General features: G+C 43.9%; 3 protein-coding genes across 6 annotated transcripts in view; 2 read left to right on the top strand and 1 right to left on the bottom strand.

The window, feature by feature from the left end:
- Positions 1-939: 939 nt before the first annotated feature.
- lekr1 (Leucine-, glutamate- and lysine-rich protein 1) lies at positions 940-17,007 on the top strand (the record flags this gene model as incomplete). The annotated part of the gene is made up of 7 exons (XM_083694637.1): positions 940-977; positions 1,440-1,515; positions 6,509-6,673; positions 6,954-7,163; positions 11,233-11,558; positions 16,432-16,584; positions 16,956-17,007. The coding sequence occupies exons 2-7, from the start codon at positions 1,480-1,482 to the stop codon at positions 17,005-17,007; spliced, it is 942 nt and encodes a 313-aa protein (XP_083550763.1). The 5' UTR covers positions 940-977; positions 1,440-1,479.
- A 655-nt stretch (positions 17,008-17,662) lies between these two features.
- Positions 17,663-26,819, top strand: ccnl1a (cyclin L1a; the record flags this gene model as incomplete). 4 transcript variants are annotated; one of them, XM_083695666.1, is made up of 11 exons in its annotated part: positions 17,663-17,959; positions 18,391-18,465; positions 18,997-19,106; positions 21,349-21,469; positions 21,780-21,844; positions 24,098-24,197; positions 24,412-24,516; positions 24,812-24,953; positions 25,077-25,188; positions 25,271-25,369; positions 25,562-26,819. In XM_083695666.1, the coding sequence occupies exons 1-11, from the start codon at positions 17,720-17,722 to the stop codon at positions 26,031-26,033; spliced, it is 1,641 nt and encodes a 546-aa protein (XP_083551792.1). In that variant the 5' UTR covers positions 17,663-17,719. The 4 variants fall into 4 exon arrangements, with proteins under 4 accessions (XP_083551792.1, XP_083551793.1, XP_083551795.1 ...); XM_083695667.1 differs by lacking the exon at positions 25,562-26,819 and having other exon boundaries at positions 25,271-25,373; XM_083695669.1 differs by lacking the exons at positions 17,663-17,959; positions 18,391-18,465; positions 18,997-19,106 and adding an exon at positions 19,635-19,669.
- Positions 26,820-42,383: 15,564 nt separating this feature from the next.
- veph1 (ventricular zone expressed PH domain-containing 1) overlaps positions 42,384-72,089 on the bottom strand; it is a gene marked incomplete at its 5' end in the record, with an annotated part of 89,157 nt that continues 59,451 nt past the window's right edge. Inside the window, 4 exons of the mRNA XM_083695663.1 lie at positions 42,384-42,627; positions 44,497-44,550; positions 49,190-49,326; positions 69,707-69,824. Coding sequence (XP_083551789.1) covers positions 42,445-42,627; positions 44,497-44,550; positions 49,190-49,326; positions 69,707-69,824 — 492 coding nt within the window. The 3' untranslated portion in view covers positions 42,384-42,444. The remainder of the gene's footprint in view (positions 42,628-44,496; positions 44,551-49,189; positions 49,327-69,706; positions 69,825-72,089) is intronic.

A 72,089-nucleotide genomic window follows, 5' to 3' on the forward strand; every position in this document is an offset into this window, starting at 1 on the left:
TTTACTCTTGTTATGACTCTGGTACATGTTAATTTTTGTCTCATCTGTCCACAAGACCCTTTTCAGGAACTCTGCAGGCTCTTTTAGATACTTTTAGCAAACTATAACCTGGCCTACATGTTTTTGTGGTTTGCACCCTGCAGTGTAGCCTCTGTAGTTTTGCTGGTGAAGATTTCTGCGGATGGTAGTCTCTGCCACATCCACACCTACCTCCAGAAGGTGTCTGTCAACATAGAAGGCAAATCGAAAGCCTAGAATCAATACTAGACATTGAGAGCTCTGTTATGACTGCACAAACAACGTGACGGAACACACCTGACGAACCAGAAACAGCTGTCAAGCTAGACAGGAGGGTAGAGCCAAAAAAAGAAAAAAATGCTTCACTGTCCCAATACTTATGCAGGGGACTGTATAGGTGGGTATATGCAAAATCCCTACCAAATCCCTATGGCGTATACCTGCGTATGTCCTCGACAGCACTAGTACTTCACAGTCACAGCGGGCATGTGAGATGTGATTAACTCATGAGGATTGTTTGTCGGTCTAGAATCATATGGTTGGTTGAAATGCACACCTGCATCCACAATGACAGTCCGGTTGCCAGATCTGTCTCTGGTGTTTCCGTGTCCTGAGAATAGAAGTTGAGAAACCCTGGTGTACAGTAGTTGTCATGCACACCCCTGGACAAACAGCAGCACATCTGGAGGATTTAGCTTTGTTTACGCCTCTGCCTCACTCGCTGTCAAAAAAATAATGTAGGTCTCAGCATTGCAGAGCACAGACACACACACACACACACACACACACACACACACACACACACACACACACACACACACACACACACACACACTCAGTCTCTCTGTCTGAGCAATCACCCCCCACCATCTCAAAGGCATGTGGGATCTTGGAAGAAAGAGAGAGGTAAACCAGGCCAACGGATCAGATTGGATTAGAGGAGAGGATCCAGTCATTGTGTGAGTTTTTCCTAGAAAACCTGGATTACTGTAGCTCCCCCTATTAAAACATATTGTAATATTGTACACGGCTAGATTTAACACACTAACAAACACACACAGACACACACACAGGGTGAGAGAAACTAAAAGCACTAATTGTCTCTTTAGAGCGTCTCTAATGCTTTTGGTTTGGCTGTGAGGGTTGTTTTTGTGGTCTGTGCAGTTTATTTCACTTTGTGATGGCATGATGTTGTGTGTGTGACAAGTGCAAACATTAGCTACAGTATGAGATTGGGAACATGTTATGGACAGATGGATGACAATCTGTCTCAAACAGGTCCATAGTCATAGTTATGGAAAGTAAACGTCTGCTATTCAGTACTTATGACTTGGAAGACAGTGTATTTGTTTTTTGAGTATATAAGATAAAGTGTTGAGAAACATATTGATTTTGCCTTGCGCTATGGTGTGTTTTCACAGTGAGCGGTTGACAGAGATCCATCGCAGAGCTCTGACCAAAATGGAGGAGGATTACCAACAGGACTTGAGCTCAAAGGTAAGAACTAACTTCTCTGTCCCTAAAGTCTCGCTCCCTAGCCTCTTCTCATTCATAACCACTGATCTGAGAGCAGTTTGAGAGGGAGAGCAGTCTGGTGTCATTTTAGCCAGTCCTTTAACATTTTTGTAGTTGTGAAACTGTATGTCTTTTATGAGTAGGATTTATCTTACCTTGCCTGGTGGTGAAGGTTAGGGAGGTTTTAAATCTAGCACGGCAGTATTAAGACGAAGGCTTTCCCGAAAAATCACACAAACACACATATGCAAACATGCACGCACACACACACACACACACACACACACACACACACACACACACACACACACACACACACACATGAGGGACTGGTTTACACAGATTCTTACCCATAGAGAGGGAAGTGGTTTGCTCCCACACACACAACACTCCCTTGTCCCTCACACGGATCCTCAACCAAATCAAAGGAAATGGTCTCTCTCTCTCTCCCTCCCTCCCGCCCTGACACACACACACACACACACACACACACACACACACACACACACACACACACACACACACACACACACACACACACACACATTTTCATTTATTCACACAATCTACAAACGGGTATCCACACACCCTCTTAGAGACATAACAACTGCCCACACTCACCCCACCCCAGTGCTCTTACACGCAGCCTGTCCGATCTCTCCTGTTGTTTGAACAACATGGTGGCCTTGGTCAAACCTGACTAAAAATACATTGCATGCTACCAGGCCCTCTTTGTTTTCCACAACAGCCATAACCAGCGTCATATTAAACTAGTGGCAAACCCAACTAATTGCAAATCATTGGATCTGATTGCTTTCATCATTGGACCTTATATTTTCTCCCGTTCATGGCATTGTCACAAAGTGGGAAAGTAGACAGTGGTAATGGTAACGAACAACCCTCCAAAAATGTCGTCATTCTAAGAATAGCCTACAGAAAAAGTATGTTTCCTAAGCCCTGCATTAGGCATTTTCCTCATGTCCCGTCCATCCCATCTCTCCTATAGGCTCCTGTAGATTCTCCCTCTACAACATCAGAAGGATACATCCATTCCTCACCAGAGAAGCAGCACAACTTTTGGTCCAAACACTCTTGCCTTGACTATTGCAATGCACTCTTGGCTGGTCTCCCCGCCTCCACCATCAGGCCTCTGCAGCTCATCCAGAACGCTGCCGCCCGTCTGGTGTTCAATCTCCCCAAATTCTCCCATGTCACTCCCCTCCTCCGCACCCTTCACTGGCTCCCGGTAGCAACTCGCATCAGATTCAAAACCCTGGTGGTCAGCCCCAAAACCCCTGCACGATCACTCCACTCTTCTACTTCGGCTGGCCGCCTGGCACCGCCGCCTTGTGGATGCAGCAGCCGCACTGCTCGGTCACGGCTTTTCACTGTCCTGGCGCCCCGCTGGTGGAACGAGCTTCCCACTGCTGTCATGACTGCAGAGTCACTACCTATCTTCCGCTGTAGATTGAAGAACCATCTCCTACCCCCCTGTACAAGTTTCTTTCCTGTTGAAAAAAAAAAAAAAAGAAATTTTTCCTTCTTCTAGCATTGTGACTGCCCATGGCCCCTGGTCCGAGCATTGATTACTTTATCTTATGATGACTGATGGATATATGATTCACTTACTTAAACAAATATACTTTTGTAAGTCGCTTTGGATAAAGGCGTCTGCTAAATGCCATAAATGTAAATGTAAATGCAATAGGCTGTTGCTTATAGGCTTAAAGAATAGTAGTGCTTATTTTACAGTATAGCCTATAATTTGAAAACAGTCCATGAACAGTATTATTTGAAAGCAGTCAATGTCTACTTTTATAAACCGAAGTAGCCTGTGTGAGCTCTGTGAGCATTAAAAAGTTGAGCCTGACCGATACTGGATTTTTGGGTCCGATACCGATTGCGATTTATGGGCGCCATAAATAAACCGATATATTGTTTTTCAGTGGTGAAATTTAAAACATTGTTAAAAAAAAATGTGCACTGTGAAATGTAGTCTTAAAACATACTGTTAGAATACCTCCTGCAATTTATTGTTGCCAACCATTGTTATTTCCAGCCCTACCCTCCCCAAGACGAACTTTAGCAAAGTCAACGTCAGCAAACTGTGTTGTGCTCCATGCTGTTGACAGGCACAGTTGATTCAGAACGACTATTGCTGTATATCTATTACTCTGTAAAAACCCAACTACAACTACACAGATATTCTATAATTTTGGAATGTGAGGCTGATGCTGGTGCTGTATCAGCGCATTATCAGAGGAATATGTGCTGATACAGTATACATAATACACTGTAGTAAACCAATATCAGTATACTGTATCTGTCGGGCTCTATTAAAAAGATTACCCTTACCTGCATGCAAATAACAGGTCTCTATCCACCTCCATCCCACTGTTTTGCATCGCAAGTCAAAATTTGACCTATACCTTTTACGCGCGGGCTTGACGAAATGAAAGTTGCAGTGTAAGCTGAGCTCATATTTGTAGACTACACTACATTGTAGCCTATGCTTCTTTTATTTGTGTGGAATCATACATTTACTTTGCTTTATCTGATAGCATTATCAAAAGCAGCCCACAGATTTGGGTTAGTTGGGAGCTGGATGGGAGTCATGGTGAATGGGAGTATGAGAGACGCGTAGTTTGTGCGAGGTAGCTTACAGTTACTGTTTGAATCCCTCATTGTAGGCCGAGTGCTTATTGCCTGTTTAATGGAGCCGGGTGACGTATTCGTAGCCCAAGTTGCTTATCCTGTTTAATATATTGTCAACCTTTAAATTAGGTCTATTTGAGAGACAGCCCATTGAGCGCAAGGATTTGAGGGTAGGAGTTGAGGTAGGCTAAACGGGACTTCATGGATGTGCAGTTGTTAGCCTACGGTATGGACGCTCAACGCATGCTGTATGGAGAGGGACGCCCATGGAATGTTTCTGCATATCAAACTTCATTATGACAAAAGGTTACGGTATGTAACCCCGGTTCTCTGAAGGAGATGAGGGAGACATCTTGCTATGGGATATGCACCCCTGCGTACCCTATTCACTGAAACCCTATTCAATCATGCCCAGAACAAGCCGGGAGTGCTTTGCATAGCTGACCACGCCCCAGCCCAGCCTATATAGCACTGCCATTTCATTCTGCAAACCACCTCTTCACGAGCCCATAAAACAGGGGAAATCTGGTGAGATGTCTCCCTCATCTCCTTCAGAGAACTGGGGTTACATACCGTAACCTAAAGCTCTCTTTCAGTTGACTTGGTTCGACATCTCACTATGGGACATTTGTAGAATGCCCCGATTGCCAAAGCCTGTACATGGAAATGTGGCCGGTCCACGCTTCTCAGCGACAGCGCCCTGGACTGCATGCACTAAAGGAGGTGCAATGACATCCAGGCGGTAGAATCTCACAAAAGTGTGAGGGGGAGCCCAACTGGCTTCACTACAAATCTCTGAACAGAGATGCCCTTGATCAGAGCCCAAGACATAGCAATTCCTCTAGTGGAATGCGCCTGGACTCCCAAAGGGGGCTGCAGGCTTTTAGAACTGTTCGCCTCCACTATACAGTGAGAAGGCGCTGTTTGGATGGTGCCCTATCCCATACGAGGTTGGCAAACACACAAACAGTAGATCACACCCCCTGAATGCCTTAGATCTGTTCTTGTAAATGCATAGTGCACACACCGAGCATTCAGACACCTATTCTATGAAGCGTCGGGGATGGAAGGAAAACAGTTCAGTAGCACGACAGGGGAATAGTGAAGAGAGAAACTTACCACAGGTAAATGTAAAATCCCCTATAGTTAGGCCCACAGTGACTGTGCATGACAATACATGCAAACGAGCCAGTAGCAACACGTGTAACGTGTCAATGCACTGGCTGACACACAAACTCAAGTTGAACCTGAAAGGACCTATGAGAGAAAGTAGCCTGGGAGTGGTTCATAGTAATTACCATGTGTGGGTTTATTACTAGCCAAGCACTCGAATGCTAGGGAGCCAGGCTAATAACAGTGTGTGTACTGTTGGCTAGCTAGTCAAGTTTTCAGTGCTGCAACCAGTATTCACCCAAGTATTCACTCATACGGAAACTAACTAGACTCTTTCTTTCACTTGTGTAGTAAAAGAGGGGAGCACCTCAACGGTCATGTACACTACGAGAGCTCACCCACCAGCTAGCAACGAAACTTGTGTGGCACCCGAGGGGCACAAGAGAAAGTAGCTAGGCTAATTACTAATTCTTTCTCATGTTGGCGAACCAAACTTGAGAGAACTTCGCTCGGTAAGAGTGAAGCCTAAATCAGAAGGATTCCTGTGAGCAAGAATAAGCAACACTCTAGGGAAAGCTGTGAACTTTACAGTGGAATAGTTCAACTATATAGCTAAGTTCTATCGGAACACTGCAGACAGGCTTGTGAATAAGTGAAGAGTGTAAAGTATGAAATGGCCTGTATAGGCTGGGCTGGGGCGGGGTCAGCCATGCAAAGCACTCCCGGCCTGCTCCAGACGTGATTAAATGGAGTTTCAGCGAATAGGGTGTACAGGGGTGCATATCCCATAGTGAGATGATGAACCGAGTTTGACTGAAAGGGAACAGAATGTTTTATACAGATAATTAAAGGTAATGTAGTACTTTTACCATTTTTAAATGGCCTACACTGAAAATAAACAAAGCTGCACAAAGGATGAAATTCTAAAGTAGCCTAATTGCTGCTCTCAGGTTGTTGTTCTTTTGAGCCTAAAACCGAGACAATCGACCCAAAGGTGCGGTCTGAAAAGCGTTGTACCTCCTAATAGATATTAAACTGCCCACAGTTGGTGAGGAAGGTTTTCTGGGTCAGAACACTCACATCATGGCTACACTTTTTGGACTGTCTACATTTTCTGCTTTTTGAACTGTCATTTTTTTTCTGCATGCTAGTAAAATTACTTAAACATGGGCATCTCGCTGAAGCTTGTCTTTATTAATTCTCCCAGCTGAAGGCTGCTATAGCGGAGCAGATATCCCAGAATGCTATGCATCTGAGGGAGCTAGAAGAGGAGCTACGCAGGGAGGCGAGGCTGGAGCTGGTGATTGACAAGGAGAAGAACCAGTTGTTGTATCTACAGTATCAGCGGGAGAACCAACAGCAGCAGAGGAAGGTAACATTTACACTATATGATAATGTCCTCCTCTATCCTAACACTACGCTACAGTAGTTTTCCACCTAGGACTATAGCAATGTTACTGTAATGACAGGAATGCTATACTGCTTCTCTTCCTATCCTCATTCTTTTTATCTCTTCATCTCTCTCTCTCTCCTTGTCTCTCTCTCTCTCTCTCTCTCTCTCATTTTAACTGTGTGTGTGTGTGTGTGTGTGTGTGTGTGTGTGTGTGTGTGTGTGTGTGTGTGTGTGTGTGTGTGTGTGTGTCCATCTTCAGCTGGCTCAGAGAGAGGAGGAGGCGCAGAGTCTGAGTAGCAGAGTCTCCAGTCTGGAGGAGGAGGTCCTGCAGGAGAGGAAGAGCAGGGGGGAGGAGCTACGGCTACAAAACATACTACAGCATTCACAGCACCAGGGGGCGCTTGAGCTGAGCCAGGCCAAAGCAGAGCTGCAGCTACTGACAGATGAGAACACTGCGCTACAGGAGGAGGTGAGGAGAGGGGGTAGGGATCAGAGAGGGAAGGAGAGGGGGAGATGGGGTGGAGCAAGAGAAAGGGGGAGAGGGGAGAAATAGAGGAGGGTAGCAGAGAAAGAGAGAATTGTGTAAGAGATAATGTGTGTAAGAGAAAGAGGGGCAAAGCAATTGCTTAGACAGAGAGATAAAGTGTGTGTGTGTGTGTGTGTGTGTGTGTGTGTGTGTGTGTGTGTGTGTGTGTGTGTGTGTGTGTGTGTGTGTGTGTGTGTGTGTGTGTCGCCAGGGCAGCTGGCTCAAGGCAACATAACCCCCACCCCACCCTACATTACATTACATTTGTCTAAGTAAGTGAATCATCTATACATCAGTCATCATAAGAAGAAGGAAGAATTACTTTTTTAAAATGTTTTATATTTTTATTTACAGTAGAGAAACTGTACAGGGGGGTAGTGGGGGTGAAGAGGTCTTTAAGAGGGACAGTCAAGATGTAGCCTGAAGCGATGGGTCTTCAATCTACGGTAGAAGATTGGTAGTGACTCTGCAGTCCTGACAGCAGTGGGAAGCTCGTTCCACCAGCGTGGTGCTAGGACAGTGAAAAGCCACGACTGAATAGCGCGACTGCTGCATCCATATAGAGGCGGCGGTGCCAGGCGGCCAGCCGAGGTGGAAGTGAGGAGTGATCGGGCAGGGGTTTGGGGGCTGACCATTGCTTGCAAGTAGGGAGGGGCTGTTCCCTTTGCTGCCCGGTCTTGAATCTGGGTCTTGACCAGGGTCTTGAAGCCAGTGAAGGGTGCGAAGGAGGGGTGTGACATGGGAGAATTTGGGGAGACTGAACACCAGACGGGCGGCAGCATTCTGGATGAGCTGCAGAGGTCTGATGTCGGAGGGGAGCCCGGCCAAGAGTGTGTTGCAGTAGTCAAGGCAGGAGATCACAAGTGTCTGGACCAAGAATTGTGCTGCTTCTCTCATGAAGAATGGACGTATCCTTCTGATGTTGTAGAGGAAGAATCTACAGGAGTGTGCTGTCACTGTGATGTTTGCCGCACAGGATAAGTGGTTGTCAAGGATCACCCCAAGATTGTTGGCTGTCTGGGAGGAGGTCAAAGTAGAGTTCTCCACTGTGATGGAAAAGTCTTACCGTCATTTCCGCTCAACCCTTTCCTCTCTCCTCTTCCCACCACTTCTCTCTCTGTCTCTCCAATTCAGTCGGTTCAGATCATGACTTCCTTGCCTCCCCCCACCCAAGCCCCAGTTACCCTGCAGTGGTCTCAAGGTGCCCCCTTGATGCTAATTTCACAGCTGACATACTCTTTTATGCCACCTCTTTTTTACTTTCCTTCTTTTCGCATCTACAGTGCCCTGCGTAAGTAATGGGACAGTGAAGCACTTTTGTCTTCTTAATGTAATCCAAATACTGAAATGATCATTTGAGAAGGCTCTAATGCACTCTTAAACCCACTGAAAGACCAAATCAATACCCCCCCCCCCCCCCCCCACTCTCTAACGTGTTTGTGTGTGTGTGTGTGTGTGTGTGTGCGTGTGCGTGCATATGTATGTTATAGTTGTCAATAGATTAGGAGAGAGAAATAATAGGATATTTGATTACAACCATGTGATTTTCCAGGGTCCTCTATGTTTATAAGATATCATTTGAATGTCAATGACTTTGTCATTGAGAGAGCTGTAGATCCAGTGCAGTATAGCCACACTGACAGTAGTGCACATAAAACGTGTTAATAGGCCAGATCTGAGTGTTTGTGTGTGTGTGATCTCTCTCAGTGTGTACTCCATGTGTCTGTGGTCTCTCACAGTGTGATGGTAATTGCACTCAGCTGGAGGTACTCACCATTTCAGATTTCAGTTTGATGCAGAGGCTATTGAAACACACACACACTCTCTCACTCTCTCACTCACTCACTCACTCACTCACAGTGTGTGAGTCAGTAGAGGTTAATGAGGATGAGCGAAAAGCCTAGTGGTGAAGGGTTTAAATATGAGGGCAAGTAGGAGGAAGAGGACTCAATGTTGTCTGGTGTTAAGTCTGATTGAGGGCAAGGTTCTCGCTCTCTGTCTCTCACCCCCACCCCTTCTCTTCTGCTCCATTGCTCCACTGCAGAGAAAACAAGGAGAGACAGGCATGAAAGGTCACTCTATCTGGGGGGAATAACATGAAAACTTGACCTTTCACCTGTCACCTTTCACCACCAGCCACTGGGGGGGTCTAGGGGTAAAACAGCCATGAGGGGGGGTGCACACTTGTGTGTGTGTGAGTGTGTGTGTGTGTGGGGGGGGGGGGGGGTTGCGACAGTCAGTATATTAGAAATAGGTTACGAAATAAGTTCTCCATCATCACCATTCCAAAGTCAGAGTTTACTGTTGTGCACACACATGCACACACACACAGAAAGAGAGAGAGACAGAGAGAGAGAGACCTGTAGATACAGTACAGTATAGCCACACTGACAGTAGTGCACATAAAGTGTGTTAATAGGCCAGATCTGTGTGTCTGTTCTTCTCTGTGTGTACATATTGGTTTCACAATTCAAAAATTACAACACATTTTATGCATAGTCTCCCTATTTCAGGTTACCCAAAAGTGATGGAACAATTGGCTTGAGGTGTTTCTGGTTCGTCAGGCGTGTTCCGTCATATCGTTTGTGCAGGCATAAGAGAGCTGTCGATGTTTAGTATTGATTCTAGGAATTTACATTTGCTTTTTGAGTCTACTATTGGTCAATATGAGGACAAAATTAAAGTCAGGGAAGCCATTATGAGGCTTAAACATCATAAATATATATTTTTTCAGAAACTGGGCTGGTAATTAATTGGTAATTAAGACAAAATGCAAAACAACTGTCCTACAGATCAGGAACACTCTCCAGGAGGTACGCGTGAATGTGTCAGAGTCTACCATATGCAGAATATGTCACCAGCTGAACTACAGAGGCTTGACTGCAAGGTGCAAACCACTTGTTATCCTAAAAAATGATGGTCAGGTTACAGTTTCCTGAAAAGTACATAAAAAGCCGTCTGGGAAAATCTCTTGTGGCCAGATAAGATGAATATTATCATGTCCCGAAGTGATTGCTGAAGAGGAAAGTTTGGAGGAAAAAGGTTATGCCAAGATTTACAGCATACCACCTTATCTGTGAAACATGGTGGAGGGGTCCTATGGTTTGGGTATGTATAGCTGCCACTAGAACTGGCTCACTTGTCTTAATTGATGGTGTAACTGCTGACGGCAGCAGCAGAATGTATTCTGAAGTGTACAGAAACATCTTGTCTGCTCGAGTACAAGCAAATGCCTCCAAATTCATTTGATGGTGCGTCATCATGAAGACAATGACCCAAAACATACTGCCATAGCAAATAGGGAGTTTTTTTTTTTAATTTGAAGGTTCTTGACTGGCCACGTCAATCTTCAGATTTAAATCCAATTGAACATGCATTTTATGTCCTGATGATAACATTGATAATAACATGATAACATAGGTAAAATAATCTTAAAACAAACAACAACTGAAGATGGCTGCAGTACAGGCCTGGCAGAGCATCACCAGAGAAGATACCCAGCATCTGGTGGGGTCAATGGGTCACAGACTTCAGGCAGTTATTGTGTGCAAAGGATTGTCGACCAAATACTAAACATGCGTGCTTAATTTGGACATTATATGAATCTGTCCCATTACTTTTGGTACCCTGAAATAAGGGAACTATGTATAAAAAGTCTGAATGGTGAAACCAGCATGTACAAAGATACCATAAAATAAAAGCTGACAATCTCTATGTTAACCTCATAGTAATTGTTTGATTTCAAATCCAAACTTTTGGAGTGTAGAGCTAAAAAAAGGAAAAATGCTTTACTGTCCCATTACTTACGTAGGGCACTGTAGTATACCATAACACTCCTCTCTCAGTGAGTAAATTGCTCATTTATATTTGAATGAGCTTTATAAGCACGCCTGTTTTAAGAACTGGTTGAGAAAGTTTCTTCTTAATATAGGCCGATGTTGACACAGTATCTCTCTCTCTCTCTCTCTCGCTGTCTCTCTCTCTCTCTTGTTCTATCTCTGTGTGCTGTCAGGTGGTGTTGCTTCAGGACACAGTGAGGAGGGAGTGTGAGGAGAGAGGGGAGCTGACTGCTGCTCTTACCCAGGCTAGAGAGCAGCTACTGGGACTACGCCACTCAGCCCCTAACCTTGGTCATGTCCAGGACAAACACATACACCCACAGGCAGAGCACCCTAACCCCCAGACTAAACTCTCCCTCACCCGATCCCTCATCTCCCAGAACACAATAAGACCATCCCTGCCTCACTCAACCACAAGGGGGAGAGATGGGGGAGGTTGGAGGACGAGTATGGCATCCTGGCACGTCAGTGGAGAAGGAGGGGCTGAGAGAGGGGGAAGGTGTGGGAGAGAGAGTGCGGAAGAGAGAGGGAGAGGGGCAACACTGCCCAAACTAAGGGCCAGTGGGATGAGTGAGGTAACACACAGAGTCAATTTGGTGATGGGGAGGAAGGAGAGACCCTAAGATTGACACACACAGACACAGACATGCACACACACAAACACACACACACACACACCCCTCTCTTTCTCCCTTCCTCTGTTTCATTCTCCCTCCCTCGTCTTATCCATTTGGGATGAATTGGCACAGTGGGAGGCATGGAACTAATGTCTGTGCTTACTGACACACATGGAAAACTTTTTAACTCTCTCTCTCTCTCTCTCTTTCTCCTTCTCTCCCTCTCTTTCTCTCTCTCACACACTCTCTCTCCTAGCTTTACACACACACACACACACACACACACACACACACACACACACACACACACACACACATTACACACACACACACACACACACATACACACACACTCTCTCTCTCCTAGCTTTACACATTTGAATATTTTATTTGGGTTCACAGTAAAACATTACATCAAAGAACCCAAAACATAACAAAGGTCATACAAATACTCAAGGATACAGGTAACATTGACTTCGCCACACAGCTGAGAAACAGCTGACACAATATATTGCAAGCTGCTTGGCTTTTTTCTTTGGGAGGCCTGCAATTTGCAGGCCACATACTGTTAGGTAGTGCACATGTCCATGGCTGCCAAGACATACACACACATACACACACACACACACCTACAGCTTGTTGCCATGATATGAATATACTAAACCCTGCTTTTACAAACCAGACTGATCAAAACCCATGAATGTTGGCATATTGGCAACTCCCAGTGTCTCTACCAACAGTAATGATGTAAACTAAGATGATGATAATGATGCATCATGGTAGAGTGATTAATTGTTTTGTTTCATTAAACTCAGTTTTATATCTTTTCTTTGTCTGAGTTTGTTCTACTCCCCAGTCTGACCTACAGAGCACAGTGCCATGCACCTGATATATGCATCACAGTTATGTGCAATGGCCCAGGACTTTTGTTGATGTATAAACTAAACCCAGATACCCCCACAAATAATTAATACAAATATGAATATCATTACTTAATAACATTTTTTATAGAGTAATAATTGAGTAATTGGTGCATAAGAGTACATATGTAACCTAATTATCTAATTAGCCGCCTTATCAGAAGTCAACTATAGTAATGGAGCAATGCCACAACAATGACACACACCCATTGTCCTCCAGACATTTGCGTGTGAAAGCATCACACTCTATTGACTTGGTTTGGCGTGAGTGTGTGTTCGCATGCCGTGTTGTGTGTGTACCTCATGCTCACACCCTCCCTCCAGATGCACTCTTGACCTTTGACCCCTCCTTTCATCCTCTCCACGGTTTCCTGTCTCACTTCCTGCTGCTGTGACCTCCACTTCCTCCTTCCCTGGCTTTGAAGAGTGTAGGTCTTTCAACACGAGCCAGAGTCATAAACTCCCTGACCTCTATCTTTATCAGCCCTTCAGCTTTTTTTCTCTATCCACACTCTCTTTTCTCTCTTTTTATCTACTCTCTCTCTCTTTCTCTCTCTCTCTCTCTCTCTCTCTCTCTCTCTCAGACACATTTTTCTCTATTTTTACCTAATCTGCTCTCTTCCTTTTACTCTCTCTGTTCTGTATGTTTCCTTGAGTATATATTGTGTATCTCTATTCACTCACCCAAAGAGACACCTACACAAACATGCACATACACATACATCACATTATGTATAATTATCATAGCAGAACAGGCATGCACGTGTCACTGGGGAATCTGTATGGCATGGTTCTTCTTTCTCTCTCTCACTCACATACACACACAGACACACACACAAGGGAGTGGTGTGTTTGTGTGTACAACTAACCCGTTGTTCGTCATAGGGAATCCCTAACCACCGTCTTTATGGCCATTCCGGAATTCTCGCCTCCTGAGAGCCCTCCCACACCCATAATTAGCGTTGCCCGGGAAACCAGAGAAAGAATGTGTAGTATTCAGGTCACTGGTGATGGCATAGGTGTGTTGGTGAGAGGTGGTGGAGGGGAGTGACAATAAAATCTCAGTGTTACATATTGATAAATGTTGTGTCCATGCGTGCCGAGTTGCCATCTACATTGGAGGGGACATAAAACCTAATGCCCCCCTGTACTTGGTGCTTATGGTCGTATCCATTTGTGCAGATGAAGGAGAATGTGTGTGTGCGCGTACATGCGTGTGTGTTTGTGTGTACGCGTATCGTGTGTGTGTGTGCGTGTGTCTGTGTGTGTGTGTAAGTATGTTACAGTTCTTCTTATGTATGTCACTGGAGTTTTTAATAATGTGTGTTCGTATGTTGTCCCTGGAGGTTAACCCTCTCACTCCACACATTGAACAATATGAAAGCACCTACTTATATGACGTGCAGCCACTCGTCTTTACAGCAGCTGCTGTATTTAAGATTACAGGGCAATCACTGTTAAGAGACTCACTGTCCTTAGTAACCACACAACACCCAATGCCACACACACAAACACACACAGTGGTGTGTGACCTGCAGCACCTAATGCCTACAAACAATACACAGAGCAATACTATTTTACACACACACACACACACACACACACACACACACACACACACACACACACACACACACACACACACTAACACATACACACACACACAACATCCAACGGGCATCAAACAATACACACAGCTGGTTCTCCTTCTTGGAATCGCAAACAGTGGATCTTTACTGCCCCTCCATGGCTGTTGGTAGTTACTGCAATATTGTGTAAATCGTAAAAAGTATTCATTGTGCGAATACACAAGTAGGTTAAATGTCTTTATAGTCACAGCTAGCTAGTTAAACAAATCATGGTAAGACCCTGATTTATGTCTTGTTTTTTCTGATCTGGTCAAATGGTCAGGAAAAATGCAGGGGGTCATTTTCAAGTCCAACTACATACAGTGCATACAGCATACGGTTGTAGTTGAATTAGGACAAAGATTAAATTATTTTGAAATGTGATTTTCTGTTTATTGAGAAGAAGGGTCTCCCTGGATGTACTCACTGTTTTACAACCAAAAGCAACCAAAGTTGTGGAATGTTACAACATTTTCTAAGCAGTTTAAAAACATGATTGACATTGAATTTAATCAGTGTTGATTGGTTTTCTTGAATGATTATAATGCTCTCTGCAAAGCAATTCTAATATATGTTGTGAATAACTTTACTATATGACTGTGATATCTGTTGTGTCAAACGTCACAGTAAAATTACACAAATTGAGATACCTTGCTGGGAAAAGAGTAGGGATGTGATTTTGCCCCACAATTGCCTTCAATTGAAACATTCAGCTCATTCACAGAACACTTTGGATAGCAAGGACAGTCTCCACTCAGTCTTGTTGTCTTGTGTCAGGGTAAACAGCCTTGTCATCGATGAAGCAGTCAAACAGTCTTAGATAAAAAGCAGACCTTTGGTCAACCTTTGTTGACTGTAAGAGAAGTTGTAATACCATACCTTACCCCCAATTCTAAACTTAATAACTAAAAATATAAAGGGCGATGAAAAATAAATCTGTGGTTAGTGGTTATTGGCAAACTCTTTCAACTCAAGAGGAAATGAAGGGGGGAAAATACTATTGCTAACTACAAGAACAGAGACCCGTGGAATTATACCCAGACTGTTCTGCTATGGGAGGTCAACTTGAATATGTATATACCAGATCTCCTGTGAAAGGTGCAAACTCTGAACCAGAATCAGACTGAGGAGAGGGAACAGTGTGTGTGATTTATAATGTATCAAGAACGTCCATGTCAATGCCAACCCCTGACAGCTTAATGGTTGTGAGTGGGAGAACGGTCTCCACTCAGCTACAATGAGGACAATTTGTTCTGTCAGACACCCCATCATTTCTCACTGTGCGATTTTAGGGAATAAAAGAACCTTGATTGTAAGAGATGGATAGATACAAGGATAACTGACCAAGACTACCCACCACCCACACACAGCATGACAGCCAACACACACTGCAGATTCAACCACTCAGCTTGGCAGATAGGGCCTGCCTAGAAAGCACTCCTGGGCGCAAATGAACTAAAAAGGAGCATAGCCCACTACCCACAGCATGCAGTTTATAGCCTACCCACTGTGTGTGCATACCTACTTGTGCTTGTGACAGATACCGACAGACACACACGCGTGCGTGCACACACACACACACACACACACTCTCTCTCTCTTGATGATGGGAACAGATGATAATCATCCACTCATATTCATAAAGGAACCAAAAGCGTATGTGCAAGACAGTAATTTCAAAAGACAGATTCCAAAGTTTCAAGTCACTATAGCTGACTGATATACAGGGGAAAGTATAACATTACAATTAAATCCTTACTTGCAAGCTCTCCTCTTCGAAAATAAAGAATATCGTAGTAACACACTACTACATAACATAGCAATACACAGTAATACAGCAGCAGCAGTGACTATACACAATAATTCAATGGCAGCAGTCAGTGGCTGTCCCTGTTCACCCACGACTGTGGCCACGCACAGCTCCAACTCCATCATCAAGTTTGCTGATGACACCACTGTGGTTGGCCTGATCACTAAAATGACGAGTCAGCCTACAGGGAGGGGGTAAGAGTCCTGGCGGATTGGTGCCAGCATAACGAAGTGGAGAGAGTCGACAGCTTCAAGTTCAATGGTGTCCACGTCACTGAGGACTTAACATGGTCACACCACACCCACTTTGTGATCAAGATGGCGCGTCAGCGCTTGTTTTTCGTCAGGCAGCTGAGGAAATTTGGCATGGACCCCCTGACCCTTACACATTTTTACAGATGCACCACAAAGAGTATCCTGACCAGCTGTATGACTGCCTGGTACGGCAGCTGCACCACCATATACCGTAAGGCTCTACAGAGGGTGTTGAAAACGGCCCAGTCCATCATGGGCCACAGGCTCCCAGTCATGCAGGACATCTGCCCTGAGAGGTGCAAGAGGAAGGTCAGGAAGATCATCAGGGACCCCAGCCACGCCCTGTTCTCTCTGTTAGCTTATGGCGAAAAAGACACATCTGACAATTATTGTCACTACTTTCATTGCACCTTTGCACTACTGCCGTAAATTATTGATGCTACATACTGTTGACATTGTATTACTGTTGTTATTATTACAACCATTACTGCTGCGACTTACACTACACCCTACTAGGTCACTGTTTTATTATTACTATATTATATTGTATTGTTGATTTGTTGATTGTTGTTCATCGAGGATCAAGATCCCAAAGCATTTCACTACATCAATTACGGCTGTATGCGATGTACGTGACAAATACAATTTGATTTGATTTGATTTGTAGGCACTCTGTACACACTGCCTCTGACTATGAGGCCTACGAGTACGGGAAGTAGGGGGCAGCAAAGGGGTCGATATGGAATTCAACACAGGGCGGAAGGATATATTCAAAAGCTAGTAAGGTAAAAAGGTCTCTCTTCCCGTAATCAGCGTCATTGGAACTTCCCTAAAGTCATCACAAAGAGAGTAAGTTAAGTAGGATACGTATCTTTGATCATCACGAGTCGATAGATATTTTATCACCACTACAGAGAAATATGGAGAAAGATATGTCTTACCACCCTTTTCATTGCCCTAATTTTACAACTGTTATCCGGTTCATAACATTCAATGTAGCAACATTAACTGTTGGATTATATAATTAAACCATATTATACAATGGTTTAATAACAATATTGTTCATTATCTGGCCTACTGTATGCTACATGAAAATTGCTTTCCCATGATGATACCTATAAAATACATAAGAATTTTGAAAATAGTCAATGTCCTTGCTTATCCCCATTGAATTATAAACTTAAAATTATTATACAATTCAAGAATATTTTATTTAGATATGGTAGATATGGTAGTCATGTAGAAATTGCGTATTCTGTGGAACTATTTCTTTCTAGCTAGTCATCACACGAATCCTGCGAATAAATATCCGTTATTCGGCAGCGTGCTGGCGTCACCACCAAAGTCAGTCTTCCTTCTCCTTCGCCTTTCGTGGAGCAGTTTCGGCCATTTTTTTGTTGTCGACTGGTTTACTGTCTTATCCAGGCGAAGATGGCCGCAGGTCCTATCTCCGCTGTTTCTAACACATCCACGAATAATGATGGGATCCTTATCGGCGACCGATTTTTTTCGGAAGTTTACCTTACGATCGACAACTCTCTCATACCGGAGGAAAGGCTCTCGCCGACCCCGTCGATGCTCGATGGCCTCGACCTGCACACGGAAACCGACCTGCGGATCCTGGGTTGCGAGCTAATTCAGTCGGCGGGTATTCTTCTACGTTTGCCACAGGTAAACGTTCACCACTAACTGGACCTCTGATTAAAACATGACTACAGTATTAGAAAATGGTTTATTATAGTTAGATGAGTCAGTTGCAATTTGCTGCCTTATATAACCTGCCAAGCAAGGCACGTTAGCTAGCTAGCTATCTATGTAACGTTACCCAAAAAGGCCTAAGTGTGGAAGCTAAGCTATGGCTAACTTGGAGACGATTTTCATAAACGGACAATGTGTAGGCTATTGAGCTAGCACATATCTAAATGTGTTAAATGTAATGACTATTACATTTGTACTGCTCTTTAGAATAGCTTGCAAGCCAAGTCAATAACATTCACGAGAGGACAAGAACAAAATGGCGGATGTCTATTGTGAAATTAATTGCTCGACCAAGCTTGTGCGGCTGTCAAAAATGTAGATATTTTTCTTAATTTTCATTACAGGTGGCTATGGCTACAGGACAAGTTCTTTTCCATCGTTTTTTCTACTCGAAGTCGTTTGTCAAACACAGTTTTGAGGTGAGCCCTATGGTTTCTTCATCCGTGAATTAACGTTTGCATGCTAGTAGTGTGTTGTGTGCGTAACGAAAACGTTTCACATTGGCCGCCATATTGTGGTTCACTGTAGGCGAGCTGGCTGTTAACTTATGACGCCTGCAGGTTTGTGTCATGTACTACCAGTTATCAAACCACGTAGCTAGTGATGCAACCACAGTACTGTCTACCTAAGAGATATCAATATCCCCAAACCACAAGGACCTATCACCCCTTTGTTTGTTTTTGTTGTCATAAGATACTTTGTAAACAAGTGATACATCATGTAGTCTAAGCTTGAATTGTAAAACGTGTCTAAAATAAGTAATGCTGCTCATATGGGATGTCTTTCTTTGAGCACTACAGACAAGTCATAGAAATCAAGTGGGATTTGGTGGACAAAATGCGCTTGCTCCATTGTTGACCTTTTTTATTGGTAACACGCTCTTGCATTGTATTGCATACACGCCACCCAGAATCCAAATATGGTAAATATTTGTGTTTTTGTTTCCCCAGATTGTTGCTATGGCCTGCGTCAACTTGGCCTCCAAAATCGAAGAAGCACCGCGACGAATCAGAGACGTCATTAATGTTTTTCATCACTTAAGACAGATAAGAGGCAAACGGTAAGCATCAACATTAATCCTATACTTCAGTAATGTCAGTCATATGTCTTTGTTAATTCTTTGTCAACTAAGGCTTTGTTGACAAATTTGTGAGAAATATAAATTCATCAAATTCAAATTAACTTGCATTACATTAATCAGATATTTTTTTATGGAGTATGGTATGTAAGTTGCAGTATCTGTATGTTGGTCTGTATTGATGTAAAAGTGCCCTTCTGTTGATCCATGTACTCTAAACCATTTTAAAACCTTTCAGTCTCCTCATCACTGATCAATGGTAGTTACATCAATATATTCACAGCTATCTATCTACATAAGTAGATTTGATATGGGAAAGGTGACATGTACCCCTTGAAATTAGTTATTTTCTCATAACATGGCATCAGAATGAATGGAAAGCAAGACACACTTACCTACCAGTGTGCCTGTGTCTTGACCAAAACAATAGAAAAATCTGTTCACTTCCAACTCGAAGGCTGTGGTATTAACTTGGGTTCTCTTTTCCCTTGCAACCAACTAACAGCGTCCAGCTACATTTACCAAAGCCTGGGTGATGTGGAATGGTACGTAGAGATGAAGCAGTCGGCATGACAACCATGAGCGAGGTGTCGCTCCCCCCCCCCTCTCCAGTGGGAGAAGCCCGTGGTCTGAGTCACTGCGGGGCACTGGGATCGGGGATGACAGGTTGGCCGCAGGTCCTAGAAGGGGAGCCTTGGGGCTCCTGTGTCTCATTCTAAGCTTTGGGTGTCTACAGACCCTGGGGTAATGTAGTTTGACAACACTACACTGTATTTGATTACAGAGCAACGTCACTCACCAAACGTCATTCATGGCTTTCACAGAAATATCACCCTTTTGTTAAGAATGTTGTACTGCTGATCTAGATAAATAGTATCTTGGTTTGATTTTGAGGAGTTTGCATGTGTTGTTGGATGGAGTTAGGCTATTAGCCCGTTTAAAATGAGGTGCATCACCTGTTAATGTGTCATGAGCAGGTTTGTTCAGATATTTGTTTTCTAGCTGTTTTACGGGATATCACTTTTTAATTGAAATGTAGATTGTGAGTTTGAATTAGACTTATATACACCACCTAGAACACTCATGAATATGAACACTTTTAGTCACTCACTTGCCTAGAAACCCACCATTTTTTAAGGTCACAGCTATTTTTGCAAGACCATGATAAGCCCACCATTTTGTTCTGGAAAATGTAAGTGAGGAAATGTATATGACTGATGTGACGTATATAAATATTTGGTTTGGAGTTTTCTATAGGCTAGCCATTTCAAATCACTTCTCCCCAAAGTAAGTGTTAAGACTTGATCACCATTAGCAACGCTGCATGGGTTTTGCTTTGGGGTCCACAACACCCTTTGAGTTGTAAGTTGTGTGTTACATACACCCATATGGTGGGGTCTGAACAGTGATGGCGGTAATTAGCTAATTTTCAGTCACAATTCACAAGTGAATATATTTGACGTTATTGTCACAAATCTCATGATAAATCTGAGATATCAGTCTGACAACAGAAACATCTGTGACAATTTTTGGAATATGAGTGCTTCCATGCTGTCTACATTCATGTGCAGGCCTATGTTTTATAAAAACTAGTGCAGTTTTATAAAACTTAGCACAGATTTTGTATGTGTGGTTTTGTTCTTGCACTGATATTAAATTATTATATATATATATATCTGCCTATCGTTAGACAATTGAAGCCTAGTAGATTTAAATTAAAAATAATAATAATCTGTAGTGCAGTAACTAGTGTATAATTTGTTAGTCAGATTTGTTAGTTGGTTGAATGCCAATTAATCAGGTGTTTTTTTCTTAGTTTAATTCCTCATTAGATAGCTGACACTTATCCCATAAAAAAACATACAATTGAGCTATGTTTGTTGCAAAAGGTATGATTCGGTAGGACAAAAACGTTATAGAAAGATTTTTAAAATGTTATTTTGTGACAGTGACAGGTGTTTCTGTGTTGATATTTCTGTTAAAGCTGTGATGCATGGTGACTGTGGCAAAGTTCAGGCTGTGGAACCCCAAAGCTTTAAACTGAAACCACAGGAGTCAACAGACCCCTAAAAAACAGAGCCTAAACTCAATGGGACCTGTTGCTTTTAGTTGGTTGTAAGGGAAAAAGAGACAAACTGAGTAAAAGACAGCAGAAGGGGTCTTTCCTTGTCTGTTTTTTGAGGGGAAAACATCTTTTGTTATTTTCATTCTTTTATATAACTAGGAGTGCAAGTTCATTGATTCTTGATCAGAACTACATTAATACCAAAAACCAAGTGATCAAAGCAGAGCGGCGGATCCTGAAGGAGCTGGGCTTCTGCGTACACGTCAAGCATCCACACAAGGTGAGTACCAGTCATATTGCACTGTCACAGCAACCACAGGCCTAGTCATGATACTGAGCTGCAGCGCTAACAACTAAAACACATAATTCCCAACAGGCCTAGCGTTTTTAATTGCTGACTGCATTAGTGTTAAAGCATGGGCATCTACCAGTTAATTTGACTCACTAAAACGAAGCAGCTGTAGTTATAATGGTCTAGTGCATTCTCACTTCATGCTGTTTTCTTTTCACACACACATACGTGCATACACCTCGGGCGTTTTACAGTGTGTTTGTCGGTTGTTATTTAATGTGTAACGGTCTTGTTCCAGATCATCGTCATGTACCTACAAGTCCTGGAATGTGAGAAGAACCAAACGCTGGTCCAGACTGCCTGGTAAGTCCATGGTCTCAAACCAACCCAGTGCCCTACGTCATGTTTCAAAGACCTGCCACATTACCGTTTGCCTCCACCCCTTTGTAACAGTCCACATTTTTTCTCTGATGGATCAATTTGTTTCTTATTTCAAATCTGTTTGCGCCTCTCAATCTTGTGTCCTTACATGGCTTTTGAAAGTCTTTGGTTTTGGTGCTTAGGGAACTCAGTTTAACTTTGTCCTTTCTCTCTACTCTTTGATTAAAGGGTAGTCCATGCTGGTAAGTCTCATAAAGAACCTCTGAACTCTGCTCCTCCAACCACATGACCTCAGGAAGCTCCCCCCATTGGCTGCCCTACTCGAGACAGCCAATCCAGTGAGAGCTCTCTGCCGAGATTCACTGAAGGGGGCGGGCCTTTTCCAACTGCCAACATCGTCTTGTTTTCTCTTGGGGGTGTCCAAAAGGATTTGTATTTTTTTGGTTTTGCTTCCCAGGATAAACTGTTATATATTTTTTGTACAAGTAGCTCTAGATAAGTACTATTGCATTCTATTTGCTTTTTTGTTTACTTACTTTAGAATTGAAGTAAACTTAGCCTGGAGTATATATTTTTTTTAGTTAATGAACCATTTTCTGGGTATGCCTTTTTGATGCAGTAGTGTAAGTGTACTGTTGAACTGTGTCTACTCTACTCTCCCAAACTGACGTGGTCTCCAGAGGTGTGTCTTACAGGCTGATCCTGCTCAGGCTTTGTCTCCAAGGACCTGTCTCGCCTCCCATCAATCAATCAGTATCCAACACCTGCTTTTATCAATGGTGTCCATATCAGTTCAGTCCTTCAGCAAGTCTAAAGCAGTGGTGCTCTCAGATGGTCCTGGGGTCACCCCTGTGTGTGCTTGTTTACAATCCTCACTGATCCTGATTATGTTCAGTAGATCTGAAACACACCCAGCTGGTTGTAGAATGATAACCAGCATGCACAGGAGTTCCTTCACACTGACCCAGAGAGTACAATGAGTGGGAAATGTAGTCAGAGAGGCCTGACTTGAATACATATGCGTATGTTTAGTTTGTTAGTAGCTTTATGTGACATTAGGTTGCCTGTTTGGGCTACGCTGGGATTGGGTGGGAAGAGGCAGAGCGGGATGGAGTTGCACCACCACTCACTCTCCTGTTATCACCTGGCTTTTCAGTTCACGTCTGACATGTATGTCTCTCAGACATAGATGCTCACACCAACCCTATGTTAGTCAGAGGTGCACATTAATTAAGACTTGTCTGTACACTATGCCCCACCATTTTCATATCTCCATCTGTTCAACTCAAACACAGGCTGCAGTTTAAAAGCACTCTGGTTACACACTGTCATATGACTTATATAATGATTACATAAGTCATGGCAGCTGATGATGACTAACATTATACCATCAAGTGATTGTTATGGCTCAAGTTGTGGTTAAGTTACCCACAATCAAAATGGCAAGTCCTTTTTCTTACTTGTGTCAAGCCCGTATGAGCTGTTTTTGTCTGTAGTTTAGCATGCCATGCCATCTCATCCCCTGGCGTCTCACCTGTCCTGCACGGCACCATCTCTGCTATGTCCAACCGCCCAGAAATAAGCAGACTCCGGGAACTCTTGGCATTCTAGCCAAACCACAACACCTGTTTGCATGCGCACTTTAGAAAGGCATGTGTCTGTCTGGATCATAGTACTTGAATAGTTAGATTTTCCTCTGAATTAATGGTCCTGTGACTTGTTATCCCATGGTAGGGTAAGCAAGAAAATGTAATGTGGTATAGGCCTTGTCTACACAGAGATATGATCATGGTCTCTTATTACATGCTTATCCTCTGACGCATGTACAGCAATACCAACATGCCCCGGCGAGAGAGAGAGAAGGACAAAGTTAAACTAGTCTCCATACCTTTCTGTTTTATTCTACTCTATTTTTCTTATTTGAATGGTCACAAACCATGATCCTGGAGAGTTATGAACCAGATATATTTCATTCCAGCCCAGCAATAACACTCTAAATTCTAAAAGTATCAAGACTGCATAGAGTGCACTTCCACCCACCCTTCTCGGCTTATCAAGGTAGTAGGATTAGTCGAATCTTATTGCTGGGCTGGAACATAAAGCCTATAGCTCTCCAGGGCCAGGGTTGGAGACCCACAGCTCTACTGTGAAATGGGAAGATGTGTTTTGGGGTGGGATGGAGAGGAGGATGTGGGGAGATGGTGCCATGTTTCTGTATGCATTTGTGTCTTGTAGGAATTACATGAATGACAGCCTGAGGACCAATGTGTTTGTGAGGTTCCAAGCTGAGACCATCGCCTGTGCCTGTATATATCTTGCTGCCAGAGCTCTGCAGGTAGGGTGTTCACCCTCTCTCCCTCAGTAGTGTCTTCTTCCCTCTATCATCTCTCCATCTTGTTTTCGCCTTTGTTGACTATTCTTTTTCTGTTCTATTTCCACCCTCCATTATCTGTCTTCCTATGCAAGGTCACATCCTCTGTTTCTGTGTGTCCCAGCTGAATCATCCCTTTGATTCCAGCCTAGTGAATAAATTGCTGTGTCTTCTGTAGATGCCTCTCCCGTCCAGACCTCACTGGTACCTGCTGTTTGGAGCCACAGACGAGGAGATAAAAGAGATCTGCATCACCACCCTCAAACTCTACACTGGAAAGAAGGTACATATCCCAACATCTCTCTCATCTATACCCTGTTAGTCACCTCATAACCCCCAACCCTACACCACCATACGCCATCTTTAACAACAAGGATTGTCTCCATACCCCTGGCACTCTGTCCTGTCAATACTGGTCATGCCTGCTGTTCTGTAGTTCTTGTCCTCCTCCTGCACTGACGTGACTTGGCACATCTCCTTAGTAAGACCTGTAGTGCTTTCCAGAGGATCACAAATGTTCTAGGGATGTGAAAAGGGGCATGAAGACATTAGAGTAACTGTGTCTGTCCCTCCCCCAGCCAAACTATGACCACATGGAGAAGGAGGTGGAGAAGAAGAAGATGGCCCTGCAGGAGGCCAAGCTGAAGGCTAAAGGGCTGAACCCTGACGGGACCCCCGCTCTTTCAACACTGGGGGGCTTCTCCCCTGGATCCAAACCCTGTGAGTCTCCCTTCTATCTTCATTTCTGTGACAGTGTTAACTCAGGCCTGGGTGACTGGATGGACATCAGTCTTAATAGATGTAGAGATAACGATGTATGAATTGGTTTTTGTGTGTTTCCAGGTTCCCCAAATATAGTGAAGGCTGATGAAAAGTCTCCAAATCCTCAGACCCTCAAACCTGTGAAGAAGGAGCCAGACAACAGAGCCCAGGGCTCCAAGAGCCCCCACAATGGGTGAGGACCACAAACAGGCACATTTAAAACAAACATAAAAACAAATAAAGATGTAACCTTTCTCCTCGCTCCTCTGTCTCAGTTTGAGGAAGGAGGCGAAGATTGGGAGGAACAGCAGGAGTGGGAGTGGCTCTCGTTCCAGAACACGCTCTCGCTCACGATCACGCTCCCCCCGCAGACAGTAAGAGGCTCTGCTACTACTTTTCACTCTGTGCCCTGTCACATTAATGGCAGAGAAAATATTTCTTGTGAATTTATGTGATGACTTTTCTTTCATTACTGATTGAACACTAATAATATTGACAGTGATAACATTGATTACAATCAGCAATATTCTTCTAGGCTGGTCTGAACTGTTCTCTCTTCTCTATAGTTACAACAGCAGACGCAGTCGGTCAGGGACCTACAGCTCTCGCTCTCGGTCTCGCTCTCATAGCCGCAGCCCATCACCACGACGACACCCCCCCTCACCCCTCCTCCCCCATCTCAAGCCGAAGCCCAGTCACCACGGCAGCAGTGACCCCAAGCCTCAGGGTCGCCATGGCAGCAACGGAGGAGGGGCTCACAAGAGGAAGCGTTCCCGGTCTCGCTCGAGATCCCGCTCACCCAGCAAAGGAGAGCGGGAACGAGAAAGAGAGCGGGAGAGAGAGCGAGACCGCAGCACGTCTGACCTGTCCTCGGCCAAGAAGCACAAGCATGAGAGGGGGGGGGGAGGAGGGCATCACCGCGGAGATCGGAGGGAGAGGTCGAGGTCGTATGACCGTGAGAGAGAGAGAGAGCGTGCCCACAAGAGCAAACACCACAGCAGCAGTGGGCACTCAGGGCATGGACGCCATCGCCGCTGAATCAGGGCTGGGGGGGGTCAGGAAGGGGAGGGAGAGACCCCGGGCTTGTTTCACATCCTTACCCTGCCTTTCCTTAAGTTAAAACTGATTTGATATGACAGGGCTGGGGAAAGCTATGTAGTAGTACTTCTGCATTGACCTATCCAGTGGTCTTCCATCAGTTATCACTGAACTTAAATGAAGGAAGGTAGGAAGGGGAGTGTATGCCTTTTCAAAGAATTCCAACAGGGCCCAGATCTGTCTTACCCTCCTTTCTTCAGCGTTGTTTCAAGTGTCTTTTTTTGTTTTGGTTCTACTTTTCCCCCTACCCCACTTCTTTTTTTTTTTTAAAACCTTTTTTAGTTTAAATGTAAAGTTATGGACTTGGTGAAATTACATATTTACAGTGTAAAGAAGGTTAAAACTGCTGAGGAATTGAGAACGCTTTGATTTATAAAAGCAACTGCTCAGTGGAGTGAATTAATAAGTATACATCAATAAAATAATAATTCAGGAATGACATCAAGACATTTTGCACAATGGACAGATGCAGGCAAGTACCGGGTTCTGTTTGTTTGATCATTTATTTTGACAAATGTGCGTTCCCTAAAGCAGTGTTCTTTACAGATGCAATGGAAAACTGGGGTTCTCTAGAAAATAGGCCATATTTTTTTACAGCTGAATGCAGACTCTTGATTTCAGAACCTTTTAGGATCGTGGTGACTTTGTTCCACTGGTTTTTTGTCTGCACGTGTTCATGTCTGATTTTTACTCAATAAAAAAAAAGAAGCAAAACAATGACTGACATTTAACTGCCTCTTGTGGTTTTGTTTTCATGTTTTTGTCAATTCATCTTGTGTTGGGACATTCAGTGATCTTGTGAAACTGTCAGGAAATAACAGTTGTAGGCCTTTGCAGATTACCGCAACAAATATATTCTTATTTGCCTTTACAGTATGTCATGTACGGACAGTACATTTTTTTTTTCTGGGCAGGTCATAGGGTTGTGTAATATGAATAAATGCACCCCCCTATTTGTGCATCACACTAATTTTAGAATGAATAATTCATTAGTAGTTTGAAAACATACATCATGCCATGGCGAGGTGCAGCTCCTTTGAGTTTGTGTAGTGATACTAGTATGTCAACCTGTATAACAATGGGAGGCATATTTATTATTTACACTCACCGGCCACTTTTTTAGGTATACCTAGTACCGGGTTGGACCCCCGTTTGCCTTCAGAACTCCTTCTTTGTGGCATAGATTCAACAAGTTGCTGGAAACATTCCTCATAGATTTTGTCGGCTGCACATCCATGATGTGAATCTCCCGTTCCACCACATCCCAAAGGTGCTCTATTGGATTTAGATCTGGTGACTGGAGGCCATTGGAGTACAGTGAACTCATTGTCAGGTTCAAGAAACCAGTTTGAGATGATGTGAGCTTTGTGACATGGCGCGTTATCCTGCTGGAAGTAGCCATCACAAGATGGGTACACTGTGGTCATAAAGGGATGGACATGGTCAGCAACAATACTCAGGTAGGCTGTGGCGTTTAAACGATGCTCAATTGGTACTAAGGGGCCCAAAGTGTGCCAAGAAAATATCCCCCACACCATTAGATATTTGCGTTAACGAGCAGTTAAAGTTAAAGTGGCCGGTGAGTGTATATGCCTTGTAACAAGACAGAACCCATATTGAACATAGGTTGTTTGACCACAAGAGGGCAGTGTTAACCTTCAGTAATATTTTTATTTTATTTTATTTAACCTTTTTTTTTGGCAGGGAGTCTCATTGTGACCAAGGTCTCTTTACAAGGGAGCTTTGCATACACACAGTTCACAACCATACATCATACAAAACTACAGCACCATAAAACACAATAAAGAAAATCAAACATTTTTCACATTTCACATTTTTCAACAAAGGTCTCAATCAAAATGTTAAATTGCCCGAGCGGCACCAGAACAACCAACTAAATGTTTTTTTTGTAGATTATTCCAGCAGTGAGGTGCCCCACAACTAAAAGTTGTATTTACCCAATTCGGTGGATACTGAGGAACCTCAAGAGTTAACCAACTCTGAGAACGACTTAGGTAATTGATGTTCTTGAATTTCAATAAAGAGGTTAGGTAAGCCGGGAGTTTATACAGTAGGGCTTTACAACCAAAAAGGGAGTCATGAAGAGATCTGCGGGACTTTAACAAGGTCCAGTCAACCTTTTGATAAATATGCAATGATGAGTATTAAAACTATCACCTGTGATAAAGCGCAGGTCGCTATGGTAGATGGCATCGAAAGGTTTAAGGGTAGAGGCTGCTGCACTTCGGTAGATGACATTACCATAATCATTCACTGGCATGAAGGTTGATTGCACAATTCAGGGAAAGGCAAGATCTATTCCCATAAAAGAAGCCCACCTTAATTCTCAGTTCCTCTGTATGTTTTCTGAATGTCAAGTCTTTGTCAAACCAAATGCCCAGGTATTTATAAGCTGGGACACATTCAATGGGGGCACCACCCAAAGAAAATATGCAGAAATCAGATACATTTTTCTGTGATTTGGTAAAGAACATATATTTAGTTTTTCCAGCATTAAGCACCAACCTCAGCCCAACAAATGCTCTCTGCAGGACAGTGAATGCAGACGAGTTGCTCAGAAAGAGGCTACAATTATTTACAGATAATCCAATATTCTTAATAGTAAAAAGAACCGGACCAAGAATTGATCCTTGTGGGACACCCTTTGTTATGTCCAGAAAACCTGATTTAACACCATCAGTTAAGACACATTACGTTCTGTCCATTAAATAATTTTCAAACCATCTTCATGAAGCCTGACCTAGTGGTCGACCGTATCAAATGCCTTGGAGAGATCTATAAATAAGGCAGCACAATGTTTTTTCTGATCTAGGCAATTTAACACATCATCTAAGCGTAGCAGCTGCGACAAGCGTAGAAGCTGAGACTGTGCTATGGCCAGGTCTAAAGCCAGATTGGTGCACATTTAGAATAGAATGGGAAGATAAAAAGGTTCTTAGCTGGGAGTTGACCGGGGACTCTAATACTTTAGAAAGGCAAGATAGCTTGGGCTGCGTCCTTAGCCCCCTCCTCTACTCCCTGTACACCCACGACTGTGTGGCTAAGTCCAGCGACAACTCCATCATCAAGTTTGCAGACGACACAGTTGTGGTGGGGCTGATCTCAGATAACAATGAGGAAGCCTACCTGGACGAGGTGGCGGACCTGTCACTCTGGTGTCAGGAGAATAGCCTCATCCTGAATGTCTCCAAGACAAAGGAGCTTATTGTGGACTTCAGGAGAGCACAACATCCAAGGACCTACACGCCGCTGGACATCGGTGGGACTGCTGTGGACAGTGTGAGCAGTTTTAAATACCTGGGAGTCCACATCACAGAAGACCTGACCTGGACTACCCACATCAGTACACTGGTGGGAAAGGCAAGGCAACGCCTGTTCCATCTCAGGCAGCTGAGGAAATTCAGTCTCCCGGAGGATCCTTCAGTCCTTCTACTCTGGAGCTGTGGAGAGCATCCTGGCTGGCAACATCACCGTTTGGTACGGTAACAGCATGGCCCAGGACAGGCGAGCTCTGCAAAGGGTGGTACGCCTGGCAGAAAAGACCATGGGAGCTCCAACCCCCCCTCTCCATGTCCTGTACACCAGGAGGTGTAGGACCAGAGCCTACAGGATAATGAAGGACCCTCACCACCCGAAAAACGGACTGTTCCAGCTGCTGCGGTCAGGCAAACGCCTTCGCTGTCATGCAGCAAGAACGGAGAGACTAAGACTGAGTTTCTTCCCCCATGCCATCAGGATCATCAACGATGACCCCACCAGTGTCCCCCTCAAGTCACTCACACACTCATTGACATCATAACACATATGCACACACATAATCATCCATTGCAGACTCATCCTCCACTGTAATTATCTGTACTGTCAACCTGTCATTGCCATTGTATATAGCCATTCCATTGCGTACATTGCTTCACCGCTGTTTATACTGCTTATACTGCTTATACTGTTTATACTGTTTATACTGTTCATACTGTTTATATTTTTTAGTACTTCTATTTTATTTTATTTTATTCTATTTTAAAACGTATTGTTGCACTACTCTGTGGCACTGCATTTCACTGTATACTTGTATGCACGTGACAAATAAAGAATCTTGAATCTTGAATCCGCGATAGCACTTAGGAAGTAGCTTGATTTAGCTTTCTTAATTGATAAGGTGCATCTATTTCTCAGTTTTCTGAAAACCTGCCAATCAGCTACTGAGTCTGTTTTTCTAGCTTTGGTCCAGGCCTGGTTTCTCAACAAAAGGGGGTCTGAAAGTTCTGTGGAATACCAGGGATTAGTTCTATTCTTAATTCTAAGGCGTTTAAAGGGGGCGTGTTTGTGTGCCAGAGATGTAAATATAGATGAGAAATGTCAGGTATGCAGCTGATAAGGGAAAGATTCGACCAATAAAGATCATGTAAAAAACCTTGCTCACTAAAATGTTTAAAATGTATTTTTATAAGGAAGCGTGGAGCAGATTTTTTTATCCTTTAATTTCTAATACAGACAGTGATCGTCATTAGCAAAAACACCATTGGCTCTATATTCATAAGGCCTATTTGTTAGGATGATGTCTAGCAGGGTGGATTTATCTGGATTCTTCAAATTAGGCTGTGTTGGTTTTGACATTAACTGTGATAGTTGTAAGCCATCGCATAGGTGTTAGGTATAGGTTAAAATCATCTATTATTACTACTTCAGAATGTACATAGGAGGATAGAACTGCAGCTAAGTTATAAAGGGGGCTATGATAAGCAGATGGTGAGCGATACACTCCTATCACAGACAGCTTAGAGTTATTTCCAAAATGCACACTTAGGACTAAACATTCATATTGATTTGGGACAGTGGAGGATAGCAGAACAGATGCAGTAAAATAGTTTTTGACAGAAAATAGCCACACCTCCTCCTCTCCTTTCACTGTCTGTTCTAAATATGGTGTAGCCATTTAAGGACACATCATTGTCAGGCACTGACAAATTTAGCCATGTTTCAGAGATCATAAAAATGTGTGGGTTTGCCTGCTGTGCCCATTTTATTTATTAGGCTTCTGGCATTTGAATGTAGTAGTCCAAACCAAAATCGTCAGATAGGATCTCTGCTCCTCTTCTGTTTCGGTGCACTCCGTCATGCTTAATACTTAATGCTTGGCTCTCCCGAAACAGGAAAAAATTGTCAACAAATGGAATGTCCTTTAAGCCACCGATGTAACTGCCGTAGTCTGCTGGACCTCATGTCACCTGAGCGAAGTGCTGGTAGTGGACCAGAGATCACTGGCTGTAGTCCTGATTCCTTAAAAGGTTAAGGGTCATGGAGAACTGTATAAAGTCAGAGCAGGGGGCCATGGGGGAGTGTAGGGGAGGGTGGGCATGGAGGGGTAGCCACTTCCAGGAGGACAGTGCAGCTGGGGGGCCGGGGTGAAGCATCAGACTTCTGGGGAGGTTTGGTGGCACCGGTAGGAGTTGAGGAAGCTGCTGGGGCCAGGACCGCCTTTGTCCGGCTGGGAGAGAAATCCGAGGGGGCGTCAGGGGCCGATGGAGCCAGAGCATCATAGTCGAGAAGGTCAAAGCAGTTTGACAACTCCACCAGGTCGTCCCCAATGGGGGGAAAGCTGGGGAGCGATACTCTTGGCTGCCTGCCTGATTTTCTTCTTGTTTCCAGCGTAATAGTAATGAGAAGGCACCCAGGCTGAAAAGCTCTCCAACAGCAAGGGCCAAGCTGTAGGAGGTATGCTGTCTCAGCTGGTCCTGGAGAGCAATGATACAATCATCTCTCACTTTCACCTGGCTGAAACCAGCCAGCACTAGGATCCACAGTCAGAAAACACGTCCAAAACACAATTCTTGCCAGCAGGACAAACAGCAAAGAGAGAGCAGAGACTTACTCAATGCGATTTAACTGCTACAGCAACACAGTGAAGGCTGAATTACCAAGGAGTTGTAGAGCAGACCGGCAGACAAGCAGGGAGAGAAGCGCGCTTCACCGGGCCGTACAAGATTCAAGAGAGGGTAATCCAAGGGGTTCTTACGTTTGGTAGTAAAAACACAACAGATAGATTCCAGCAAGAGGTAGGGAGCTGCAAGATAGTAGCAAAAAATCGTGGGTAATCCAAGATGGCAATGTATGATGGTTGAGTCTACATGGCTCTCACCACCCGTAAAGTCAAACAGATAGTCCACAAGGAACACTCTTGTCAATCTGTAGAAAGCAATCTCTCCGTAAGAGCCCTCCATAAACCACTCAGTAGGCAAAAAGGCAATACTATTAGGCAAAAAATCCAATGGTCAATCTTAATAATGATCACCCAAGTAGCAAGAATTAACAAAGGTTTAGAGATGAAAAGTGGCAGCCAAAAGGTTCCATAGCGTACTCTCACAATGTTTCACAAGAAAAGAGAGGCAGGCCCAAAAGCTGTCCAAGTGAGTTTTGGCCATGGAGAACTGGAGATTTTTCCTTTCCTCGTCTTGTATTTTTATAATCTCACATTGCTTGTATTACAGTAATTGTTCCTGTAAAGTAGGCCTATTGACTGATGGGTATGAAATGTGCTGTACAAATAAAGTTTGATTGGTTGATTGACTCTATCTCATCACTGACAAGTTTCCACCACCATTACTTCCATTATACAGTACTTGATAATTTACCTGTCACTCTATAAATGACTTAATCTCCAGCTCCAAGTCAGAGGTCGCCACACATACACACTGACAGCCCAGTCAGGCTCCTCCATTACAGATTGTGAAACAGGAAGTCAATGTACACACAGCCAGCCAAACGATTGGGTAACATTCTCTTAGTCTGATGTATATCCCACACGTGTGCACACATGCACTCACACAGACACACTAATGTATATCCACACTGTGCCAGAGCGATCTGTAAATCTTTCATGAGGTGAAGGATCAATTACACTACAGAGACTCTGGTCTAAGGTCCCTGACTAAACCTCACTGTGTGTGTGTGTGTGTGTGTGTGTGTGTGTGTCTGTCTGTGTGTTAGGCGATATAGGAGATATTAGATCAGTGTATATGCAACTCAACTTCAAATCACACAGCTAGCTCAGTTTATTTGGTATTTCACTATGCATCACGCAAACGTGCACACACACACACACACACACACACACACACACACACACACACACACACACACACACACACACACACACACACGTGTTCATTTATGAGGTATTTCTCTGTGATATGATGAAAAGCTTTAAAACATTCCAGCACCCTGATACAAGTATGGAGCCCCACAGTGAGAGAGCAGACCAGTGAGCTAATAATGCCAATAAATCCCTACTGTACACACACACACACACACACACACACACACACACCTTAGCTATTACATTGAACAGGTAAACATCATGAGAGGGAGAAAGGCCTATTATGACAGTGATGTGTGTGCAGTGATTAGAACAAACAGACTCACAGGCTTTTGCAGTAAAGAACATAGAAGAGTGGGGTGTTTAGAAACACATGGAGCTTCCTTACGATTCAAGATTCAAGATTCAAAGTGTTTATTATCATATGCACAGTAGAAAACATGTTTCCCTGTACAATGAAATTCTTGCTTTGCTGTCCGCAGAATGCCAACCAATGTAAAATGTACAATACTAAAAAATATACAGTATATACTAAACAAAATGTACAAGATAACATTTAAGGCAGCATGTGATAATAAAAAAGCAACAATAATAATAATAAAACAGTGCAAATGTAAGCAGTGCAATTATGCATGTGCAAACTGAAAATGTAACAGTCGGGTTCAGTTATATGAGGTAGTACAGTTATATGAGGTAGTCCATGATTATAATCTCCTATGCATTGTTTAGGAGCCTGATGGCAGTGGGAAAGAAGGAGTTCTTTAGTCTGGTGGTCCTGCATTTAACACTTCTGTACCTCCGGCCTGAGGGTAGAAGTGTGAACAGTCTGTGCTAGGGGTGGGTGGGGTCCTTGAGGATGGAGGCGGCTCTCCTGTGGACTCTGTGGTGGTAGATGCTCTGCAGAGAGGGCAGTGGAGTCCTGGTGATTTTCTCAGTGGTCTTCACCACTCTCTGCAGGCGTCTGCGGTCCATAGCAGTAGTGCTGCCGTACCACACAGTGATACAGCTGGTTAGGATGCTCTCAACAATGCAGCTGGAGAAGTTGCTGAGGATCTTGGGCGACATGCCAAACTTCCTCAGCCTCCTCAGAAAGTACAGTCGCTGTTGGGCCTTCTTAACCAGCTGTGTGGTGTTAAGTGTCCAGGTGAGGTCCTCGCTGATGTGGACGCAACAGGTATTTGAAGCTGCTCACCCTCTCTACTTCGAGTTCCCGGATGTACAGTGGCCGATGAGGTCCCCACTTCTTCCTCATGTCCACTATCATCTCCTTTGTCTTGTCCGTATTGAGGGTGAGGTTGTTGTCCTCACACCATGCTACCAGACTGGCCACCTCCCTCCTGTAAGCCGCTTCGTCCCCGCCAGTGATGCATCCTATCACTGCGGTGTCGTCCGCAAACTTTAGGATGATGTTGTCCTTGTGGGAAGCGACACAGTCGTGGGTGAACAGGGTGTAGAAGATGGGGCTGAGGACGCATCCCTGTGGAGTGCCAACATTTGTAATAATGCTGGCTGAAGTCCTATTACCAATCCTGACAGACTGGGGCCTGCCTGTCAAAAAGTCTAGGAGCCAGTCACAGAGGGTGGGGTGCAGGCCAAGTGTGGACATTTTGTGGATGAGTCTGTGGGGGATGACCGTATTAAAAGCGGAGCTGTAGTCTACAAAGAGCGTCCTGATGTAGGAGTCTTTGTTTTCCAGGTGGGAGAGGGACAGTCAGCCTCTTTCTCTCTCTACTCATCTCTACCCTGTGACCATCCTGTTCCTATCATCTCTCTCTCAACTCTCCCTTGTTGTGCTGTACTTCTCTCTCTCTCTCTTTCTCTTCAGCAGTTTTTGAAGCTACCGTTGCAGTAATCCAGTGAGAGTGACTGTGCATTAATCAGATGGGCACACACACACACACACACACACACACACACACACACACACACACACACACACACACACACACACACACAGAACCAGAGGAATGATAATAGAGAGAAATCCACACAGCTTTACACAATGTGGCGTCTGACAGTGGGGCTGCTTTAATGGTGAACTGACTTTTTATGACATACAGTATGTAAACATTAACTATTTATTACTATTGACAAGTCTGTGCTCTTCACATTGTTCTCTCTGGTTCGCTGCCTTTTGTTTTGCCAGCGGGTCAGTTATCTAACCCACAAGGAAGGGACGCAATACATCTCTCATCCCCTCACTCTTACGCACTGACAAACACACACGCACACACACACACACACACACACACACACACACACACACACACACACACACACACACACACACACACACACACACACACACACACACACACACACACACACACACACACACACCATGCACCACACATGCATACAGATAAAGTGTCAATGATAACACAATGACGTATAAGACAATGAGGTATCAATTTTAACTCCAAAGAGGAGCAGAGGGAGAAAGAGAGAGAGTGACACAGACACACACGCACACTCACACGCACACTCACACGCACACTCACACTCACACTCACACTCACACTCACACTCAGTGTATTCACAAGTTAACAGACCATACCTACAACTTAATGCATAAATGGAAATGTAAGAGCGCAGGATCGGTGGTTGGTGGTCGGGTGGATCTGGGGGGGGGGGGCATTGCTCCCCCAAAAAATCAAGGTCCCTGCGTAATGCATACTTTTATCTATATACAGTGCCCTGTGTAAGTAATGGGACAGAAGCATTTTTTCTTCTTTCTGCTCTACACAGCAAACGTTTGGATTTGAAATCAAACAATTACAATGAGGTTAAAGGAGCAGCTTTTATTTGATGGTATTTGTGAAATATATATATTTCACAATAAATTACAAATTATACATATATATATATATATATATATATATATATATATATATATATATATATATTGTCATGTGACCCCCATTTATATATATTATAAATATAAATTACAACACTTTTTATGCATAGTCCCCCTATTTCAGGATACCCAAAAGTAATGGGACAGATTTATCAAATGTCCAAATTAAGCACTCATGTTCGGTATTTGGTGGACAATCCTCGCATGCATGAAGTCTGCAACCCATTGACCCCACCAGACACCGGGTATCTGCTGGTGATGCTCTGCCAGGCTTGTACTGCAGCCATCTTCAGTTATTGTTTGTTTTGAGGCCTTTTTGCCTAAAGTCTTATCATCAGGAAATGAAATACATATTCAATTGGATCTAAATCTGAAGATTGACTTGGCCAGTCAAGACCTTTCCACTTTTTGGCCCTGAAGAACTCCCTTGTTGTTATGGCAGTATGTTTTGGAACATTGTTTTACTGTATGATGTCGCGCCATCCAATGAATTTGGAGGCATTTGCTTGTACTCGAGCAGACAAGATGTTTCTTTACACTTCAGAATACATTCTGAAGTGTACAGCAGTTACAATCATCAATTAAGACAAGTTAGCAAGTTCTAGTGGCAGCTATACATGGCCAAACCTAACACCCCCTGCAACATGTATCACAGATGAGGTGGTATGCTGTAAATCTTGGGCAGATCCTTTTTACTCCAAACCTTCCTCTTGCAATCACTCTGGTCCATGATATTATTAATCTTATCTGACACAATACCTTTTTCCAGACCGCTGCAGGCTTTTTAGGTACTTTTTAGCAAACTGTAGCCTGACCATCCTTTTTGAGGATAACTAGTGGTTTGCACCTTGCAGTGAAGCGTCTGTAGTTTGGCTGGTGACGTATTTTGCAGATGGTAGTCTCTGACACATTCACACCTACCTCCTGGTGTGTTCCTGATCTGTGGGACAGTTGATTTAGGGTTTTTCTTAATTATGGTGAGCAATCTTCGGTCATCCACAGTGGAAGTCTTCCATGTCGTTGGATGTTCCAAACTGTTGATTTTGGCAAGCCTAAGGTTTTGGCTATGTTTCTGATTTTTCTACCTTAACTTTCATTGACAACTCTTTGGTCTTCATGTTGACAGACACCAATAGCAAACTCCAAAAGCAAATCCAAAGCCTAGAATCAATACTACACCTTTGAGAGCTCTCTTATGCCTACACAAATGATGTGATGGAACACACCTGACATACCAGAAACACCCGTCAAGCCAATTGTCCCATTTTTGCCTCTTTTGAGTACCCTAAAATAGGGGGACTATGCATAAAAAGTGTTATAATTTCTGAATGGTGAAACCAATCTGAAAAAAGAAGACATTGAATTAAAGCTGAGCATCTGTATCATCATTATAATGATCAAACTTACTTTTTTTAAATTTTAACTTTCTGTTACGTGTGTGTGTGACATTGAGTGAGGCTTTAAATGGCAAATGCATCAATCAACACACACAGCAAACACATTAATTTAACAGATCAGATTTATTTTCCCTTAGAGAGTGAAAGCAGAGGGCAGTGTTGGACTACTTCATACATGCAACAGTGACAAAGTCATATAGCAAAAACAAACTAAGTTAGTAAGTAAGTAATCCATGTAAAATCTATTTAATCAACATATCAGCAGTTGTTTTTAAATATGTATTTAAGTTTTATAAGACAGAAAAATAAATATTGACCGCATAATGAAAATCAATATCAAATAAATTGTTAAAACTAACATACATAACATTATATATGTATATATATATATATATATATATATATATATATATATATATATATATATATATACAGCGGGTGAAATAAGTATTGAACACGTCACCATTTTTCTCAGTACATATATTTCCAAAGGTACTATTGACATGACATTTTCACCAGATGTTGGTAACAACCCGAGTAATCCATACATACAAAGAAACCCCAAAAAAATATGTTCAGAAATTAAGTTATGTGTAATAATGTGAAATGACACAGGGAAAAAGTATTGAACACATGAAGAAAGGGAGGTGCAAAAAGGCATGGAAAGCCAAGGCAACAATTGAAATCTATCAGTAATTAAAAAGCAATCCAGCCCCTTGTCAGTGCAAATTAATATCAGCTGGTTCAGTCCCAACTGATGGCCTACACAAAGGTGTCATTGCCAAGGTGTCACACAAGACACATCTCATGATGGGTAAAAGCAAAGAGCTGTCTCAAGACCTTCGCAACCTAATTGTTGCAAGACATAACGATGGCATTGGTTACAGGCGCATTTCTAAGCTTCTGAATGTTCCAGTGAGCACTGTTGGAGCCATAATACGGAAGTGGAAAGACAATCATTTCACCATAAATTTGCCTCGATCAGGTGCTCCTCGCAAGATTTGAAGAAAGAGGAGTGAAAAGAATAATCAGAAGAGTTGTCCAAGAGCCAAGGACCACTTGTGGAGAGCTTCAAAAAGACCTGGAATTAGCAGGTACTGTTGTCTCAAAGAAAACAGTAAGTAATGCACTCCACCGCCATGGCCCGTATGCACACTCACCACGCAAGACTCCATTGCTGAAAAAAAGCATGTTGAAGCTCGTTTAAAGTTTGCTGCACAACATTTGGAAAAGCCAGTGAAATACTGGGAGAATATAGTGTGGTCAGATGAGAGCAAAATTGAACTGTTTGGATGCCATAATACACACCATGTTTGGAGGAGAAATGGCACTGCACATCACCCTAAAAACACCATACCAACAGTGAAGTTTGGAGGTGGGAACATCATGGTGTGGGGCTGCTTTTCAGCAAATGGTACTGGCAAACTTCACATAATTGAAGGAAGGATGAATGGGCAAATTTACGGAGACATTCTTGACCAAAATCTGCTGCCATCTACCAGGATGATGAAGATGAAACGAGGGTGGACATTTCAGCAAGACAATGATCCCAAACACACAGCCAAGGAAACTCTCAATTGGTTTCAAAGAAAGAAAATAAAGCTGCTAGAATGGCCCAGCCATCACCTGACTTAAATCCCATTGAAAATCTATGGAAAGAATTGAAGATCAAGATTCATAGAAGAGGCCCACGGAACCTTCAAGATTTGAAGACTGTTTGTGTGGAAGAATGGGCCAAAATCACACCAGAGCAATGCATGCGCCTAGTTTCTCCATACAGGAGGCGTCTTGAAGCTGTCATTACCAACAAAGGCTTTTCTACAAAGTATTAAATAAATATCAGTAAGCGTGTTCAATACTTTTTCCCTGTGTCATTTCACATTATTACACATAACTTAATTTCTGAACTTATTTGTTTTGGTTTCTTTGTATGTATGGATTACTTGGGTTGTTACCAACATCTGGTGAAAATGTCATGTCAATAGCACCTTTGGAAATATATTTACTGAGAAAAATGGTGACGTGTTCAATACTTATTTCACCCGCTGTATATAGTTGAATATCATGTTCACGTACAGTATATTGTCCTCCATACTCAATTCAAATTTAAATTCAAAAACATTCATACTTTTGTCAATTACTTTTGTCAAAATCTGTAATTCTTGGAGAAATCTAATTTATAGATACCATAGATACTCTTGTTTCACAGTGGACAAAATATCTTGCCTTCATATTATTTGTCATCTAAACAATACCATCTCATAGTTGCATGCAATTCTTACAGGCAAAGACAATTTCATAAGAAAGTCATTAGTTGGAAGAGACACCACTAATATCCACATATGAGCCTACAGTATTTACACAGCTGCCTGTAAATGTATTCAGGTATGAAGAAACACACAAAAACAACTAATTTTGGCTCAAGGTTCACCCCAGAGGCTTAGAATCTAGGGCAAGATGGCAACGTCAGAGAGAGAGCATTAGCTTGTTCTAAAATATACGACATTCATCATGGTATATTGGAGTCACAGCCTTTATAAAATGGTGGCTCACCTTTCGTTCATCTTGGGTTGCGACTAAGTGCTGGGTGGTGGCCAGAAACACAGTTAGTTTATCTGGTGGTTCACATGACAATTAAGAAATGTTAAGGAGCCATTGGGCTACTGTAGTGTGTAGTAGGGTATAAAACCAGCTGTGTATGTGGGTCATGGGGGAGAGGAACAGAGGAGAAGAGCAGGAGAGGAGGAGTGGAGGAGAAGAGGGGTGGAAGAGGGGAGGTGGAGAGGCGTGATGTAAATAAACAGTGTAAGCAAACGCAGGTCCAAACGCAGGTCCCTCCAGGAAGAGAACGTCAGCTAAAGAAACAAACAGAGGTAACCTGACTCTGTGAGAAAGCCTGTGGTAATGGCTATAGTATGCTATTGCATTCAACCACATTAGCCACAAAAGGCTACTTAGCCCCATTGACTGTGGACCTTAAATTTACCTAGAACCATGGAGCACTGGCCAAGCTAACCTGCTTGTAGAGGCAAACACACATGGCTGCTAGACCAGACTAATGGAATCAAGGAAAAAGTGAAACCATCAGGGTTGGAATACCATTTAAATCCAGTCATTTAAGGAGATAAATTGAAATTGCACTTATCCTTGAAAAAAGGGCCATTTGGTTTTAATGGAGACTTCGGTTGAATTCGATTGAATTTGAAATCACTTACTGAATTGAATGAGTACATATAAACCCAATTGAACCCAAACGCTGGCAGCCATGCTTTTCTTTAGCTTCTCTAGGCTCCATGGTCCCTCTCTACCACATCAAACATCACCTACTGTACAAAAATGGCCTCATTCAAAGTAACCTTTTCTCAATACCCCTCTGTTTTTTGGCTAGTTTGTTAAGACAAGACCTGATGAGGACCAGCTTTTAATGTATAGGGCCAATACAGTAGTATAGCCATGGTTTATCATAACAGGTCCGTTGGTTCATTTAAGAGGTTATCATGTTTCCATTCAGAAAATACACTCACCTAACACTTTATTAGGAACACCTGTACACCTTCTCATTCATGCAATCGTGTAATGGTGTGGGGAATGTTTTCTTGGCACACTTTGGGCCCATTAATACCAATCAATCATCGCTTGAATGCCACAGCCTATTTGAGTATTGTTGCTGACCATGTGCATCCCTTCATGGCCACAATTTACCCATCTTCTAATGGCTACTTCCAGCATGATAATGCACAATGTCACAAAACAAAAGTCGTCTCAAACTGGTTTCATGAACTTGACAATGAGTTCAGTGTTCTTCAGTGGCCTTCCCAGTCACTGCATCTGAATCCAATAGAACACCTTTGGGATGTGGTAGAACGGGAGATTCACAGCTTGAAAGTGCACCTGAAAAATCTGCAGGAATTGCGTGATGCAATCATGTCAACATGGAACAGAATCTCAAAGGAATGTTTCCAACATCTTGTGGAATCAATGCCACAAAGAATTGAGGCTGTTTTAAGAGCAAAGGGAGGCCCTACCCAATATTAGTATAGTGTTCCTAATAAAGTGTTCAGTGAGTATATATAAAAGTTTGCTGACCAATGAAGATTGAGAAAGAGTAGAGATGAGTCAATCTCCACATTTATACTTAAACACAGTCATTTCACATTTTATTAAGATTCCAATGTTATGAGAGAAGGTTCGGAGAACAAGTTTACAGTTTACTGTAGTTATTAATGGAGAGGTCACAGAGGAATCATTCAATCACTCATTATTGCTGCATCTTGAGGTCCATTATCATTGTTTAGGCTACATTATCTAAATTATACCTAAAGTAGATATATATGGTCAAAGTTATTCAACCATCGGTCAAGACAAGGATACATAGTTGCTGGTTTATATCAAGGTTCATACTGAGGTCCATATCCTACACAGGGTAGGATAAAAAACACATAAAGCATATTGCTAAGTATAGTATATTAGATCCTTATTGCTGGGTATAGCAACATCCACAGTGCTGTGGAAGAGGTGTATTTTGTCCATATTGGTACTATGTATGTCTAGCGTGTAAGCTCATCATTGTTGAATATATAATGTCCATATTTGTAAGGTATAGCATGCTTGATACATACATAAAGGTCTACTGTATATTGCTTGGAACAGTATCTACAGTATTTAAGAGCCGTATTGCTGAAAAAAAAAAATAATAATCCTTTTTAATTGTTATAGGCAGTGCTGGAAATAAAGGTTCTGTTTTGCTGGACCCTTATTGCTGGGGGCTGTACAGGATATATCACTTGGTTATACAATGTAAACTCTTATTGCTCTGTGAGTGGGAGTATTACGTGCTCATGTGTCACTGCACAGGGCTTGAAGATATCCGTTTAGAGATTCACCCCACAGCTACAGTAAGGATCACTGGTTTGGTAGGGCAGTGTCTGTGGTAGTTAAGGGTTAGTCCAGGTATGTCAGGTGTGACACTCACAGCCAGGTTTGTCACAGGTAGGTGGTGGCCTCACGGTTCTCTCTCTCTCTAGCCTGGGCCATGGCCACATTGATGCACTGCAGCCACTCCTCGGCGTGTTTCTCATCGCGAGCCTTAAGCACATATGTCTTACTGTCTGTGAAGATCTCAAAGGCCCGTGGCAGACCTCGCTCACGACGCTTCTTAGCAACCACCTAGAGACACACAGGCCAGGAGTGATATTTATTTTAAAGTCGATACAAATGGTCAGTATGGATGGCATGTCACATGGAAGAACAGTTATTGTACTGTCACTATGACTACTTATCATATACAGTTGAATGGTATGAAAGACAGTTCCAAGTATATGATGTAAAATGGTCATGACCTGGTTGTGATCTTTTTACAAGTTGAGCCCACATACTAGTATCTCATACCCTGTATCTGAGTTTTGATATGAGCTCATCTTTGTGTTTGTTTTACAGGTGAGCCCCTCAGTGTACATGGAACCAGAGTCCTCCATACTTGTATATCATCAGTGAAATTCTTCTCAAGTGAAATTATTCGTAATTCTTTGAGTTGGATAGCAGGAAACAAACAGTAAAGTAATGGAAGACGATATGAGCACATCCCTCATTCTATTCTACCAGCATACCTATTTCAGGGTTCCAAAAGTATTGGGAAAATTGTATAATGTCCACATAAAGTACTCATGTTCAGTATCTGGTCAACAATACTTTATACAATAACTTCATAAATCTGCGATCCATTGACCCCACCAGACACTGGGTATATTCTCTGGTGATGCTCTGCCAGGCCTGGCCTGTCAGCCATCTTCAGTTGTTGTTTGTTTTCAGGTCTTTTTGCCTAAACTCTTATCATCAGGACATGAAATGCATGTTCAATTGGATTTACATCTGTAGATTGACTTTGCCAGTCAACAACTTTCCTCTTTTTGGCCCTGAAAAACTGACGAGTTGCTATGGCAGTATGTTTGGGATCATTGTCTTACTGTATGATGAAGTGCCGTCCAATGAATTTGGAGGCATTTGCTTGTACTCTGGATACCTTCTGCTGCTGCCATCAGCAGTTAAATAATCAATTAAGACAAGTTAGCCAGTTACTGTGGCAGCTATACATGCCCAAACCATACCACCCCCTCCACCATGTTTCACAGATGAGATGGTATGCTGTAAATCTTGGGCAGATCCTTTTTTCTCCAAACATTCCTCTTGCAATCATTCTGATAGATGATAATATTCATCTTATCTAAGACCGTTTTCCAGACCTCTGCAGGGTTTTTAGGTACTTTTTAGCAAACTGTAACCGCAGGGTTGGTTTGCACCTTGCAGTGAAGCCTCTGTAGTTCGGCTGGTGATGTATTCTGTGGATGGTAGTCTCTGACACATTCACGCCTACCTCCTGTATAGTGTTCCTGATCTGTGGGGCAGTTGTTTTGGGGGTTTTCTTTTTTTTTCTTCTTTTTTTAAATGTTATTATGGTGAGCATTCATCAGTCATCCACTGCCACAAGTCTTCCTTGGCCTACCAGCCTGTTTGAAATTGCTAAGCTCACCAGTGCTTTCTTCCTTTTTTCATGATGTTACAAACTATTGAATTGGGTAAGGTTTTGGCTGTTTCCGATTGATTTTTCTGATATTCCTGCCTCTTAATGGCTTCCTTGACTTTCATTGATGTCTTTTTAGTCCTCATGTTGACAGACAGCAATAGCAGACTCCAAAGGCAAATGCAAAGCCTAGACTCAATACTAGACATTGACAGCTCAATTATACTTGCACAAATGATGTGAAGGAACACACCTGACTAACCAAAGCACCTGTCAAGCCAATTTTCCAATACATTTGGTGCCCTGAAATAGCAGGACTATGTATAAAAAGGGTTGTAATTTCTAGATGGTGAAACTCTGAAAATAGCAAACACTGATTTAAAGCTGAAAATCTCTACTTTATAATAAAAGCCTCACAGTAATTGTTTGATTTCAAACGGTTGGAGTATAGAGCTAAAAGAAGACAATTGCTTCCTCTTTCCAATACTTATGTAGGGCACTGTATATGACTAACCCACCTTGACACTCTGCACTTTGCTCAGCTCGATTGGGCTGTCATCCAGCTCGTCCTTCTGCAGTGGGCAAGAGAGTAGGTAGAAACACAAAACCTGAGACACAGTTCAAACCAAAGGCACACAGACATCAGCATGCAGTATTGCAACATGTTTTAATGATGCCCCCCAAAACATTTTCATTGCACCCCCAGTCAAAGCAGGCTGCATCCGGCCCTGCTGTCAGCGTCACCTTTTCGGTTCACCTGAGAAGACAAAAGCACCAAGTTCCTGGAAGTAACATATTTCAGTGTCAAACTAAGAGTTTGATAGAATTCAAACTGACAAGATGTTAGTTTGAAAATTAGATTTTGTGGTCCTCTGGCCAGGATGTACTAGAGTTGCAGATGTACTGTACAGTATGTGGTGAGACAGGAAAGAGTTTTATTGTCTTGGTGCTTGTGTGTGAGGAAATGAAATCCTTGAGCCTATAAGAACCCTATTTAATGTTCTACCCCACAAGGTGATTACATCTTTCTGACTAGTATAGTCTAGTATATTTGTGTGTGTGTGTGTGTCTGTGGTTGCAGTTAGTGTGAGTATGTATCAAATCTGTTGGTGAGTCCATATGTATGTGTGAATTTTCTCACAGTGAACAGATATATTTGTGTGTGTGTGGTTGGGGTTGTGGGGTTGTGTTTTATGGACTGCAGCCTTATCCTTTGGTCCAGGGTCATAGCCAGTACTAGTGGCAGTACTCGGTAGGCTGTGTGGAGGGTGTGCTTGCTGTTAGCCACATTGGTTTTGTCACTCCGATGTTCGTAGTCCAAGCTCTATTTCTTTCTCTCACTAACCCACCTGTAACATCTGATAATGTAATAACACTGGATAATGTAATAACTTGTTATAATGTAATGTAATAACTTGTTACAATGTAATAACTTTTGCATTTATAATGTAATAAAACCAGATAATGTTAACAAATTCTGGATAATGTAATAAACTTGTTAAATAGAAAATATAATGACTTTATTACATTATCTGGCTGTTATTATTATGTTATCCGGTGACTAAAATGTTTTTTGTTTTATAATGTACCAACATCATCGTCCGCACCAGCACGCACACTCACAACTATACTTTAGTTGTCACTACACGCTGCAGCAAGATCACACAGGATGTTTCCCATATTTCTTATTAGTGTGCTCTTCCTATATTTAAAAGCATTGAATGTTGCATTCAGAATTTTTTTAAAAATAAAGTTTACTATTCAGAAGAATTTCACAATTTCATGTTTTGTTCTTTCTTTGATTGTTGTATGGCATTTTATTAAGTTTAAAGTCATGGGTAGGGTTAGGGGTAAGGTTAGGGTAAGAGCTAGCTTTGAAATCTTAAATTCGACCAACGGAGGAGAGCTAGGTGGGTACCTTAAATAGACAGAAATATTGTCACACAAACACACATGCACACGTACACACACACACATGCTGTCAAAGGTTGAGGGCTAGCTTTGAAATATTAAAGTGATTATATACAGCAGAACATTCAACCTTTGGGGGAGCTCTTGAGCTATGTGGGAACCCTAAGTAGACAGACATATTGTCAAGAAATTACTTGATTCGGCATGCAGGGGCATACTTTGCATTAGGTAAAGCATATTTTGCTACTGTTTGTTAGCCTTCAATGTTAAAAGATAGAAAGAGAGCTGCACACTCTTGCTCTCATACTAGCTATTTATTTAACCAACGTTTTGGCAGCAAGCTAACAAACAGGAACGTACACAATCACTGTTTAGCTTCAACAAAATTGTTTAAAACATGTAATAACCACTGCATAATGTAATAAAGTTATTTATTTATTTTCACATCTCTGCTACAGTAAATTTAATTATGGTAATGGGATAATCTCATAGTTTCAAAATAGGAATGACAGGCACTACCGTGCACACACCCACACACACACTAAACAGCACAATAAAACAAAAACGCTGCATAACAGATCTAATTACATCGTGGCTTAATGAACAGTACATTTTTTGTTAAATGAAACTTAAATGATTCACTTTGTTTTACATTGGTGACCTTAACAGGTTTTTTTTAGGTCTTATTTTCTCTCAGTGGTATTGATTGGGCAATCATTTTCATATGAACAATAATTATTTCTGCTGTGAAGTCAAATTACCTCACACAAAGTTTTTCTCAAAGTAAGTTACTATCAAACACAGATGGTTGTTGGAGGGATTTGTACCATCACAAAACACAATGGATCTCCCTTGCGTTCACACGCACACACACGAACGCGCACACACACACACATTTCCCCCCCCCCCCCCACTTTGTTTGTTGATTTTCACCTCGAGTTCTAAAAGGGAGGAATGACTCATGAAGTTGCAGCATCATATTTTGGCCTTGGGCATCCCCCAAGGGTCAATACTGGGGCCAAAGTTATTACAGTCAGCTTGAGTGGATTCTCCAGTGGGATGTTTGCCTTATCACAAGATGGAGTCTCCACTGTTTTACTGCTTTATACAACATTTCATCATGACTCAATTGAGGTGGAATAGGAAAATATGTAAATATGGAGGGGTAGTCAATGGTCTAAGGGTGTAAGGCTATAGGAGGATGCATGGGGAGAGGGGAGTGTATGTGTGTGTGTGTTATGAAACCAACTAGCCAGCCTACAGGTACCTCGACTCTCATTTAGTCTATGGGTGCTAGGCTGTCTAAGAGGTTCTGCACCTGGTCTAGATGTGTGTATTAATGTGAGAAGTCGGAGTATGCAGACAGTGTTGGCTGTACATGGACCTGTGGAGAAAGCAGCTTACCCGGGTCCAGGAACAGCATTACCCCCCCAAGGTGTGGACTGTGAAATCTGACAGTATGCAACATTGCCTGCAGTAAAAATAAATGACACCCAGGTCAGCAGACTATTGTGGGCCAGATCTGGTCTTGTGGTGGCACATATGGCTGAGTGCTAGAAATGGCAAGTATTATATGCTAATACTGATATGTTCCTGTAGTTACGTTCAAGTATTACAGGGGCCAGCCTTGGGTGAGAGTAGGCAATTGCCTGTGGGCCAGCTCTGGTATGAGGAATGTGGTCCAGATACGTTCCTCCTAGTTAGCAGACAATTGTGGGCCAGATCTGGCCTTGTGGTGCCATATGTGGCTGAGGGCTGGAAACATGTTCCTGTACTTACCCATGGCCCATCTTTGGTCTGATGAGAGTTGGCATTTTGCTCATGGGCCAGCTCTGGGATATGATAACTGGCCCTGATATGTTTCTGTAGATACTGGGCCATTTTTGGTTTAAATGTGGGGGACCAGTTCTGTTTGAGAGCTGTCACTTTGCTCACGGGCCTGCTCTGGGATGTGATGTCTGGCTCTGATATGTTCTTGTACTTACTAGGCTAATTTTGGTTTAATTGTGGGGGATCAGTATTGGGTGAGAGTTGGCATTTTGCTAATTGGTTTTGATGAGTCTGTCAGTGTGGCCAGTAAAAAAAAAAAAAAGAAGCAGACTGAAAAGATCTGAGCAATTTAACTTGATGTTAAAGTGGCAGTCCAGCCAACTCCAATTGCTCTGATTTCAGCTACACACTACAACAAACTGCTATGTGATTATTTATTGTCAAAATCATCACAATGCAATACAAAACTGCTTTATCTTATGCCTACATTTATACAGAAAACAGAGCATGTCGATTGGCTGGGCGTGGTAATATAATTAATGTTTCAATGAACATTCATTATGAACGTAACATTACCGAACACACGATAGGCTATCGCAGTAATAACTACTGCTAGACTTCTGCATATTAACCACCCAAAACAAAGTAGGCTAGCTATCACATTAGCTCTCTAGCTCTACCTCTATATAAACAAAATGTTTGCTAGCTAGATAGCAGCTGCACTTTGCAAAAACGTCATGCTTCTCTCCTCAAATCGACCATTGATGAGGATTGCTAGCTATCAATTTCCATGAATCCTACCTTTTTCTCCTGCTAAAGCACCAATCTATTTCCATTGCTTCTTTTTTAATCCACAGATGGAAAGTTTCTGTTGATGTGGGCCTGACTAATCCCTGGAGTGGAAACGTTCCACGTTCCATTAAGTTCATGCCTTCCAGTAACTAATGCAACTGATCCGTGATGCGAACTAATGATGAGTTGATAACATCACAATTTCACCTATTACATGCCTATATGCTTCTTTTCAAAGCTGCTTGTTTACTTGTTTTAACCTAAGTGGGCATTTTAATGTATCTTTCATGTAGTTTACAAGTAGACCAAAGTTGTGTTGATCCACCTGGAGAAAATCCTAGTTTTTTGTGGCAGTCATGGGAGGGATTAGAAAACTAAGATCAACACGTTATTGGCAGATGTTAATGAGCGACGACAATGTGGAGAAAAAAATGAGAATTGGGCCGATTCAGACTCAGGACAGATCCTCCTACTTTCAGATAAAGCTCAACGGACACAGCAATAATATTGATTTATCATACATTGGTGATGCTAATTTCATCTTCCTGGGTCCAAATGTGAATACAATTCAATTTAAACCCCAGTTTTCAATGGACTGCTCCTTTAACAAGTTAATGGACTGATACAACAAAAATCAATACATATCTATTTCTGAAGAAATTGGATAAGAATACAAACCGGGCATGGGTGTGTGTGTGTCTAAGTTTTGCTTAGAATATGTGTGAAAAGGATACTTACTGATTTTCCCTTCCGGAAGAGGAGCTGGTTGCCTGCCAGGGTGAAGTAGCGAGTCTTCCAACGCTTAATGAACTTCCAGCGTACCTGCTTCTCCTTCAGTTTCCCCTCAATCAGAGGCTGTCCATCCTGGTTCACCACTACAGAGAAAACACCATCAGTAACAATTAGAGATTGACAGAGAAACATAGTAATCAATACCAGCCTGAGAATGAAAAGCCATCTAAATCATTATCGTAGTTTTATTAACGATGGCCGCAATTGCATTTCTCACATTTTTGGTAGACTGCTATGTATTGTGTCAAATCCATGGTTTTACATGTATTGCTGAGTATTTTTTTAGGAAACATACTTCATCGTGTTAAATAATCTTTGTTGGAGATAGAATTAAGCTCCCTGGAGCATCCAAGCTAAGGCATGAAAATAACTGGTTAAAAACAATAAAAATAATAGTCTTATGTACTCAGCTGTCTTGGATCACATCAGATCAGTGGAATAATCAGCTAATAACCACAACGAAAAAATTGTCAGTAGCAGAAAATGTTGATGTTGTGGATTGCAGTAATGTGGAGACATTGACATTCCCAGACATTCTAAACAAGAGACTCTCCCCGAGCCTTGCACGGGATACTGTGCAAATCATGAACATTTTTGAACAAGAGACTCTAAATCGAGCCTTGAGATTACACTATTGTTGCCACTGGGTGTGCTGTGTTTTGTTTGGTGCTTTTGTCTTCTCAGGTGAACCGAAAAGGTGACGCCGACAGCAGGGCCGGATGCAGCCTGCTTTGACTGGGGGTGCAATGAAAATGTTTTGGGGGGCATCATTTAAATTGCAGTCATATAAAAAACCGGAAGGTTGTGAGTTCGATCCCAGGGGCTGCCACCATTGAGCAAGGCACTTAACTCCAAGTTGCTCCAGGGGGACTGTCCCTGTAGTTAGTTCACTGTAAGTCGCTCGGATAAGAGCATCCTCAAAATAACAAATACTGTAATGTAAATGTAATGTAATATAATATAGTCAGTCACATTTACCCGCCACCACCCCCCCATCTTTGGAGGACATCTTTATTATCTTTATTGTAGTTTTTTGGCTTGTTTACCCCCGCACTTTTCTTTTTTCTTCTTTTTACCCCCTCATAACTTTTGTGATTCTGTTTGTCATGCATATTTGACATCTTATTGAATTACATATTCCCACCACCACCACCCCCCTTCTTAGGGTTAGGGTTTTTTAATGTTTTTTTTATTTATTTTATTTTATTTTTGTATATAGGCATACTTAACTTTTTCACCCGTAGCCTATGTGATTCAGTCATATGTTTTGCATTTATAGTCTGTCAAATCATGCTAGGGTATCGGTTTTCTATTCAAAAACCCATTTAGGTCTAGACCATTAGTAATGAACTCATTTAACGTACTTCCAAAACACACATCCACTCCGAATAGAATAGCTTAGATTTTCTTTTCTTAACAGTTTTTTGGACACTTTTTTAAAATTTAGTTTTTTAAATCTTTTTAGCTTTCTATTTTGTTATTTACCTTTTATCTTTTATCACTTCCTTTTATCACATTTTCATATCACAGCATCAGTATTCTATTTTTTTTTAGCAAAAACTCTAACAAATTGATCCATATCTAAACTATTGGTTATTACCTTCTCATGAGCCAAAATAACCAAATTATTTGTTCTCTTGTGTAGCATAGTGCGTCGGAATGGTGTTAGGACACAGGACAGGACAACTTTCATGCCCCAATAATCTGTGCTGTTATGGACAGTGTATGCAGCTCAGGGAATGCTTCCTTGTAGTCTTTAACTTCTTTGCATACAGTAGAGAGGTCCACCTCTGTGGTGAATTTCTTGAGCAACATGGGCCTTGCTACAAGAATTTCGTTTCCCTGCATAATGCAAGCAGCTGCAGGGGGTTCAGAAGTGCCAAATCCAGAAAAGAACTAGATTGAGGGAGAAGGCAATTTACTGCCTTCATCAGGTCAAAGTATTCTTTGAAAACCTGTTCTCAGTTTCAGCAATGGCCGTGTCCAGAATGTCCAGAAGATCTCTCTTAAGACACTGTGTGGGTACTAGAATAATCAGCATCAGTGTGACCTACAGTAGACAGAACAACACTGACACTAAGTTGCTTGCTCATTGTTCTCTGTCTCTTTCTTGCAGGGGGGGGAATCTGTTTTGCCTGATTGATCCCATGCACTGTCTCCACGCATATCTTTCAATGCCTGCAAAGAGGCAGTGATGACCTCCACTGCACTCCAGAGGTCTACTGAATGAGCCTGCAGAATAAAATTAGCAGGCTTTAAGGCACCAAGAACTCTAACTAGGAATTAACCTATTTCAAAGAAATTGTGTTTCTTCAGTTGTACTAACAGTCCTGATGCCTCTGTGCAAATATCCATTCCAGCTGCACTATATTCTGATACCTCTGAGAGAACATTCAAGCTTGCTTGCTGATTCTCAACCACACACCTGGTCACATTGTAGTGACTGGTCCACCGTATTTCTAATAGTCTCTTCAGACAGGATGCATTGTATTGGTGTGTAATGTAGTGGCGGTGAAATAAAGAATGAAGTTACCATGACAACTGAAAGAACGTTTTAGCACATGGCTCCGCTTGCATTGCATGCACCACAGCCAGGTGCAGCTGATGGTTGTAGCAGTGTAGGTAGGGAACATCTCTGCCTATCTTTTTTTGCAACAATGCCTGCACACCCCCTCTTATACCACTGATTACAGAAGCACCGTCACAGCACTGACTACTTATGTTGTCAGGTGTGTAACCAGAATCAGCAAGATGTTTCAGCATCTGTGTTGTGATATACTCAGCATCCAACTGAGTCAGGTCCAAGCCAATCAGGTGTTCCTCAGGAACAGAATCACAGACAAAGCGAATCATTATGGACAGATTCTCTATATTGCATCTGTCCCGTGTCCCATCACTTTTTATACAAAACCCTGTTGTGTCAGCATTTTAATATTTGTTTTTAATTTGATGAACACTATTTGAACACTAGGCTTGCCAGGGTTTCAATTATCTCATTTAGCAGATTATGGGAGGTATATTTTGCATTCTGGGGTATGCTATTGGCTATTTCTCTAAGTCTAGCATATTTTGTGAGTGTGTATGCAAACAGCTTCAGGATAAGCCCTGAAGAGATATCATCATTCCTGGATTGAGGGCTCTCAAACGTTCCACAGAGGGGCAACTCATTAACAGCTAGGAACCCCTATGCTTTTAATGTAATACCTGTTCTTCTCAGTCTGGTTTGGTCCTAGCAGGTGGGAAATTGTTTCACCACTTGCCTGTCTTTTCTTAATTTCTGCCCATGAGTACGAAGCTTGTACGTGGCAATGGCTAGATGCATGCTTGTTGAATCCCCTGACTCCAATGCCGTTTTCCAATTGGTAAAACCTCGTCTAATGAACGTGATGTCTTTATCATTTATGGCCCCACATTTTCGACAGGGGAAGCAGAAACATGCATCTAGCTTTGCTGAGTATTCCAGCCATGGTCGAGAGCGACACCAACTTGGGTTGAATGCTCGAGGACCTTAGCTAAACATACGCATGGGGTACGTTTTTAAAACCGGCTGCAACGGTGTGCTGTCATTTAAACCGTGCTCGGCATTAACCATAGCAGCGGACATTTTTCCCTTATCGGAAGTTATAGCCGCGTTGTTAATGAGAGGGAGTGCTTGTACTGGGGCCGGCAGTATGCTCTGCCTGCTCTGGAGTTGGGCTTTTAGGTGTGGATGGCACATCATTTGGGGCAGTATGTGGTTTGGGGATCAGAAATTGACGCATGATGTTTCTTAGGCTATGCACAAACATGCACTCCCAACAAGAACTATCTAGCTAACCGAGCTAGCGTTAGCCAGCTAGTAGCCTACTATCTACAGCCTTGTGTTCGAGAAATCTAACTACCGGAACTAAAAACTGAAACGGTTCAACAAATAAAAACAATGAAAAGATTGATGATCTGACTATGCTTTAATAGCGTTCTCCTTGCTTGGCCTAACCGAGCTATCTACTATAGAAGCACTTAACAAGACAAGCTCGCAACCACAGTTGACTTTGAGTGAGCAGTCGATTGATTTGTTTCGAGTTTTATCAGTGAGGATTGAGGCGGAGCTTTGCGTTGCCGAACCAGCCAATCAGAAACTATTGTGAAAACAATTTGAAGAAAGGAATTCAATGATTGGGAATCCAAGCGCGCTGCGCTGTCCCCGCCCGATGCCGTGAATGCTGATAAACGACTGATCCCTGCCACGTAAAGATTGAGGCTTCCCGACACCGCTCTCTAGCCCTCTCAAAAAGGGACGTGATTCCTGAGCTACACTGCTGTGAGTCTTTTAATACTCTAAATTCAGTCCACTGAACTGTCCTTTTCTTTTTGATCGCCTACCCAAGCTCGTCTTACTGGTCCTGGTGCGGATGCAAGCATCCCGTCCGTCCTTCGGGGGACCGCCTACTTGTGGGACTCTGGGGCGTGAGTTGGAAACGGATGGACGTTTTAATAAAAAATGTGTCTTTAAACTATTGTACTAAAACTGCCATTATTGTCATTGTTGTGTTGATTAATTAGATCTATAATTCCTTTAGGGAAACTCTAAGGCCAGAAACTTATGTCCATCAGATGTGGTTAGCCTACTTGTACTAGTAAGCCTGCATTTCTAGCCTTATACCTGCCTCAGATTTACCTGGGTGCAGGGATGTCACTTTGTTACGACTATATTGACTGTGAAGTGTGCAATGGTTATTTTCCTTAGCACCATAGGAGTGTATTCTCCCATTTGAGTTGTTTTACAGCCCCTTGATGTCAGTTGGTTTGCCATTTGATATTGTGCTCCCTCACTGTGTGAAGTGTACTGGTACATGTAGTTCCTCTTGTGCCCCTATCTATTCAGATTGTGCTTCTACCACATATGCATACTGTGTGCTGTGACTCTAGTTTCCCTGTACCGTTTAAAGTATTGATATTGTAGGAGACTGAAATGCTATAGTACATTGACTAGTCCACAGCCCATGCTTTCTGCCTAGTGTATCCCCCTGAGCCTGTAGATCTTTTTAGTATGACTGATTATGCCCCATGAATTTCTATTAAAGTATATTGTATATATTTTTTTCTAACCTGCCTATTGTTGTGGTACTTGGGGATTCACAGAATGGGAATTTGAGAGAGGTGTGAAGAGGTCATTAACAGTTGATTTGGGCTTAGCCCTCCCTCTTGTATCATTCATTCCAGCATAAACAAATTATACATTTGGACCATGGAGCATTTACACATTTGCATTAAACACATTTTATTCAGATGAATAATAATTTCTTTCCAAATGCTGCCATTTTCCCACTCCTCCTCAATGAACATGGCTCGACTGTAAGCTCTGTAATTGGTTTGTGGTCATCAGAAGTATTGCTGTAGCACATGATGTTGAAGTCACTAATACTGCTTAACCATTTTCTCCTTCAGATATTTCAGGCGTAGGAGGCGAGTGGGAGTGAAAAGGAGGAGTGAAAAGAGCGCTTTTTGGGATGCACCTATTCCCCATTATCTTCCCTTCCCAGGGCCACAGTTGAGAGGAATTTACCAATCAAGAGGTGGCACCCACCGAGCAGGTTAAGCCATGCTTTATTTATAGATCTCTCCAAGGCATTTGATACAGTCGACCATTACCTACTCATTCAGAGATTGTCTGTAATAGGCCTGGATCAGGCTTCATGTAGATGGTTTGAAAATTATTTTATGGACAGAACACTGAAGGAGTCAGGTTTTCTCGACATAACGAAGGGTGTTCCACAAGAATCAATTATTGGTCTGGTTCTTTTGACTATATCAACAATATTGGGTTACCTGTATATAATTGTAATCTGCATCTACACTCACTGAACACTTTATTAGGAACACTATACTAATACTGGGTAGGGCCTCCCTTTGCTCTCAAAACAGCCTCAATTCTACGTGGCATTGATTCCACAAGATGTTGGAAACATTCCTTTGATTCTGGTCCATGATGACATGATTGCATCATGCAATTCCTGCAGTTCTACCACATCCCAAAGGTGTTCTATTAGATTCAGATCCGGTGACTGGGAAGGCCACTGAAGAACACTGAAGTCATTGTCATGTTTAATGAAACCAGTTTGAGACGACTTTTGCTTTGTGACATGGTGCATTATCATGCTGGAAGTAGCTATTAGAAGATGGGTAAATTGTGGCCATGAAGGGATGCACATGGTGAGCAACAATACTCAAATAGGTGGTGGCATTCAAGCGATGATTGATTGGTATTAATGGGCCCAAAGTGTGCCAAGAATATATTCCCTGCACCTGCAACATGAGAAGGTGTACAGGTGTTCCAAATAAAGTGCTCGGTGAGTGTATATGCTGTTGACACAGTTGTACACTCACCGGCCACTTTATTAGGTACACCTGTTCAACTGCTTGTTAACGCAAATATCTAATGGTGTACTAATGGTGATCCATCTTCTGATAGCTACTTCCAGCAGGATAACGCGCCATGTCACAAAGCTCACATCATCTCAAACTGGTTTCTTGAACATGACAATGAGTTCACTGTACTCCAATGGCCTCCATAGTCACCAGATCTCAATCCAGTAGAGCTCCTTTGGGATATGGTGGAACGGGAGATTCGCATCATGGATGTGCAGCCGACAAATCTGCAGCAATGATGCTATCATGTCAATATGGACCAAAATCTCTGAGGAATATTTCCAGCACCTTGTTGAATCTATGCCACAAAGAATTAAGGCAGTTCTGAAGGCAAAAGGGGGTCCAACCCGGTACTAGCAAGGTGTACCTAATAAAGTGGCCGGTGAGTTTATATATATGCTATTGCACCCATGACTGACCAGGCTCTATCTGAGCTACAGTTTGCATTCACTGTCCTGCAGAGAGCATTTGTTGGGCAGAGGTTGGTGCTTAATGCTGGAAAGACTAAATATGTTATTTACCAAATCACAGAAAAATCTATCTGATTTATGCATATACGTTGGGTGGTGCCCCCATTGAGCGTGTCCCCGCTTATAAATACCTGGGGATTTGGTTTGACAAAGACTTGACATTCAGAAAACATATGGAGGAGCTTGTTAAAAAGCTACAATTTAAGGTGGACTTCTGTTATAGGAATACATTGTGCCTTTTCCTGAACAGCAGAAAGCAGATCAATTTTCATGCCAGTACTTGATTATGGTGATATCATCTACCAAAAACCAGCAGCCATTACTCTTAAACCTTTGGATGCCATCTACCATAGCGGCCTTCTCTTGATCACAGGTGATAGTTTTAGTACTCATCATTGCATTCTTTATCAAAAAGTTGGCTGGACCTCGTTAAAATCCTGTAGATCTCATTGTGGGGGGACATGCAGCGTTCGGCCTGTAGAGGGAGCTACAGGACCGTGGCCGGGGTTGTGTCGGCGGGGCTTCGTTGCACACCTGTTGCAAATAAAGTCTCGTTGGCGAGTGCTTAAGATGTGTGTGCTTCTGCCATTTCAGTAGGTGAGCTGGGAACGGCGAGAGAGAGAGAGAGAGAGAAAGACGTAACGACCAAACGACCAAACGACCAAACGAACAAACGAACGGACCTTTTGACGAGGCTGGAAAGCCGACTAAGGATTTTGACGAGAGACTTGATGAATAAACGGGAGCAATCCCTAAATCCTATACTGCGTCTGCCTCTGTGTACTAACGGACCTTGTTACATTGGCGCCCAACGTGGAGCACAGAGTGAAGGCAGATGGAGACATTAGCAGCAGCAGTCTCGAGGATTGCATTGATCCTCGAGCAACAAACCATCCTACAACAGACCCAGCAGGCTGCGCTGGGAGAGCTGACGGCGGACCGTGCCCTCCTTCAGGACCTCACCAGGGTCATCGGGCCGGCGCCGGGGACCGGGTCGGCACCAGGTCTCCCCAAGGTCCAGCTACAGAAGATGGGGGACCTGGATGACCCGGAGGCGTTCCTCGCGGTGTTCGAGGGGACGGCAAGGATCTCGGGGTGGCCGGACCGAGAGTGGGCCTACCATCTACTGTCCCTCCTGTCAGGGGAGGCGCAGCTCGCGGCCCACAGTTTGCCGGCGGCCGCCCAACGGGATTACACGTCCCTGGCCCGGGCAATTCGGGACCGCCTGGGCCTTACACCGGAGGAACACCGGCGCCGGTTTCGGGCCCTGGCAATGGAGGAGGGGTGCCGGCCCTTCGCCTACGCCCAGCGGCTGCAGGACAGCGCGTGGCGGTGGCTGGACCCAGAGAACAACTCGGCGGTGGAGGTCGGGTACCGGGTGGTCATGGAACAGTTCCTCGCGGGGCTCCCGGCCCGAACCGCCGCCTGGGTCCAGTACCACCGCCCCCAGAACCTCAAGACCGCCGTGGGGTTGGCGGAGGACCATCTCTCCCTCCCACCGCGGGGGCCACAACGACCAACCCCCAGGAGGCCCGACGCCCAGGAGGACCCGAGGGACCGGAAGGAGAAAGGCCGGCGCCCGCCCCAAGGTCGAGATGGCAGGGGCGCACCCATCCAGAGCCGACCCCGGCCCCACAGATAGCACCTCGAGCGACAGGGGGGGTGTGTTGGCGGTGCGGACGGCCGGGCCATGTGCAGGCCGAGTGCCAGGCGATGGAGGTGGGACAGGTCGTCCGCATCGGCGACATACCGGGCCCTCCCCCCGGACCAGGAGCGGCGTATCGTGTTCCGGTAAGGATACAGCATGATACGCACCAGGCGTTCTTGGATTCGGGCTGCATGCAGTCCATGATCCAGGAGCGCCTGGTTCGGCCGGGGGCATTGTTGAAGGCATCGAGGGTGCGGGTGAGGTGTGTGCATGGGGACATTCACGGTGGTCGCTATCGAAATTCATTTTGAGGGAAAAAAACATAGTGTGCAGGCGGCGGTTAGCCCACGCCTCACGCATCCCCTGATTCTAGGTGTAGATTGGGAGGGGTTTCCTCAAGCGGTAAAGAGGGCTACCGGGATGCGTGCACGACAGCTAGGGAGGTGTGAGGCGTGTAATGTGCTCTGTGCTGAGGCGGTGCCTCGCGACACTGCCGGGGGCCGGAGCCGGCGGGGGCGCCTCACCCCGAGATTTCCCCGCCGAACTATCCGCTGCTAGGCGACTTCCCCCTCGAGCAGTCTCGTGACGAGACCCTAAGATCAGCCTTTGACCAAGTGATAGCAATTGATGGTACTTTGATACGCGCCCACCCCTATTTTGCGATTATCAGCGACAGGTTATATAGAGTAAGTCGTGACTCACATAGTCAGGAGGAAGTAACCCAGTTGTTGGTTCCCCGCAGCCGCCGCGAAATGGTCTTCCAGGCGGCTCATTTCAACCCCATAGCGGGCCATTTAGGGTATGATAAAACACTGAACCGTATAATGGCTCGATTTTATTGGCCGGGGATTCGGGCAGAGGTGCGTAGGTGGTGTGCTTCTTGTCGTGAATGTCAGTTGGTAAATTCCCCGGCCATTCCACGGGCCCCCTTGCGGCCCTTACCACTGGTCGAGAACCCATTCGACCGCATTGCGATGGATATTATCGGGCCATTTGACCGGTGTACACAGGGATATCGATTTGTGTTGGTCTTGATAGATTACGCCACCCGATACCCCGAGGCAATACCGCTGCGCAATATCTCTGCCAGGAGTGTAGCGCAGGCATTGTTTCAAGTTATCTCCCGGGTGGGAATCCCGAAAGAGATTCTCACCGATCAGGGCACTAATTTTATGTCACGCACCCTCAAGGAACTGTATGGCTTGCTGAACATCAAGGCGATTCGAACCAGTGTTTACCACCCGGCCACTGATGGCCTTTGTGAGCGGTTCAATCGGACCTTGAAGTCAATGATCCGGAAGTTTGTACACGAGGATAGTCGGAATTGGCATAAATGGCTAGATCCCCTGTTGTTTGAGGTGCGGGAAGTCCCCCAAGCTTCCACCGGGTTTTCCCCGTTTGAATTACTCTACGGGCGTAAGCCCCGGGGTGTCCTAGACCTTCTTAAAGAAAATTGGGAGGAAGGGTCTAGCGACAGTAAAAGTGAGATCCAATACGTCCTGGACTTGCGCACAAAGCTCCACGCCCTAGGGGTTATCTCACGCGAGCATTTGCTGCAAGCCCAGGAGCGTCAGAAACGCCTGTACGACAGGGGAACTACCCTACGAGAGTTTACACCGGGAGACATGGTGCTCGTACTGTTACCCACCTCCAGCACGAAATTACTCGCGAAGTGGCAAGGGCCGTTTGTGGTCACACGTCGCATGGGGGACGTGGATTATGAGGTAGTACGCTCGGACCGGGGGGATAGCTTGCAGGTGTATCACGTCAATCTCCTCAAAAAATGGAACGACGTGGTCACTGTTGCTCTGGCTACAGTAATTCCAGAGGGAGAGGAGTTCGGTCCGGAAGTCCCAAAATCGAAAGTTAGCACTCCGGTCGATATTGATAACCATCTCTCTGCTAGCCAGGCCACGGACGTTGCAGATTTGCAGGCTAAGTTCGCCGACGTGTTCTCTCCCCTGCCCGGTCGGACTACGCTCATCGACCACCATATAGAAACGCAGCCGGGTTTAACGGTGCGCACGCGTCCCTATAGGTTGCCGGTGCACAAACGAGACATTGTGTGCAGGGAGTTGGAAGCCATGCTGGAGCTGGGTGTGGTCGAGGAGTCCCGCAGTGATTGGTGTAGCCCCATCGTGCTTGTCAACAAGCCAGATGGGGCTATACGGTTCTGTGTGGATTATAGACGGGTTAATGCGGGTTAATGCCAAGTTCGATGCTTATCCGATGCCCCGGGTCGACGAGCTCTTGGACCGACTTGGTACGGCCAAGTACTTCACGACATTGGATTGCACAAAGGGATACTGGCAGATTCCACTCTCGCCGGTGTCCCGGGAGAAAACGGCATTCTCCACTCCGCTCGGGCTCTTCCAGTTCACAGTGCTCCCTTTCGGGTTGTTCGGAGCCCCAGCCACGTTTCAGCGCCTCATGGACCGTATTCTGCGGCCGCACTCTGCCTATGCTGCGGCCTACCTAGATGACATTGTCATTCACAGTGACACCTGGGCGCAGCATGTGCGGAGTGTGGCTGCTGTTCTGCGGTCCCTGAGGCAGGCGGGGCTGACGGCCAACCCGAAAAAGTGCGTGATCGGGCGGAGGGAGATCCGGTATCTGGGGTACCACTTGGGTCGGGGAGAGGTGCGACCGCAGATTGAAAAGACTGCGGCCATCGCCGCCTCTCCTCGACCCAAGACGAAGAAGGAGGTGAGGGCCTTCCTGGGGCTGGCTGGCTATTACCGGCAGTTCGTGCCAGGGTTTTCAGAGCTGGCCAGTCCCTTGACGGACCTCACCCTTAAGGGAGCTCTTTGTGGAGAAACGGTCCTGTATGCGCCTGATTTTAACCTCCCTTTCTCCCTACAGACGGACGCGTCGGATAGAGGGCTGGGAGCAGTGCTGACCCAGCGCGTGGAGGGGGCCGACCGACCGGTGCTGTACCTGAGCCGCAAGCTGTCGGAGAGGGAGGGCCGGTACAGCACCGTGGAGAAGGAGTGCCTGGCCATCAAGTGGGCGGTCGGCACCCTCCGCTACTACCTGCTGGGTCACGCTTTCACCCTCTATTCCGACCATGCCCCCCTCCAGTGGCTCCACCGCATGAAGGATGTGAACGCGAGGATCACCCGGTGGTATCTCGCGTTGCAGCCCTTCAACTTTTCGGTCGTGCACAGACCGGGGGCGCAGATGGTCGTGGCAGACTTCCTCTCCCGCGCAGGGGGGGGGGAGTAGGTCGTCGGCCGTCGGGTCCCCGGCCTGTGTCGGGCGGTGGGGGTATGTGGGGGGACATGCAGCGTTCGGCCTGTAGAGGGAGCTACAGGACCGTGGCCGGGGTTGTGTCGGCGGGGCTTCGTTGCACACCTGTTGCAAATGAAGTCTCGTTGGCGAGTGCTTAAGATGTGTGTGCTTCTGCCATTTCAGTAGGTGAGCTGGGAACGGCGAGAGAGAGAGAGAGAAAGACGTAACAACGAACGAACGAACGGACCTTTTGACGAGGCTGGAAAGCCGACTAAGGATTTTGACGAGAGACTTGATGAATAAACGGGAGCAATCCCTAAATCCTATACTGCGTCTGCCTCTGTGTACTAACGGACCTTGTTACACTCTTCATTACTCCATTTTTGTGTATAAAACCTTACTGCATAAACTCCCGCCTTACCTAACCTCATTATTAAAATTCAAGGACATAAATGACCTAACTCGTTCTCAGAATAGGTTAACTCTTGAGGTTCCCCAAGTCTCCACCAAATTGGGTAAATCCGCTTTTAGTTGTGGTGCACCAAACTGCTAGAACAATCTACAGAAAAAAATGATGGATGTTCTGGTGCCTCTTGAGTGTTAAGTGAGGACCTCCTTGGTGAAAGATGTGATTGTTTCTCCTGATATTGTGGTGTTATATGATGTATTGATTTCTGTATGAACTGTGTTGTATTTTGTATGTGTTGTTTTGTTATTGTGTAAATATTGTGGACAGGGTGCACCTGCAAAAGAGGCTGTTTCCCCTGTACCAGTGGTTTGAAGAACTACCGGACCTCTAAAGACCTGTGAACTAAGTGTCAGGGATTGTCTGCACATTGGAAACTCCTCAGAGCATTTGTTAAAGTTATAGTTTGTTTGCTGGTAATGCAAGTAGGTCTAGTCTATTGTCAGTCCTATAATTGATTGTTTTACGTTGTCAGCCAACACCTCCACTGGACCCTGGTCAGCACTAGTTTACATTCTCAACACCCATACACCCCTACCCCCTCCCTTCATCGCTATTAGCCAGAGAGGGCAACAACCTCCTGAAGTTAATGACTCAATGTTAATGGGCAGTTAAGATTGAAAGAATAAAACAGATTTTTTTCCCCACTTCATGTTTTTGCATTAATTACCTCAGTAAGTTGTATAACATGCATTCAGGCACAAACGCAAAAACACGCACAAGCACACACACACAGCATCTGGTCTGATTAGTAACACTCTGCCCACATCGTCTCTATCCGGGCTGAGCTGGACAAGGTCCCTGTCTGTGTGACTCAAAGCCCCAGGCCACACTCATATTATGGCCTGTTCTGGTGCCAGTAAACACACACACAATTTGGTGCCAGTAAACCAGGAAGTGAGATTGTGCTTTCACTAGAACCAAACAAAGCAGGCCTTTGTCTGAGCAACGATGAGTAAAGCAGACGTGGATCACAGGCGCTATGATCGGTCTCAGATATGTGAGTGTGTTTGTGTTTGAGATGGGATCAGAACTCCCAGAGTCACAGAGAATTCGAACCACACAGGGAGGACCTTTTATGGGTACAAGACACCATATTCTAGAACAGAACACTGGAGCACTAAAAGAGGATGAATGTGGCACCAGTGTCTGATACAGCCGTAAAAATTATAGAATTACCGCAAAGACATTGAGTTCTAGAGATAATAGATTTGGCTCAAGTTGCTGTGTTTTGATAGAAAGCTTGGCTACACACACAGTGTTGATGTTCCCGTATCAGAGAAAAAAGTAGCAAGAGTATCCCTGACTAAAGTAAATGCTGATTCTCCATATTTTCTCAATGTATTTTCTGCCAAGTCATGCTGGTCTCTATGGCCTCTGTCAAGAGGTCTGTAATTTAATGGTGCAGGAGGTAGTGTGCCTCATTTGTTTCTGCAGTCCCACTCTGGCTGATCTCCCATCATTGCTACACTATAGCCTCTGCTTAGACATGTTGGCTGGTTCTGGTCACGTGAAAATGGCTGTGGGATAAATGCTGGACTGTGTGTGTGTGTGTGTGTGTGTGTGTGTGTGTGTGTGTGTGTGTGTGTGTGTGTGTGTGTGTGTAATAATTGCTCATCAGCCTCCAAGGGAAGAGGGATGAACTTCAAACAGGCATTATTATTCCATAGTCAACTCAGAGCAGATGGATCAGCTAGAGAAGCTGGCAGGGATAGAGGTGCTGGTGTGGGCACTGGAGCTTCGAGGACATACTTCAGATTCCTGTGGATCTGGCACTTCCTTGGGCAATTCCACTTCTACTACATGCCTGTGTGTGTGATCGAAGTTGTATCCATGGCTCATCAGGACTCAAGTCCAAGCATCTGTATGACTTAAATATTTGGATTGTTCGTACTCTCTATATAAAGTATTCAAATTAGTACAGCATGTGTGTCTGTGTGCCTTTTTATTTGTGATTGAGAGTGCGTGTGTGTGTGTGTGTGTGTGTGTGTGCGAGAGAGAGAGAGAGAGAAAGGAGAGAGTTTGAATCATAGGAAAAAAACACTCAGGTCAAATGGAAAGCAGACTTTAACTGGGGGTTGTTTTAGTTTTGTAAAGAACATGGCTCTTATTCCGTTGATAACAACCATATCCAATGGACTTTGCCTTGACAGCGACACACATATGTTATGTTATATACACAACTATATATTTTCACTAAGCCATCACTTCTCCAAGATTTTCTATAAGGGTAAATCCCGGAGGCAAGGGTAAAGTCCAGAAGTGCTTTTTCTCAAGATTGATGAGGGAATGCTCAGGACATTTTGGGGGATTATTTTCCATTTTGTGTGTGTGTGTGTGTGGGTGTGTGTGTGTGTGTGTGTGTGTGTGTGTGTTCGGTGTATGCGAGTCTTGGGTGTGTTGACAGAGTCTTAAACAAAGGGAAACAGAGCAGCATTCTGACAACATTCTGTGAAGGTTCCAACCAATAATTAATAATTTAACAATATTTATTAATAAAATAACAAATAATTCTACTTCTAATTCTAGGGTGCCAATGTTCCAGCTACCCCTGTAGTGAGTTTGCTCTGAAGAGGCTTCACAGTGAGTGATGTTTACCGGACGGCAACTCAGAGGCTTCCAGCTAAGATGGAGAGAATTCAACTATGTCAGAGAGAGAGAGAGAGAGAGAGAGAGAAAGAGAAAGGGAGAGAAGAGAGGGGGGAGACAGACACTACACACACACACACACACACACATGCACGCACGCACGCACACGCATGCAGGCATGCACACACACACACACACACCAACAACTAGAACTCCTGACTTCAAAGACATTCCAGTGGTTTACAGTCACATAAAGGAACATGATTAAGTCACGACCAGCTCCACTTCGGAGTATAAAATATACCTTAGAATTCTCTCTCTCTCCAACATCATTTAGAGTTGGGAAGGAATTTCTCTTTTCTTTTTAAATGGCTCCATGCATGTTTTTAATAGTTTTTTTTACGTCTATAAAAGCACAGTCAGCATTTTAATAACAAGACAAAAAATGCACAGCTTGTGAAAACTGTTAACATTAAAAATATGTACATAAGCAATTCTGTAGAATACATTAGGCAATTCTGTAAACTTTTCTTTATCTGCAAAGAATAACAGAGGGGTCAGGGAACAGCTGAGGAGTTACTGAGGGTCACTGCTTAAACACACTGAGGGCCGTCTAAGCAAAGTGAGGAGGCCTGCAAGTTTAGAGGCAAAGACTGCCTTTAAGACCTAAGGGACATACGGACGCACACATCCAAGTAATGTAATCTACAGTAAACAAAAACTCCACACACACAATCATTTAAAGAGGACTTTTATGCTCACCTTAGCTGCTGTGTGTCTCTGAGTAAATTAATGTCCTGCTACAATAAAACTCTTCCTCATTGGCTAAAGTTCCATAATACCCCGGTCCGATTTGGGCTGTGTGAGTATTGTAGCTTCAGTCCAAACGCTGGTGTGATGACCATTCAGTTTTACAGTCTTTAATGATTCTGTTTTCAGCTCAGTTACAGTAGTCAGTGTGAGACCAGCCTTAGCACAGACAACAGAGCCAGTATACTGTAGTAACACATCACTGCTTTGGCTAACCCTAACAATACAGTTGCTGTGTGTATGAGACCAAGCCTGCCATAAACATACATGTACAGGGGCCACAGGTCCATAAAATAACACTACCATATCAGAGACAGGAACAAAAAGCCACACGTTCTCTCAACTCAGCTCAATGAATCACAGATCTCTCCCACACTTACACTAAAGTATGCCAGCATAGACGCACAAGAGCATACCGACAGAGAGCACAACATACTCCACTCAAAAACCTGTAATTGGTTTGTTCAGATTGAAACAATCACTTTAGACTTCTCCTCACAGCTATTCATCTAATTGGGGGGGGGGGTCTGACATGGGGAAGGGGTTACAACACATGGCTCGGGAAAAGAAGAGGGTGATGACAGAACACTGACAGGATAGGAGAGAAAGAAAACATGGGGTGGCACATCATATGAATATACAGTTGTTAAATTGTCATACTGAATACCAACTCGCAGTGGGGATGGGAATCCATTGTTTTAATTTATTCAGTAGTGCACTTCTGTTTATAAAATGGCTTATAAAAAATGTTCTTAGTATTTAGCTGAATAGCTGACTTAGGTGTTTAAGTGCTGGGCTGGAACAAAAGCCTGCAAACTCTGCAAATGTCACAGACCAGGACTGGGGACCACTGCATAAAGATGTTTCAAATTAACCTAGATTCCCCAACTGCATCTTGTATTCAACACTCAGTATAAAGGTAAACACTCAGACATGGCTGGTCCAGGATTTCTGTATGGGTCAGTGGTGAGTGTTCACTGCACACAGTGAGGTTTGTAGAGTTGAATATGCTGTTGGGATATGCTTGTTATATGCTAGAGTCAGATCTGTTGGCTGATTGAGTCCCGTAAGAACCCACTTTATCATACTCAGTGTGTGTGTATACTGTACATTAATCATAGGTTATTCTTCAGGGACTGAGCCCGAAGTAAAGCAGTAACATAATATGATGATATTGTTCAACAATAATAATAAGGACAATACATCCAAAACTCCAAATGATATGGTAAAAACAAATCTGGGCTTTCTATACATAGACCAGGCTAAGGTGGGCCTACATACAGTAGCCAGCCCTAGTCCTGGAGAACAATAGAGAGTGCAGGATTAGGTTCATGATTATTCAAATAATCATGGTCTTCAATCTAGAGCAATAATAATCATTAAAATCAGTTTCTAAGTTGTAACAAAAGCCACTCCTGACTTAGTATGAGTCAGATCCTTTATGAATGTTCTAGTTTCATGAGTTTAGTTGTATCAAATGAAGATATAAAAGTCTGGTTTGTTTACAAGAGGTCTGATTTTCCAACTTTAACTGCCTCACATCTTCCTGCTTCCCGCTGCGGGTAAACAACTTCCTGCCTGGGGCTAGGCCTTCTGGGAAATATCTGGTATCTTCTTGTTAAAACCCATCACACAGCACAAACAGCACACATGTGTATACAGGAGACAGATTTACATATTCCTATCACCAGAAAGTTATTCCTCTCTCTCTCCCGCTCTCTCCCTCCAGACCAGTCCAGCACAGAACAGCTGCTTTAAACTACGCTCCCTTACGTAACCCCATCCACATGGGATCGATGGAAGGCAGGTCTAGATAGATGCCTATTTCCAGTAGTTACCTAGGCCTTAAAGCTACAACATATTCTTCCTCTGCTATGGACTCCAGGGCTGAGCCTATCACTGTTCTCTACTGTCAGTGGCTCATTTGTACTGTTGTTTCTCCTCTCTGTGGATCAGCCTCACTGTGGACAGGAGACCTGGACATCTGGGCCCCTCATGTCACTCCTTCATTTACCTACTGACATTTCTCTGTCTGCACCGTCATTTCATTTACCCAAGTCAGTCTCATTAAAGGTATGCACTTTTTAATGGTCTCTATGAAAGGCCCTAATTCTTTTACATTTTTACATTTATGGCATTTAGCAGACACCTTTATCCAAAGCGACTTACAACAAATATGTTTGTTTAAGTAAGTGAATCATCTATCCTTCAGTCTTCATAAGAAAAAGCAATTTTTTTTTTTTTTTTTTTTTATCAGGACAAAAACTTGTACAGGGGGGTAGTGGGGATGAATAGGTCTTTAGGAGGAACCGTTAAGATGTAGTCTGAACAGATTGGTCTTCAATCTACGGCAGAAGATTGGTAGTGACTCTGCAGTCATGACAGCAGTGGGAAGCTTGTTCCACCAGTGGGGCGCCAGGACTGTGAAAAGCTGTGACCGAGTAGTGTGGCTGCTGCATCTACGTAGAGGTGGCGGTGCCAGGCGGCCAGCCGAGGTGGAAGAGCAGAGTGATCGGGCAGAGGTTTGGGGGCTGACCATTGCTTGCAAGTAGGGAGGGGCTGTTCCCTTTGCCACCCGGTAGACGAGCACCAGGGTCTTGAATCTGATGCAAGCTGCTACCGGGAGCCAGTGAAGGGTGCGGAGGAGGGGAGTGACATGGGAGAATTTGGGGAGATTGAACACCAAACGGGCGGCAGCGTTCTGGATGAGCTGCAGAGGCCTGATGTTGGAGGCGGGGAGACCAGCCAAGAGTGCGTTGCAGTAGTCAAGGCAAGAGATCACAAGAGTTTGGACCAAAAGCTGTGCTGCTTCTCTGGTGAGGAATGGACATATCCTTCTGATGTTGTAGAGGAAGAATCTACAGGAGTGTCGCTGTGATGTTCGCCACACAGGATAAGTGGTTGTCAAGGATCACCCCAAGGTTCTTGGCTGATGGAGAAGTCTTGGATAGGGCAGGCTTTCCCTGGGAGGAAGAGCAGCTCAGTCTTGTTAAGGTTGTGCTTGAGGTGGTGGGCTGACACCCAAGCAGAAATGTCTGCAAGACATGCAGAGACACGTGTTGCCACCTGTGAGTCAGAAGGGGGGAAAGAGAGAAAGAGTTGAGTGTAATCTGCGTAGCTGTGGTAGGCGAAACCATGTGAGGAAATTAAACAGCCAAGAGATTTGGTATAGGGAGAACAGTAAGAGCCCTGGAGGACCCCAGTGGTGAGGGCTCATGGAGAGGACAGCGATCCTCTCCACCTCACCTGGTAAGAGCGATCGGCCAGGTAGGATTGCCCGCCTTATGAGTCGGAGGAGAGTGGGACAGGGTAAGGCCGAAGGAGGAGAGAAGATCAAGTACTCCAGACAAGTGAAGCCTCTCCGACTGGATGTTGAAGTCACCCAGTAGTGTGAGCGTTGTGCGATCCATGTCTCTGTGAGAGCAAGGAAATGGAAGGACATGAAGCAGGCACAGGCTGCTTTCCGTATCGCTGACTGGCAGTTCCTCCCACAACAGTTGCGAGTGGGTAGCGTCTATGTGTCCTCCGGAGGGATGAAATAACAGGAATGGGGAGGAAGCACATTGTGATATTTGCCAGCATAGAGATAAAGGGTTTGTGGGAAATACAAGAGACCAGACCATGTCTGCTAATCAGATACTATGTGTACTGCTGCTTTAAGGGGGTTATAGCTTTGTGACAGATTGATTTAATTGATTGATGAACCCCATAATTATGGCTAAGTTAGTGTATTGAATGGTCACAGACAGGAATTCTTTGACCCACCATATGCTGGGTATCTTCTCTGGTAATGCTGTGCCAGGCCTGTAATGCAGCCATCTTCAGTTGTTGTTTGTTTTGAGGTCTTTTTGCCTAAAATCTTATCATCAGGAAATGAGATTCATGTTAAATTGGTTTTAAATCTGAAGACTGACTTGGCCGACCGGAACTTTCCAATTTTTGGCCCTGAAAAACTCCTTAGTTGCTATGGCAGTATGTTTTGGGTTATTGTCTTACTGTATGATGAAACATGTCCAATCAATTTGGAGTGATTTGCTTGTACTCAAGCAGACAAGATGTTACTATACAATTCAGAATACATTCATCATCAATTAAGACAAATTAGCCAGTTCTTGTGGTAGCTATACATGCCCAAACCATGTTTCACAGATGAGGTGGTATGCTGTAAATTATGGTGAGCATTCTTCGGCCACCTAAGTCTTTTTTAGCCTACCAGCCCATTTGCGATTGCTGAGCTCACCAGTGCTTTTTTTCTTTATTTTTAATGACGTTACAAACTGTTGATTTGGGTAAGTCTAGGGTTGTGGCTATGTTTCTGATTGATATTCTGATATTCCAGCCTCATAATGGCTTCCTTGACTTTCATTGACGTCTCTTTGGTCCTCATGTTGACAGACACCAATAGCAGACTCCAAAGGCAAATGCAAAGCCTAGAATTAATACTAGGCATTGACAGCTCTCTTTTGCTTGCGCAAAGGATGTGACGGAACACACCTGACTAACCAGAAACACCTGTCAAGCCAATTTTCCAATACTTTTGGTGCCCTGAAATAGGGGGACTATGTATAAAAAAGTGTTGTCATTTCTAAATGGATAAACCAATATGTACACATACCATAAAATAAAAGCAGGGAATCTCTTTAACCTCATAGTACTTGTTTGATTTAAAATCCAAACTCCTGGAGTAAAGAGCCAAAAGAAGAAAACATACTTAATTAAATGACTTAAGCAGGGCACTGTATCACTGTATTAGGGGACAATTGAAAAACTGCCTTCCTATTAAAGACGGATGTGTGTGTATGTGTGTGTGTGTGTGTGTGTGTGTGTGTGTGTGTGTGTACCTGTAGCTTTCTCTGGATTGTTGCACATGAAGCAGAGCCAGCCACCCTCCTCCTCACTGAAGCCAAACAGGTCAAAGAAACGCACCTCCTCTAGATGGATCTGCAGACTATCCAAGTCCTACAGAGAGCGAGGGAGAGAGAAAGAGAGAGATGTGATTTGCTTTACAATAAGTCAATTGACATAATTATTTCAATCACTGACCATTGACGAAAAAATTTGTTTCATTGCCATTAAAGCCTATTGAATTGAATTGAGAGAGAGAGAGAGAGAGAGAGAGAGAGAGAGAGAGAGATCAAATCAAATCAAATCAAATATTATTTGTCACGTACATCTCATACAGCCGTAATTGACATGCTGGCCACCACACTCCTTTTATTACTGTCCTTACCCTTCCCTTTTAATTAAGTGACCTCGCCTGTGCCTTGTTATTCATCCAGCTTATAAACCTGGCTTCTGCTATACCTTTTGTTCAGTCTTGAACTATCATTCTATGGATTTACCTGTGTTTCCCTGAGAAATTATAGTAAAGCTTATGTTTGATTTTGGCAACTCTGAGTCCTGTCTCCTCTCTGTACTTGGGTCCACCTTAAACCACCTGTTACACCAAAACTGAACCAAACACGGACCCAGCAGAGATACACAAAGTATGAGCTGCTCTGACTATCCAAGGAGCCACGGTCGGTAGTCATGAACAACTACTCCAACAAGTCATGGACAACGTGCAAGCTCTCACCGTGGCCATCCAGCAGAGTTAGGGTCAGGCGGCGTCTGCTACCAACCCACCACTACCTGTGCATCTCGATCCCATTTCCCAGTGAAGCAGAGACTTAGGACTACCTGCCATGGAACACTATGATGGTAATCCGGGTGAATGTCGGGGATTCATGACACAGTGCTTGCTAGCATTTGCACTGTAAGCTACCATGTTCCCCACTTATCGGACAAAAATTGCTTACATAATTTCAATACAACCAGTATGGCTTTCAGCCATTCTTACCGGCAAGGCCCTCTCCTGGGTCAGACATCCTTATGCTCCAGCTACCACCTATTCACAGAGGAGATGAGGAGGGTATTCAATCACTCCTTCAGCTCCGCCAAGGCTCACAGAGTGTGGCGGACATGTGTGTGTCATCGAGTTTCGCACCCTTACGGCCGACAATAGGTGGAACCCCGAGGCCCTTATCACCGCTTTTCACCGTAGTTTCATGAATGAGATCAACGATTACCTGGCTTCCCAAGAGAAAGTAAATTACTTTAATTCTTTTGTTGATGTGTCAATTTATTAATCGTATCTAGAGTACGGTCTAAAACTTCCTCGCCTCCCGAACTCCAAACATCTCTCACTACGTCATCACCCGAGTACAGATGAGTCTCCCCGAGTCCTCCTTAGTCTGTGGCCGAGGAACCGATGCAGTTGGGGAGAACCTGGCTCAACGTCATCGGAGGATGAGAGAAAGACACTACCTCTACTGTGGAGCACCAGGCCATTTCTGCTCTACCTGTCCTGAGCTCTCGGGAAAAGGGAAGACTCGCTCGGGGGTGGGAGACCTGTGACGAGTCCAATCATCTCTTCCGAGTCCTCTAGATCTGGTATACTGTTGGCAGCATCCCTCTCCTGAGAGGAGCATCTTCATCCTTTCGAGGTATTCATTGACTCTGGGGCGGCTGGCAACTTTATGGACATTGGTTTGGCCAAACTACTCAAGAATCCTCTGGCTAGTCTTGATCATCCTGTCACTGTAACTGCTCTTGACACTAGACCTCTCCGGAGAGGTTCGCCACCATCCCCCTCCGTCTATGTGTGGGAGGCCAGCACCAAGAGACCATCCAAGAGACCATCCAGGTCACAACCCCCACATTGACTGGTCCCTCGGTGCTGTTATAGGATCCCACCTGTCATGCCACCTGCCTCTTCCCTTCCTTCTCAGCTCCTCCAGGCTCCACACCCTCCCAAGTTGTCCTGAGTTCCCCATGAATATCGCTGACCTTAACAAGGTTTTCAATAAGAAGAGGGGAAGAAGGATGGAGGTCTTTGCCCGTGATTCGACTACCGGGGCCTCAACAAAGTGACCATTAATAACCGCTACCGCCTCCCGCTTATGTCCAGTGCCTTCGAGCTCCTATAGGGGGCAACAGTCTTCACCAAATTAGACATCCGCAATTCCTACAACTTGGTCCATGTCCGTGAGGGAGTGGAAAATAGCTTTCAACACAGTCACTGGTCACTACGGTACCTGATCATGCTTTTTGGATTGGCTAATGTCCCAGTGGTTTTTCAAGCCCTCACTGACATGCTCAATCGATTTGTCTTTGTCTACCTGGACGATATCCTCATCTTCTCCAAGATGCTCCACAAACACGTGCAACATGTTAGGCAAGTCC

The sequence above is a fragment of the Argentina silus genome, assembly GCF_951799395.1.
Source record: "Argentina silus genome assembly, chromosome: X".
Classification (NCBI taxonomy): Eukaryota; Metazoa; Chordata; class Actinopteri; order Argentiniformes; family Argentinidae; genus Argentina; species Argentina silus.